General features: G+C 47.8%; 1 protein-coding gene across 1 annotated transcript; it reads right to left on the bottom strand.

Annotated features, from left to right (window-relative positions):
- Positions 1-3,434: 3,434 nt before the first annotated feature.
- LOC119946735 (fructose-1,6-bisphosphatase isozyme 2) lies at positions 3,435-45,986 on the bottom strand. The gene is made up of 8 exons (XM_038768163.1): positions 45,759-45,986; positions 36,003-36,165; position 34,317; positions 28,412-28,503; positions 23,012-23,153; positions 19,115-19,251; positions 5,817-5,936; positions 3,435-3,643 (listed from the first exon to the last, which is right to left on the bottom strand). Exons 1-8 carry the CDS (start codon positions 45,926-45,928, stop codon positions 3,449-3,451), a joined length of 1,020 nt encoding a protein of 339 aa, XP_038624091.1. The 5' UTR covers positions 45,929-45,986; the 3' UTR covers positions 3,435-3,448.
- Between the last annotated feature and the right edge of the window lie 4,482 nt (positions 45,987-50,468).

Raw genomic sequence — 50,468 nt, 5'->3', positions numbered from 1 at the left:
CTGGGAAGGATACAAGGTGATAATAATAATGATATTTATTAAGCGCTTACTGTGTGCAAAGCACTGTTCTAAGCGCTGGGGAGGATACAAGGTGATAATAATAATGATATTTATTAAGCGCTTACTGTGTGCAAAGCATTGTTCTAAGCTCTGGGAAGGGTACAAGGTGATAATAGTAATAATAATGATAGCATTTATTAAGCGCTTACTGTGTGCAAAGCACTGTTCTAAGCGCTGGGGAGGATACAAGGTGATAGTAGTAATAATGATAGCATTTATTAAGCACTTACTGTGTGCCAAGCACTGTCTGTTCTAAGCGCTGGGGAGGCTACAAGGTGATAACACTAATAATAATGATAGCATTTATTAAGCGCTTACTGTGTGCAAAGCACTGTTCTAAGCGCTGGGGAGGATATAAGGTGATAATAATAATAATGATAGCATTTATTAAGCTCTTACTGTGTGCAAAGCAGCGTGAAGCAGCGTGGCTCAGTGGAAAGAGCCCAGGCTTTGGAGTCAGAGATCAGGGGTTCAAATCCTGGCTCCGCCACTTGTCAGCTGTGTGACTTTGGGCAAGTCACTTAACTTCTCTGTGCCTCAGTTTACCTCATCTGTAAAATGGGGATTAAGATTGTGAGCTCCACGTGGGACAAACGGATCACCTTGTAACCTCCTCAGTGCTTTGCACATAGTAAGTGCTTATTATTATTACTTTTCTAAGAGCTGGGGTGGCTACAAGGTGATAATTGTAATAATAATAATAGCATTTATTAAGCGCTTACTGTGCGCAAAGCACTGTTCTAAGCGCTGGGGCGGTTACAAGGTGATGACGTTGTCCCCCGGGGGGCTCACAGTCTTCATCCCCATTTGACAGAGGAGGGAACTGAGGCCCAGAGAAGTGATGTGTCTTGCCCAAAGTCGCCCAGCTGACAAGTGGCGGAGCCGGGATTTGAACCCATTCATTCATTCAGTCAGTCAGTCGGATTTATTGAGAGCTTCCTGTGTGCAGAGCACTGGACTAAGCAGCGTGGCTCAGTGGAAAGAGCGCGGGCTTTGGAGACAGAGGTCGTGGGTTCAAATCCCGGCTCCGCCACTTGTCAGCTGTGTGACTGTGGGAAAGTCACTTCACTTCTCTGGGCCTCAGTTCCCTCATCTGGAAAATGGGGATGAGGACTGCGAGACCCCCGTGGGACAACCTGATCACCTTGTATCCTCCCCAGCGCTTAGAACAGTGCTTTGCACATAGTAAGCGCTTAATAAATGCCATCATTATTATTATTACAAGTTGGCAACAGATAGAGACGGTCCCTACCGACGACGGGCTCAGAGTCTAGAAAGGGGAGACGGACAACAAAACAAAACAAATAGGCGTCGATATCATCAAAATAGATAAATAGAATTACAGGTCTATATACACATCATTAATAAAATAAACAGAGTAATAAACTACGATGACAACATCCATTCCATTCCTCCCTCGCCTCCTGCATTTCGCAAAACATGACCTCAGGGATCACAGGACCGGGCAGGAAAAAATAACTCCCACGGATAAAGCCACCCGCCCAAACACTTTCAAGGAAACCCTGCACTTGGACGGCGACTAAACAATCAATCCTTCGGCGTTATCTATTGAGCGCTTCTGGTGGGCAGAAATCAGCCACGGGGGAGACCGTTTCCGACCGGATGGGCCGATGGTTCCAGTCTTCCTCTTTTGTCCAGGCTGGGAACAGCTGGCCTAGTGGGTAGAGCCCGGGATCGGGAGTCAGAAGGACCTGGGTTCGAATCCCGCTCTGCCGCTTGTCGGCTGGGTGGCCCTGGGAAAGTCACTTCACTTCTCTGGGCCTCGGTTCCCTCACCTGGAAAATGGAGGATGAAGACCGTGAGCCCCACGTGGGACACGGACTGTGTCTGACCTGACTAGCTTGTATCTATCTCCGCGCTTAGTACAGTGCCTGGCACATAGTAAACGCTTAACGAATGCCATAAAACCCCCCAAAACCAGCTGCTTCCTTCGGGAGCCGGGAGACCCCTCATGGTTATTAAATTTCGACTCCGTCCCGGCCTGCCGTGTGACACTGGAGAGGTCTCTTAACCTCTCTGGGCCTCAGCTTCTTCATCGGGGCTGGGAATCAGAGGTCCTGGGTTCGCTTAGTACAGTGCTCTGCACACAGTAAGCACTCAATAAATATGATGGATTGACTGATTGATTGAATCCCCACTCCGCCACTTCTGTGCTGTGTTATCTTGGGCAAGTCACTTCATTTCCCCTAGAGAGGCCACACAGCTGAGCCTGGAAATCAGAAGGATTAGCTGTTTATTGAGCGCTTACCATGTGCAGAGCACTGTACTAACCCAGAAAGGTGGCTTAGCCTCTCTGGACTTCAACCTCTTCCTCTCTTAGCTTGGGACCCTGAGATTTGGGGCCCATAGAGACCTTAGTAAAGCGTTCAGCACACGGCGCTCACTAAATACCAACGATCGATTGCCGTTTCGTACTCTCCCAGGCGCTTAGTGCAGTGTTCTGCCCACAGAAAGTGCTCAATAAATAGCATTGATGACGAGGATGAGGATGAAAGCCTTTATTGAATTCGCACTGAGGACAGGCTGATGGGGGGAAGTCGCAGCCCGGCCTGGTGGAACGAGCCCCGGGCTGGGAGCCAGAGGACCTGGGTTCTAATCCAGCTCTGCGATCTGTCGGCTGGGTGACCTTGGCCGAGTCATTTCACTTCTCTTAGAGAAGCAGAGCGGCCTAGTGGCGCCGGGGGCAAATCAGTTCCTTCATCTGTAAACGGGGGATTGGATATCTGCCCTCTTTCCCTCTATGGCCGTGTGGAACGGGGACCGTGTCCCATCTTGATCGTTCTGCGTTTTTCCCGGTGCTTAGCACAGTACTTGGCACAGAGCACGATCAGAACAGTCAACCAATCGTATTTATTGAGCGCTTACTGTGTGCAGAGCACTGTATTAAGCGCTTGGGAAGTACAAGTTGGCAACATAGAGGGATGGTCCCTACCCAACAGTGGGAACAAATACCATAATTATCCTTATTATAATCATTATCACAATTATGCAGGCCCCACCTCAACGAAGAATATTCGGTACCTACTTGGGGGCTGGGATCTGAGGCCCGGGGACAAGGGCATTGCGGGTAGTGCTGGTGGAAGATAGGGCATGGCCTAATAATAATAATAATTGTGGTACTTGTTAAGTACCTATTCCATGCCAGGCACTGTACTGAGCGCTGGGGTGGATACAAGCAAATCGGATTGGAACCCACTTGGCTTTAATCCCGGTTTATGGGTGAGGAAACTGAGGCACAGAGAAGCGAAGTGGCTTGTCCGAGGTCACCCGGCGGACACGCCTCGGAGCCGGGACCCCGGGGGAGATTGGGGGCCATTCAGGATGGAGAAGGGGGCCTGGGGTCTGCAGTGTGCCGCGGGCCGGAGGCTCAGGGATGGGGCTGGTGGTTGCGGACGCAGGCCAGATAGTCGCGCACGTCGTCGGGGGAGCTGAGGATGAGGGGGACGTGCTGGAGAATGGTCTCGGGCTCCACATCCAGCACCGGCTGCGTCCCTGTGCTAGCCAGGCCGCCCGCCTGCTCCACGATGAAGGCCATCGGGTTGCACTCGTACAGGAGCCGCAGCTAAGGGAGGAGAGACGCCCGCCCGCCGGGGGCCGAGCAAGGGGGTTTGAGGGAGAGACGCCCACCCTGGGTCATGGCGGTCGTGGGGGGCCGTGCGGGGCGGCCATGGGGTCGCACTTGTGCAGGAGCCACGGCTGAGGGAGAGGCCTACCCCGCGTCACGGGGACACCGGGCCATGGGGGCGGCCATCGGTACGGGAGCCACTTCTGAGGGAGAGATGCCCGCCCTGGGTCATGGCGGTTGCGGGGGGCCGTGAGGGGCGGCCATGGGGTCACACTTGTACAGGAGCCACGGCTGAGGGAGAGGCCTACCCCACGTCACGGGGACACCGGGCCGTGGAGGGCTGTGGGGGGCGGCCATTGGTGCAGGAGCCGCTTCTGAGGGAGAGACGCCCACCCTGGGTCACGGCGGTCGTGAGGGGCGGCCATGGGGTCACACTTATACAGGAGCCACAGCTGAGGGAGAAACCGAGGGACAATCACTGCGGGGCTGTTGGGGGCGGCCATCGGTACAGGAGCCGCTTCTGAGGGAAAGACACCCGCCCTGAGCCATGGCGGTTGCGGGGGGCCATGAGGGGCGGCCATGGGGTCACATTTGTACAGGAGCCACAGCTGAGGGAGAGGCCTACCCCACGTCATGGGGACATTGGGCCGTGGGGGGCTGTGTGGGGCGGACATTGGTACGGGAGCCATTTCTGAGGGAGAGACACCCACCCTGGGTCATGGCGGTTGTGAGGGGCGGCCATGGGGTCACACTTGTACAGGAGCCACAGCTGAGGGAGAAGCCGAGGGACAATCACTGCGGGGCTGTTGGGGGCGGCCATCGGTACAGGAGCTGCTTCTGAGGGAAAGACACCCGCCCTGGGCCATGGCGGCCTCGGGGGGCCGAGCCCGGGGGGCCGTGAGGGGCAACTATGGGGTCACATTTGCACAGGAGCCACAGTGAGGGAGAGGCCTACCCCGCGTCCTGGGGACAACCGCCGTGGGGGGCGGCCATTGGCTCACACTCATACAGGAGCCACAGCCGAGGGAGGAGAGATGCCCACCCTGTGTCATGGGGCAACCATAGCGGGTATGGAGGCCGTGGAGGGCACGGGGCTGCCGCCGGGGACCTTTGATTCATTCATTCATTCAATCGTATTTATTGAGCGCTGTGTGCAGAGCACAGTACTCAGCACTTGGTAAGTACAAGCTGGCAACATATGGAGTCAATCAATCAATCGTATTTATTGAGCGCTCACTATGTGCAGAGCACTGCACCAAGCGCTTGGGAAGCATAGTGTTTTTGTTGTTGTCGTTATGCCATTTGTTAAATGCTTGCTAGGTGTCTTACACTGTTCTAAGCACTGGAAGTGAATTAGGACTGAAGGGTGGCCCAGAGTGGATGCCCAATAATCCGAATCCCAATGATTGTGTCCCCCTCTCCATCCCCCCGTCTTACCTCCTTCCCTACCTGTATATATGTTTGTACATATTTATTACTCTATTTATTTATGTATTTATTTTACTTGTACATATCTATTCTATTTATTTTATTTTGTTACTATGTTTTGTTCTCTGTCTCCCCCTTCTAGACTGTGAGCCCACTGTTGGGTAGGGATTGTCTCTATATGTTGCCAACTTGGACTTCCCAAGCGCTTAGTACCATGCTCTGCACAAAGTAAGTACTCAATAAATACGACATTGATTGATTGATTCTATCTGGGGGGCGTAAAACCTCCAGAAGTGGAAAGAGAAGCCGTCTCTGGTCAACATCCAGCCCTTGCGGCCAGAAAATGTCTCCTCAGTTTACCCCGTGGGTCCAGAGCAGGGGTTTTACCTTGCTCTTCGAGCTCTTGGCATTGGCTGGGTACACTCTACCCCTCATCCCTCACGCTGCAGCTGAAGCCCGGAGGCTCCAGAGTGGGGAATCTTACCCAGCCCTCATGGCTCTGGGTGTTGGGTCAGGTAGAGTCTACCCCGCATCCCTCCTGCTGCAGCTGAAGCCCGCCAGCTCCAGAGCCCCTTGCCCTCGGGGCTCTTGGTGTTGGTAGGGTACAGTCTACCCCTTATCCCTCCGGCTGCAGCCAAAGCCTGCCTTGCCCTTGGGGCTCTTGGCGTTGGCCTGGTCCAGTCTACCCCGCTTCCCTCCCACTGCAGCCGCATCCCACTGGCTTCAGAGCAGGGGGTCTTACCTTGCCATTGGGGCTCTTGGCGTTGGCAGGGTAGAGGAAGATGCCGCCATAGACCAGGGTGCAATGGACGTCGGCCACCATGGAGCCCATGTAGCAGGCCCCGTAGGGAGCGCTTCCGTCCTGCGACACACGGACACTCCGCAATCTGGCGACCGATCCGGCCCACGAGGCTATTTACCGAGCGCTTACAATGTTGCCAACTTGTAATAATAATAATAATAATAATAATAATGTTGGCATTTGTAAAGTGCTCACTATGTGCAAAGCACTGTTCTAAGCGCTGGGGGGGATACAAAGTGATCAGGTTGTCCCATGTGGGGTTCACAGTCTTAATCCCCATTTTACAGATGAGGTAACTGAGGCTCAGAGAAGTTAAGTGACTTGACCAAAGTCACACAGCAGACATGTGGCGGAGTCGGGATTCAAACCCATGACCTCTGACTCCAAAGCCCGTGCTCTTTCCACTGAGCCACGCTGCTTCTCTTGTACTTCCCAAGCACTTAGTACAGTGCTCTGCACACAGTAAGCGCTCAATAAATACGACTGATTGATTGATTGATTGATGTGCCAAATAACGGCTGAGAGCTTGCAGGAGGAAGGTATATGTATTTCATATATATATATATATATACATACATACACATATATACATATATATTCATATATATGTATATATTTCACCTGTATATATGTATATATGTTTGTACATATTTATTACTATATTTATTTATTTATTTACTTACTTATTTATTTTACTTGTACATATCTATTCTATTTATTTTATTTTGCTAGTATGTTTGGTTTTGTTCTCTGTCTCCCCATTTTAGACTGTGAGCCCACTGCTGGGTAGGGACTGTCTCTAAATGTTGCCAACTTGGACTTCCCAAGCGCTTAGTACAGTGCTCCGCACACAGTAAGCACTCAATAAATACAATTGATTGATTGATTGATTGACGATACAACAGAATTAGCAGACGGATGTTCCCCCCCAGAACCCGGTGCTTAACACAGTGCTTTGCAAAGAGTAAGCACTTAACAAATGCCATCATTATTATTATAGCCCTCCGAGGCTCGGGACGGGGCCTTCCCGAGAAGCAGCGTGGCTCAGTGGAAAGAGCCCGGGCTTTGGAGTCAGAGGTCATGGGTTCGAATCCTGAATCCGCCAAGTGTCAGCTGGGTGACTTTGGGCAAGTCACTTCACTTCTCTGAGCCTCAGTTATCTCATCTGCAAAATGGTGATTAAGACTGTGAGCCCCCTGTGGGACAACCTGATCACTTTGTAACCTCCCCAGCGCTTAGAACAGTGCTTTGCACATAGTAAGCGCTTAATAAATACCATCATCATTATTATTATTATTATTATTAGTCTGCTCCTCCGGGGCGACTGTCCTCAGTGGCCAGCACGGTGCTGTACACTCAGTTGACTGTCAGCTCCTCGAGGGCAACGATCAAACCCTATTGGACTCTCCCAACCGGTCAGTACAGTGCTCTGCACAGAGTAGACTGGAAGCCGCTCAAGGGCAGAGAGCGGTTCTACCGACTCTACTGAACGCTCCCCAGTAAGAAGCAGCGAGGCCTAGTGGGTGGAGTCCGGGCCTGGGAGTCTGGAGGACCTGGGTTCGAATCCTCGCTCTGCCACTTGTTTTGCTGGGTGACCTTGGGCCAGTCACTTCACTTCTCTGGGCCTCAGTTCCCTCATCTGGAAAATGGGGATGAAGCCTGTGAACCCCACGTGGGTCAGGGATCGTGTCCAACCCGATTCGCTTGTATCCACCCCAGCGCCTAATACAGTGCCTGGCACATAGTAAGTGTTTAACAAATACAACGGTTAGCAGTAACTGGCTTTCATTTCCCTCATCCTCAGTTCCCTCATCTGGAAAATGGGGATGAAGACTGTGAGCCCCACGTGGGACAACCTGATTATTTTGTATCCCCCCCAGTGCTTAGAACAGTGCTTGGCACATAGTAAGCGCTTAACAAATACCGTCATTATTATTATTATTTTTATTAAGTAAAAAGGCCTAGTGGGCAGAATCCGGGCCTGGGTGTCCGAAGGACCTGGGTTCTAATCCCGACTCCACCACTCGTCTGCTGTGTGACCTTGGACAAGTCACTTCACTTCTCGGCCCCTCGCTTCCCTCATCGGTCAAATGTGGATTGAGACCGTGAGCCCCACGGGGGACAGGGACTGACTGGGTCCAGCCCAATTTGCTTGGATCCATCCCATCATCTAGTACAGTGGCTGGTGCGTAGTAGGCGCTTAACAAATACTACAATGATTATGCTTATTATCTGGGTGGGGGTCCCGGTCCGGTCTGCTCAGCTCTTCTCCCTCCAGCCAGACAGGGCAGGAATGTGCGGGAGACAGGGCCCGGGACTCCATTTTAGAGGATGGAATTCCTGGGGACAACTGGAGACCACCAGGCCCTCTGCCAGGAAATAGACACAGCTCCCCTTCCCTTCCCGCCCCTCCAGCCTTCAGCCCCTTCTGCTCTCCCCTAATCTCTTTCTCTCCCTTCTCCCCCTTTCCTCTTCCCTGTTTTCTCCATCCATCTCCCTTCTCCTCTCCCCTAATCTCCTCCTCCCTCCCCTCCTCTCCTTTCTCCCCCATTTCCCCTCTTCTCTCCTGTTTTCTCTTTCTTTCTTCTCCCGTTTTCTCCATCTCTCTCCCCTCTCCTCCTCCCTTCCCCTCTCCCCTAATCTCCTCCTCCTTCCCCTCCTCTCCCTTCTCCTCTCTTCTCTCCTGTTTTCTCTTACTTTCCTCTCCCCCGTTTTCTCCATCCCCCTCCCTTCTCCTCTCCCCAATTTCCTCCTCACTCCCCTCCTCTCCCTTCTCCCCTCTTCTCTCCCCATTTTCTCCTCCTCCCTCCCCTCCTCTCCTTTCTCCCCCATTTCCCCCTTCTCTTCTGTTTTCTCTTCCATTCTTCTCCCGTTTTCTCCATCTCTCTCACCCTCCTCCTCCCTTCCCCTCTCGCCTAGTCTCCTCCTCCTTCCCCTCCTCTCTTCTGTTTTCTCTTACTTTCCTTTCCCGTTTTCTCCATCCCCCTCCCTTCTCCTCTCCCCTAATTTCCTCCTCACTCCCCTCCTCTCCCTTCTCCCCTCTTCTCTCCCCATTTTCTCCTCCTCCTTCCCCTCCTCTTTCTCCCCTTTTCCCCCTCCTCTCTTCTGTTTTCTCTTTCTTTCTTCTCCCGTTTTCTCCATCTCTTTCCCCTCTCCTCCTCCCTTCCCCTCTCGCCTAGTCTCCTCCTCCTCCCCCTCCTCTCCATTCTCCTCTCTTCTCTCCTGTTTTCTCTTCCTTTCCTCTCCCCTTTTTCCATCCCCCTCCCTTCTCCTCTCCTCTAATTTCCTCCTCACTCCCCTCCTCTCCCTCCTCGCCTCTTCTCTCCCCATTTTCTCCTCCCTTCTCCTCCTCCCAATCTCCTCCTCCCTCCCCTCCTCTCCTTTCTCCCCCTTTCCCCCTCTTCTCTCCTGTCTTCTCTTCCTTTCTTCTCCGTTTTCTCCGTCTCTCTCCCCTCTCCTTCTCCCTTTCCCCTCCCCATATCTCCTCTCCCCTATTCTCCTCCTCCTTTCCCTCCTCTCCCTTCTCCCTTCTTCTCTCCTGTTTTCTCTTCCTTTCCTCTCCACTGTTTTCTCCATCCCCTCCTCTCTCTTCCTCCTTTCTCCTCTAATTCATTCATTCAATCGTATTTATTGAGCGCTTACTGTGTGCAGTGCTCTGTACTAAGCTCTTGGGAAGTACAAGTTGGCAACACTCACCTTCTTTCCCCTCTTCCCCTTCTCCTCTCCTTCTCCCTTTCCCTCTCCCCTAATCTCCTCCTCCTTCCCCTCCTCTCCCTTCTCCCCTCTTCTCCCCTGTTTTCCCTTCCTTCCCTCTCCGCTATCTCCATCCCCCTCCTCTCTCTTCCTCCCTTCTCCTCTAATTCATTCATTCAATAGTATTTATTGAACGCTTACTGTGTGCAGAGCACTGTATTAAGCTCTTAAGTTGGCAACACTCCCCTTCTCTCCCCTCTTCCCCTTCTCCATTCCTCCTCCCTTTCCCTCTCCCCTGATCTCCTTCTCCTTCCCCTCCTCTCCTTTCTCCTCCTTCTCTCCTCTTCACTCCTTTCTCTTCCTTAATAATAAAATAATAATAATGGTATTTGTTAAGCACTTACACTGTGCAAAGCACTGTTCTAAGCGCTGGGGAGGTTACAAGGTGATCAAGTTGTCCCACGGGAGGGTTTACAGTTTTAATCCCCATTTTACAGATGAGGTTACGGAGAAGCTAAGTGACGGGCACAAAGTCACACAGCTGACAGTTGGCGGAGCCGGGATTTGAACCCAGGACCTCTGACTCCAAAGCCCAAAGCTCTTTCCACTGAGCCACGCTGCTCCTTCTTCTTCCTTTCCTCTCTCCCGTTTTCTCCATCCCCCTCCTCTCTCCTCCTCCCTTCTCTTCTCCTCTCATCTCCTCCTCACTCCCCTCCTCTCCCTTCTCCCCTCTCTGTTTTCCTTTCCTCTCCCGTTTTTTCCATCCCCCCTCCTCTCCTCCTCCCTTCTCCTCTGCTCTAACCTCCTCCTGTCCCCCCTTTCCCCTTCCTCCCCTCCTCCCATCCCTCTGCCCTCCCCCTTCCCTCTCTCCATCCTCCTCTCCTTCCTCTCCTCCTCCTTCCCTCTCCCCATCTCTCAGCTAGAGCTGGCAATACAAGAAAATCCTGCCCCACCGATTTCCCGAATTTCCCGGAGGCGTTGGGAAAGGGAAGGAAGGAAGCCTGCGTGTCTGAAATGATCCAGCCCTGGGCCCGGGGTGGAATTCAGATTTCACTAACTCTTTCCTGGCCGGGACTTGGAAAGGGTTACCTATCAATCAGTCAATCAGTCGATTCTCTTTACTGAGTGCTTATTGTGGGCCGAGCACTGTACTAAGCGCTTGGGAGAGTCCAGTACATCAGTATATCAGACACATTCCCTGCCCACAAAGACCTTACAGTATAGAGGGGGAGAGGAAGCAGCAAAGACCTAGTGGATAGAGCCCTGGCCTAGGTAGGAGTCAGAAGGTCCTGGGTTCTAATCCTGACTCCACCACTTGTCTGCTGTGTGGCCTTGGGTAAGTCACTTCACTTCTCTAGGACTCAGTTACCTCACCTGTCAAATGGGAATTGAGACCTTGAGCCCCACTGGGGACAGGGACTGTGTCCAATCCACTGGTGGGTAGGGACCGTCTCTATATGTTGCCAACTTGTACTTCCCAAGCGCTTAGTACAGTGCTCTGCACACAGTAAGCGCTCAATACAATTGATTGAATGAACGAATCCAATTTGCTTGTTTAATAATAATGATGATGGTATTTGTTAAGCGCTTACTATGTGCCATGCACTGTTCTAAGCACTGGGGAAGTTACAAGGTGATGAGGTTGTCCCACGGGGGGCTCACAGGTTTAATCCCCATTTGACAGATGAGGGAACTAAGGCCCAGAGAAGTGAAGTGACTTGCCCAAGGTCACCCAGCTGACAGTTGGAGGAGCCGGGATTTGAACCCATGACCTCCGACTCCAAAGTCCGGGCTCTTTCCACTGAGCTATGCTGCTTCTCAGTGCTCAGTACAGTGCCTGGCACATAGTAAGTGTTTAACAAATGCGTGGCTCAGTGGAAAGAGCATGGGCTCGGGAGTCAGCGGTCATGGGTTCGAATCCCAGCTCCGCCACTTGTCAGCTGTGTGACCTTGGGCAAGCCACTTCACTTCTCCGGGCCTCAGCTACCTCGTCTGTCAAATGGGGATGAAGACCATGAGCCCCACGTGGGATAACCTGATCACCTTGTATCCCCTCCAGCGCTTAGAACAGTGCTTCGCACATAGTAAGAGCTTAACAAATACCATCATTATTCATTCATTCATTCATTCAATCATATTTATTGAGCATTTACTGTGTGCAGAGCACTGTACTAAGCGCTTGGGAAGTGCAAGTTGGCAACATCTAGAGACGGTCCCTACCCAACAGTGGGCTCACAGTCTAGAAGGGGGAGACAGAGAACAAAACAAAACATTAACAAAATAAAATAAATAGAATAAATATGGACAAATAAAATTTAAAAATAGAGTAATAAATATGTACAAATATGTACAAATTATAAGGCAGGGGGATGGGGAGGGGGAGGAGAGGGAGAGGAAGGAGGGGGCTCAGTCATTATTATTATTATTATTATTATTAAATACCATTTAAAAAAAACCCCAAACAAACAAAAAAACCTCTCTTCTCCTCCCAGCCTGATACCCCGGGTTTAGCCCCCATTTAGGCTGACCTGCTGTGTGACTTTAATTATTATTATTAAAATAAATAAGTACGTTACGGGTAGATACATTCATTCATTCAATCGGATTTATTGAGCGCTTACTGCATGCAGAGCACTGGACTAAGCGCTTGGGAAGTACATAAGTAGTGGGGGAGATGGGGGTGGTGATCAATCAATCAATCAATCGATCGTATTTATTGAGCACTTACTGTGTGCAGAGCACTGTACTAAGTGCTTGGGAAGTCCAAGCTGGCAACATCTAGAGACGGTCCCTACCCACAGTGGCCTCACAGTCTAGAAGGGGGAGGCAGAACAAAATAAAACATATTAACAAAATAAAATAAATAGAATAAATATGTACAAATAAAATAAATAAATAGAGTAATAAATATGTACAAATATGTACAAATTATAAGGCGGAGGAGAAGGAGGGGGAGAGGAAGGAGGGGGCTCAGTCATTATTATTATTAAATACCATTAAAAAAAACCCCAAACAAACAAAAAAATCTCTCTTCTCCTCCCAGCCTGAGACCCCGGGTTTAGCCCCCATTTAGGCTGACCTGCTGTGTGACTTTAATCATTATTATTAAAATAAATAAGTACGTTACGGGTAGATACATTCATTCATTCATTCATTCAATCGGGTTTATTGAGCGCTTACTGCTTGCAGAGCACTGGACTAAGCGCTTGGGAAGCACATAAGTGGTGGGGGGCTGGGGGTGGTGATCAATCAATCAATCGTATTTATCGAGCACTTACTGTGTGCAGAGCACTGTACTAAGTGCTTGGGAAGTCCAAGTTGGCAACATCTAGAGACGGTCCCTACACAACAGCAGACTCACACGCTAGAAGGGGGAGACAGAGAACAAAACGAAACATATTAACAAAATAAAATAATATAAAATAAATAAAATAAAATAAAATAAAATAAATAAAATAAAATAAAATAAAGGGATGAGTGAAGGGTGATGAGTAAAGGGAGCAAGTCAAGGCGAAGCAGAAAGGAGAGGGAGAAGACAAAAGGAAGGAATAATCAGGGAAGGCCTCATGGAGGTGAGGAGCCTTCAATAAATTTGGGAAGATGGAGAGAGTTCCTGTCAAGTCAATTGCTTGCTATGTGCCAAGCAAGTTATGTTGCCAACTTGGACTTCCCAAGCGCTTAGTACAGTGCTCTGCACACAGTAAGCGCTCAATAAATACGATTGATTGAATGAATGAATGAACTGCCCAAAACACTGGGGTAGGTAAGAGTTAAGCAGGGGAGACCCAGTCCCTGATAACCACCGTGGGAGGGAGGCCAGTTGTGTTTAATCCCCATTTTACCCGAGGAGGAAACCGAGGAACAGAGCGGTTAAGTGACTTGTCCAAGGTCACACAGCAGAGAAGCGGCGGGACCCGGGTCAGAACAAGAAGCCGCACTGCTTCTTGAGTTCTTAGCCAACTGTTTGTCACCGAGTAAATAACAATAAGGATAATTACAGCTTTGATTAAGAGTTTAGCTATGTGCAAAGCACTTTAGATAAAAGATAAACCAGATTATTTATCTGTTCCTGCCCCACAAGGACGAATCAACACTTTGAGAGTAAAACCGAAGTCACTGGGTCTCTCCCAAAGTAATCGATTGATCAATCAATGGCATTTATCGAGCGCTTACTACGTGCAGAGCACCGTGCTAAGCGCTTGGAAGAGTTCAATTTTAGACTGTGAGCCCACTGTTGGGTAGGGACTGTCTCTAGATGTTGCCAACTTGGACTTCCCAAGTGCTTAGTACAGTGCTCTGCACACAGTAAGCGCTCAATAAATGTGATTGATTGATTGATTGATACAATGCAACAGAGTTGGTAAGACTTGTTCCCTGCTCGCAATGAGAAGCAGCGTGGCTCAGTGGAAAGAGCCCGGGTTTGGGAGTCAGGGGTCCTGGGTTCGAATCCCGGCTCCGCTGCTCGACAGCTGGGTGACCGTGGGCGAGTCACTTCACTTCTCTGGGCCTCAGTTCCCTCATCTGGAAAATGGGGATGAAGACTGTGAGCCCCACATGGGACAGCCTTGATCACCTTGTATCCCCCCAGCGCTTAGAACAGTGTTTGGCACTTAGTAAGCGCTTAACAAATACCAACATTATTATTATTATTATTCTAATTCCGGCTCCGCCACCCGTCAGCTGTGTGACCTTGGGCAAGTCACTTCACTTCGCTATGCCTCAGTGACCTCCTCTGTAAAATGGGGATGAAGACCGCGAGCCCCACCTGGGACAATCGGATCACCTTGTATACACCCCAGTGCTTAGAACAGTGCTCGGCACATAGTAAGCGCTTCACAAATACCATCATTATTAAGAAGCAGCGTGAGTCAGTGGAAAAGAGCACGGGCTTGGGGGTCAGAGGTCCTGGGTTCAAATCCTGGCTTCACTAGGTAATAATAATAATGATGGCATTTATTAAGCGGTTATTATATGCAAAGCACAATTCTAAGCGCTGGGGAGGTTACAAGGTGATCAGGTTGTCCCACGGGGGGCTCACAGTCTTCATCCCCATTTTCCAGATGAGGTAACTGAGGCACAGAGAAGTGAAGTGACTTGCCCAAAATCACCCAGCTGACAAGTGGCGGAGCTGCGATTTGAACCCATGACCTCTGACTCCAAAGCCTGGGCTCGTTCCACTGAGCCAGTCAGCTGAGTGACTTTGGGTAAGTCACTTAACTTCTCTGGGCCTCAGTTACCTCATCTGTAAGTCTGTGAGCCCCCTGTGGTACAACCTGATCACCTTGTATCCTCCCCAGCGCTTAGAACAGTGCTTTGCACATAGTAAGCGCTTAACAAATGCCATCATTATTAATGAGAAGCAGAGAAGCAGTGTGGATTAGAGCCCGGGCCCGGAAGTCAAAATGTCCTGGGTTTTCATCCGGGCTCCGCCACTTGCTGCTACTGGGTGACCTTGGGAAAGTCATTTCACTTCTTCGTGCCTCAGTTCCCTCATCTGTAAAATGGGGATTAATAATGATTAATTGTCATATTTGTTAAGCGCTTACTATGTGCCGGGCACTGTTCTAAGCACTGAGGTAGGTGCTACTTAACTGGGTTGGGCCCAGCCTCTGTCCCCCATGGGGCTCCCAGTCTTCATCCCCATTTTACAGATGAGGGAACTGAGGCCCAGAGAAGTGAAGCGATTTGCCCCAGGTCACACAGCAGAAAAGTGGCAGAGTCGGGATTAGAACCCAAGAAGCAGCATGGCATAGTGGATAGAGCCCGGGCCTGGGAATCAGAAGGTCATGGGTTCTAATCCCGGCTCCGCCTCTTGTCCATTGGGCTGCCTTGGGTAAGTCGCTTCACTTCTCTGTGCCCCAGTTTTCTCACCTTTGAAATGGGGACTGAGACCGTGAGCCCCATGAGGGACGGAGACTGTGTCCAACCCGATTTGCTTGTATCCCCCCCAGCGCTTAGTACAGTGCTTGCCACATAGTAAGTGCTTAACAACTATAATAATAATAATGATGGCATTTATTAAGCACTTACTATGTGCCAAGCCCTGTTCTAAGTGCTGGGGAGGTTACAAGGCCATCAGGTTGTCCCACGGGGGGCTCACAGTCTTCATCCCCATTTTCCAGATGAGGTCACTGAGGCCCAGAGAAGTGAAGTGACTTGCCCAAAGTCACCCAGCTGACAATTGGCGGAGCCGGGATTTGAACCCATGACCTCTGACTCCAAAGCCCGGGCTCATTTCCACTGGGCCACGCTGCTTCTTTAAAATGGGGATAGAGACTGTGTCCAACCCGATTTGCCTGTATCCCCCCCAGTGCTTAGCAATAATAATAATAATAATAATGGCATTTATTAAGCACTTACTATGTGCAAAGCACTGTTTTAAGCCCTGGGGAAGTTACAAGGTGATCAGGCTGTGACACGGGGGGCTCACAGTCTTAACCCCCATTTTCCAGATGAGGTAACTGAGGCCCAGATTACTGCTCTCAACTCTACCCTTTCTACTCAGCTAGACTCACTCGCTCCCCTTTCCCTTCGCCGCTCTCGCACCACTAACCCACAGCCCTGGATCACTGCCACTGTCCGCCTCCTTCGCTCTTATGCTCGAGCTGCTGAACGCTGCTGGCGAAAGTCTAAACACCATGCCAACCTCGTTCACTTCAAGTTTATCCTTTCCTGCCTTAACTCAGCCCTCTCTTCTGCCAGACAAAACTATTTCTCCTCCCTTATTGACACCCATGCCCATCACCCCCGCCAGCTCTTCCGTACATTCAACTCCCTTCTCAGGCCCCCGGTTCCTCCCCCTCCTCCTTCCCTCACCCCCAACGATCTGGCCTCTTACTTCATTAACAAAATTAAATCCATCAGGTCCGACCTCCCCAAAGTCTCTTCCCCCCTTTCTCCAACCCCCCGGCTCTCAACGCTCTCTGCTACTCTCCCATCCTTCCCAGCGGTATCCTCAGAGGAACTCTCCTCCCTCCTCTCAAGTGCTACTCCGGCCACCTGTGCTTCTGACCCCATTCCCTCTCATCTTATGAAATCTCTCGCTCCATCCCTTCTCCCCTCCTTAACTTCCATCTTCAACCGCTCACTCTCCACTGGTTCCTTCCCCTCTGCCTTCAAACATGCCCATGTCTCTCCCATCCTAAAAAAACCCTCTCTTGACCCCACCTCACCTTCTAGTTATCGTTCCATATCCCTCCTACCATTCCTTTCCAAACTCCTTGAACGAGTTGTCTACACGCGCTGCCTAGAATTCCTCAACAACAACTCTCTCCTCGACCCCCTCCAGTCTGGCTTCCGTCCCCTTCATTCCACGGAAACTGCGCTCTCAAAGGTCACCGATGACCTCCTGCTTGCCAAATCCAACGGCTCATACTCTGTTCTCGACCTCTCAGCTGCCTTTGACACTGTGGACCACCCCCTTCTCCTCAACACGTTATCTGACCTTGGCTTCACAGACTCCGTCCTCTCCTGGTTCTCCTCTTATCTCTCCAGTCGTTCTTTCTCAGTCTCTTTTGCAGGCTCCTCCTCCCCCTCCCATCCTCTTACTGTGGGGGTTCCCCAAGGTTCAGTGCTTGGTCCCCTTCTGTTCTCAATATACACTCACTCCCTTGGTGACCTCATTCACTCCCACGGCTTCAACTATCATCTCTACGCTGATGACACCCAGATCTACATCTCTGCCCCTGCTCTCTCCCCCTCCCTCCAGGCTCGCATCTCCTCCTGCCTTCAGGACATCTCCATCTGGATGTCCGCCCGCCACCTAAAGCTCAACATGTCGAAGACTGAGCTCCTTGTCTTCCCTCCCAAACCTTGTCCTCTCCCTGACTTTCCCATCTCTGTTGACGGCACTACCATCCTTCCCGTCTCCCAAGCCCGCAACCTTGGTGTCATCCTCGACTCCGCTCTCTCATTCACCCCTCACATCCAAGCCGTCACCAAAACCTGCCGGTCTCAGCTCCGCAACATTGCCAAGATCCGCCCTTTCCTCTCCTTCCAAACCGCTACCCTGCTAATTCAAGCTCTCATCCTATCCCGTCTGGACTACTGCACTAGCCTTCTCTCTGATCTCCCATCCTCGTGTCTCTCTCCACTTCAATCCATACTTCATGCTGCTGCCCGGATTATCTTTGTCCAGAAACGCTCTGGACATATTACTCCCCTCTTCAAAAACCTCCAATGGCTACCGATCAATCTGCGCATCAAGCAGAAACTCCTCACCCTGGGCTTCAAGGCTCTCCATCACCTCGCCCCCTCCTACCTCACCTCCCTTCTCTCCTTCTACTGCCCAGCCGGCACCCTCCGCTCCTCCACCACTAATCTCCTCACTGTACCTCGCTCTCGCCTGTCCCGCCATCGACCCCCGGCCCACGTCATCCCCCGGGCCTGGAATGCCCTCCCTCTGCCCATCCGCCAAGCTAGCTCTCTTCCTCCCTTCAAGGCCCTGCTGAGAGCTCACCTCCTCCAGGAGGCCTTCCCAGATTGAGCCCCTTCTTTCCTCTACCCCTCGTCCCCCTCTCCATCCCCCCGTCTTACCTCCTTCCCTTCCCCACAGCACCTGTATATATGTATATATGGTTGTACATATTTATTACTCTATTTTTTATTTATTTATTTATTTTACTTGTACATTTCTATCCTACTTATTTTATTTTGTTCGTATGTTTGGTTCTGTTCTCTGTCTCCCCCTTTTAGACTGTGAGCCCACTGTTGGGTAGGGACTGTCTCTATGTGATGCCAATTTGTACTTCCCAAGCGCTTAGTACAGTGCTCTGCACATAGTAAGCGCTCAATAAATACGATTGATTGATTGATTGATTGAAGCAACTTGCCCAAAGTCACCCAGCTGACAATTGGCGGGGCCGGGATTTGAACCCATGACCCCTGACTCCAAAGCCCCGGCTCGTTTCCACTGAGCCACGCTGCTTCTTTAAAATGGGGACCGTGAGCCCCACGTGGGACAGAGACTGCGTCCAACCCGATTTGCCTGTATCCCCCCCGGTGCTTAGTACAGTGCCTGGCACATAGTAAGTGCTTAACAAATCTAATAATAATAAGAACTCGTGACCTTCCGCCTCGCAAATTCATGCTCTGTTCACTAGACCAATCAATCAATCAATCAATCGTATTTATTGAGCGCTTACTGTGTGCAGAGCACTGTACTAAGCGGTTGGGAAGTCCAAGTTGGCAACATCTAGAGACAGTCCCTACCCAACAGTGGGCTCACAGTCTAAAAGAGGGACCATCATCATCATCATCATCAATCGTATTTATTGAGTGCTTACTATGTGCAGAGCACTGTACTAAGCGCTTGGGAAGTACAAATTGGCAACATATAGAGACAGTCCTTACCCAACAGTGGGCTCACAGTCTAAAAGGACCAGACTGTGAGCCCCATGTGGGACCGGGATTGTGTCCAGCCCGATGGTCTTGTATCCACCCCAGCGCTCAGGACAGAGCCTGGCAAATAGTAGGCGCTTAACGGAGGCCATAAAGGCCCTCCCTGGCCTTCCTCCGTGCCCGCAGTCGGAAGCCCTCTTCCTCACCGCAGGAAATTTCTTCTTCTGGACGTAGTCGGTGGTGGCAGCGTCGAAGTATTTGGCATACCCTTCGTTCAGGCTAAAGATCTTGCCCCTTTTCTTGATTTTCACATCTCTCTCCACCAGCACGAACTCTCCGAGGGAAATGGGGATTAAGACTGGGAGCCCCCTGGGGGGATAACCTGATCCTATGTGACTTTGGGCAAGTCGCTTCACTTCTCTGGGCCTCAGTTCCCTCGTCTGGAAAATGGGGATGAAGACTGGGAGCCCCCCGGGGGGACAACCTGATCCTGTGTGACTTTGGGCAAGCCGCTTCACTTCTCTGGCTCTCGGTTCCCTCGTCTGGAAAATGGGGATGAAGACTGGGAGCCCCCCCGGAGGGACAACCTGATCCTGTGTGACTTTGGGCAAGTCGTTTCACTTCTCTGGGCCTCAGTTCCCTCGTCTGGAAAATGGGGATGAAGACTGGGAGCCCCCCGGGGGACAACCTGATCCTGTGTGACTTTGGGCAAGTCGTTTCACTTCTCTGGGCCTCTGTGACCTCATCTGGAAAATGGGGATGAAGACTGGGAGCCCCCCGGGAGACAACCTGATCACCTTGTAACCTCGCCAGCGCTTAGAACAGTGCTTTGCACATAGTAAACACTTAATAAATGCCATTTTTATTATTATTATTATTATCACGAGCTCAGGAGAGTTCCCTGCAAGTAGCGAATGCTCAGTACAGTGCCCCGCAGGCACTTAGTACAGTGTCCTGCAGGCAACCTGAGTTCAATACAGCACCCCACCTGCAGCAGGAGCTCAGTAATAATAATAACGATGGCATTTATTAAGCACTTACTATGTGCCAAGCACTGTTCTAAGCGCTGGGGAGGTTACAAGATAATCAGGTTATCCCACATGGGGCTCACAGTCTTCATCCCCATTTAACAGATGAGGTAACTGAGGTTCAGAGAAGTTAAGTGACTTGCTCAAGGTCACAGAGCAGACATGTGGCAGAGCCAGGATTAGAACTCGTATCCTCTGACTCCCAAGCCCGGGCTTTTTCCACTGAACCACGTTGCTTCTCTACAAATGATGGCATTTTGTTAAGTGCTTACTATGTGCAAAGCACTGTTCTAAGCGCTGGGGAGGATACAAGATGGTTAGGTTGTCCCACGTGGGGCCTCATTTTAATCTCCATTTTCCAGATGAGGTCACTGAGGCCCAGAGAAGTGAAGTGACTTGCCCAAAGTCACCCAGCTGACAGTTGGTGGAGCCGGGATTTGAACCCACGACCTCTGACTCCAAACCCCGGGGTCTTTCCACTGAGCCACGCTGCTTCTCTGTGGGAGAAGCGGGTGCCCAGTAATAATGATAATGATGGCATTTGTTAAGCGCTTACTATGTGCAAAGCACTGTTCTAAGCGCTGGGGAGGTTATATGGTGATCAGGTTGTCCCCGGGGGGGCTCACAGTCTTCATCCCCATTTTCCAGATGAGGGAACTGAGGCCCAGAGAAGTGAAGCGACTTGCCCAAAGTCACCCAGCTGACATTTGGCGGAGCCAGGATTTGAACCCACGACCTCTGACTCCAAAGCCCGGGCTCTTTCCACTAAGCCATGCTGCTTCTCTGTGGAAGAAGTGGGTGCCCAGTAATAATAATAATAAAGAATAATAATAATAATAATGATGGCATTTGTTAAGCGCTTACTATGTGCAAAGCACTGTTCTAAGTGCTGGGGGGGATACAAGGTAATCAGGTTGTCCCACGTGGGGCTCACAGTCTTCATCCCCATTTGACAGTTGAGGGAACTGAGGCCCTGAGAAGTTAAGTGACTTGCCCAAGGTCACACAGCAGACATGTGGTGGAGCTGGGATTTGAACTCAGAGCATCTGAGTCCAAAGCCCGGGCTCTTTCCACTGAGCCATGCTGCTTCTCTGTGGAAGAAGCGGGCGCCCAGTAATAATAATAATAATAATAATAATAATAATAATAACAATAATAATAATAATAATAATAATAATGGCATTTATTAAGTGCTTACTATATGCAAAGCACTGTTCTAAGCTCTGGGGAGGTTACAAGGTGATCAGGTTGTCCCCTGGGGGGCTCACAGTCTTCACCCCCATTTTCCAGATGAGGTCACTGAGGCCCAGAGAAGTGAAGTGACTTGCCCAAAGTCACCCAGCTGACATTTGGTGGAGCCAGAATTTGAACCCAGGACATCTGACTCCAAAGCCCGGGCTCATTCCACTGAGCCATGCTGCTTCTCTGTGGAAGAAGCGGGCTCCCAGTAATAATAATAATAATGATAATGGCATTTATTAAGTGCTTACTATGTGCAAAGCACTGTTCTAAGCTCTGGGGATGTTACAAGGTGGTCAGGTTGTCCCACGGGGGGCTCACAGTCTTCATCCCCATTTTCCAGATGCGGTCACTGAGGCCCAGAGAAGTGAAGCGACTTGCCCAAAGTCACCCAGCCAACAGTTGGCGGAGCTGGGATTTGAACCCACGACCCCTGACTCCAAAGCCCGGGCTCTTTCCACTGAGCCACGCTGCTTCTCTGTGGAAGAAGTGGGTGCCCAGTAATAATGATAATGATGGCATTTGTTAAGCGCTTACTATGTGCAAAGCACTGTTCTAAGCGCTGGGGAGGTTATATGGTGATCAGGTTGTCCCCCTGGGGCGCTCACAGTCTTCATCCCCATTTTCCAGATGAGGTTACTGAGGCCCAGAGAAGTGAAGCGACTTGCCCAAAGTCACCCAGCTGACAGCTGGCGGAGCCGGGATTTGAACCCATGACCTCTGACTCCAAAGCCCGTGCTCTTTCCACTGAGCCACGCTGCTTCTCTGTGGAAGAAGCGGGTGCCCAGTAATAATAATAATAATGATGATAGCATTTATTAAGCGCTTACTATGTGCAAAGTAAGCACTGGGGAGGTCAGCGTGGCTCAGTGGCAAGAGCCCGGGCTTTGGAGTCAGAGTTTACGGGTTCGAATCCCAGCTCCACCAATTGTCAGCTGGGTGACTTTGGGCAAGTCACCTCACTTCTCTGGGCCTCCGTTCCCTCATCTGGAAAATGGGGATGAAGACTGGGAGCCCCACGTGGGACCCTCTGATCACCTTGTAACCTCCCCAGCACTTAGAACAGTGCTTGGCACATCGTAAGTGCTTAACAAATGCCATTATTATTATCATTATTATTATTATTCATCAAGCATATTTATTGAGCGCTTATTGTGTGCAGAGCACTGTACTAAGCGCTTGGGAAGTCCAAGTTGGCAACATCTAGAGACAGTCCCTACCCAACAGCGGGCTCACAGTCTAAAAGGGGGAGACAGAGAACAAAACCAAACATACTAACAAAATAAAATAAATAGAATAGATATGTACAAGTAAAATAAATACATAAATAAATAGAGTAATAAATCTGTACAAACATATATACATATATACAGGTGCTGTGGGGAAGGGAAGGAGGTAAGACGGGGGATGGAGAGGGGTATATGTGTGCGTGGCACCATTCTACGCTCTGGGTAGATCCAACAATAATAATAACGATGGTATTTGTTTGTACATATTTATTACTCTATTTATTTATTTATTTATTTTACTTGTACATGTCTATTCTATTTATTTCATTTTGTTAGTATGTTTGGTTTTGTTCTCTGTCTCCCCCTTTTAGACTGTGAGCCTGCTGTTGGGTAGGGAACGTCTCTATATGTTACCAACTTGGACTTCCCAAGCGCTTAGTCCAGTGCTCTGCACGCAGTAAGCGCTCAATAAAGATGATTGATGATGATGGTCAGGTTGTCCCACGGGGGACTCCCAGTCTTCATCCCCATCTTGAAAAATAAATCGTCCAAGGGGGAAGCAGGAGAGGCTCGGGAGAGGGAAGCGGGGCCGAGGGGTGGGCGCCTACCGGGTTGAGCATGAAGCAGTCGACGCCTTGGCTGCTGGACAGGGCCACGAGGGTGGCACTGCCGTAGAGAGCGTAGCCCGCCGCCACCATGTTGCGTCCAGGCTGCAGGGCGTCCTTCTCCGAGGGCTCCTCGTCTGAGGTCTGGGGAGGAGGCGAGAGGGCCGGGGGGGATCCGGCCCGGTGGCCAGTCCGTTGACACCGGGGTGGGAATGGAGGGGCACCGAGCCCGGGAGGGGACACCGAGGCAGGCCGTCGGGCCCGAGAAGCCAGGCCTGAGGCCGCTAGGCCCGGGCAGGCTGCTGTGGCCCATCAAGCGGCCTGGCCCGGTGGCAAGACCCCGGCCTTACGAGCGTCTCTACATGTTGCCATCTTGTACTTCCCAAGCGCTTAGTACAGTGCTCTGCACACAGTAAGCACTCAATAAATACGATTGATTGATTGAATCAAAGGACGGGGATTCTAGTCCCACTTGTCTGCTGCTGGGTGACCTTGGGGAAGTCACTTCCCTCCTCTGGGCCTCCATTAAGAATAATAATAATGATTATGATGGCATTTGTTAAGCACTTCCTATGCACGTGGCACCATTCTACGCTCTGGGTAGATCCATCATCAATCGTATTTATTGAGCGCTTACTGCGTGCAGAGCACTGGACTAAGCACTTGGGAAGTACAAGTTGGAAACATATAGAGACAGTCCCTACACAACAGTGGGCTCACAGTCTAAAAATCCAATTATAATAATTAATATAATAGTATATTATAATAGACGATTATATTATAATATAGTATATTACATATACCATATAATATACTATAATACTATACTATACTATACTATACTATACTATACTATACTATACTATACTATAATATAATATAATATAATATAATATAATATAATAATATAATATAATATGATATGATATGATATGATATAATATAATATAATATAATATAATATAATATGATATAATATGATATAATAGACTATTAATATAATAGTCTAATTATCCAATAATAATAATAACGATGGTATTTGTTAAGCGCTTACTATGTGCGTGGCACCATTCTACGCTCTGTGTAGATCCAATAATAATAGTAACGATGGGATTTGTAAAGCGCTTACTATGTGCGTGGCACCGTTCTACGCTCTGGGTAGATCCAATAATAATAGTAACGATGGGATTTCTAAAGTGCTTACTATGTGCGTGGCACTGTTCTACACTCTGGGGTAGATCCAATAAGGATAATAATGATGGTATTTGTTAAGCGCTTACTATGTGCGTGGCACCGTTCTACGCTCTGGGTAGATCCAATAATAATAATAATGATGGCATTTGTTAAGTGCTTACTGTGTGTGTGGCACCATTCTACGCTCTGGGTAGATCCAATAATAATAATAACGATGGCATTTGTTAAGCGCTTACTATGTGCATGTGGGGTAGATCCAATAATAATAATAACGATGGGATTTGTAAAGCGCTTACTATGTGCGTGGCACCATTCTATGCTCTGGGGTAGATCCAATAATGATAATAATGATGGTATTTGTTAAGCGCTTACTGTGTGTGGGGGGGGTAGATCCAATAATAATAATAACGATGGGATTTGTTAAGCGCTTACTATGTGCATGTGGGGTAGATCCAATAATAATAATAATGATGGTATTTGTTAAGCACTTACTATGTGCGTGTGGGGTAGATCCAATAATAATAATGACAATGGGATTTGTAAAGCGCTTACTATGTGCATGGCACCGTTCTACGCTCTGGGTAGATCCAATAATAATAATAACGATGGCATTTGTAAAGTGCTTACTATGTGCGTGGCACCATTCTAAGCTCTGGGGTAGATCCAATAATGATAATAATGATGGTATTTGTTAAGCGCTTACTATGTGCGTGGCACTGTTCTAAGCTCTGGGGTAGACCCAATAATAATTAATTAATTAATTCATTCATTCATTCATTCATTCAATCGTATTTATTGAGCGCTTACTGTGTGCAGAGCACAGTACTAAGCGCTTGGGAAGTCCAAGTTGGCAACATCTAGAGACAGTCCCTACCCAACTGCGGGCTCACAGTCTAGAAGAGGGAGTCAGACAATAAAACAAAACATATTAACTAAATAAAATAAATATGTACAAGTAAAATAAATAAATAGAGGAGTATAGAGTATAAATAAATAGAGAATAAATAAATAGAGTATAAATAAATAATAATGATGGTATTCGTTAAGCACTTGCTATGTGCATGGCACCGTTCTAAGCTCTGGGGTAGATCCAATAGTAATAATAATGATGGTATTTGCTAAGCGCTTACTATGTGCGTGGCACTTTTCTAAGCTCTGGGGTAGATCCAATAATAATTCATTCATTCATTCATTTATTCATTCATTCAATCGTATTGAGCACGTACTGTGTGCAGAGCACTGTACTAAGCACTTGGGAAGTACAAGTTGGCAACATATAGAGACGGTTCCTACCCAACAGCGGGCTCACAGTCTAGAAGGCAGAGTCAGACAATAAAACAAAACATATTAACAAAATAAAATAAATATGTACAAGTAAAATAAATAAATAGAGGAGTATAAATAAATAGAGTATAAATAGATAGAGTATAAATAAATAATAATGATGGTATTTGTTAAGCGCTTACTATGTGCATGGCACTGTTCTAAGCTTTGGGGTAGATCCAATAATAATTCATTCATTCATTCAATCGTATTTATTGAGCGCTTTGTGTGCAGAGCACTGTACTGAGCGCTTACTGTGTGCAGATCACTGTACTAAGCGCTTGGGAAGTACAATTTGGCAACATCTAGAGACGGTCCCTACCCAACAGCGGGCTCACAGTCTAGAAGGCAGAGTCAGACAATAAAACAAAACATATTAACAAAATAAAATAAATATGTGCAAGTAAAATAAATAGAGTATAGAGTATAAATAAATAGAGCATAAATAAATAATAACGATGGCATTTATTAAGCGCTTACTATGTGCGTGGCACCATTCTAAACTCTGGGATAGATCCAATAATAATAATAACGATGGTATTTGCTAAGCGCTTACTATGTGCGTGGCACTTTTCTAAGCTCTGGGGTAGATCCAATAATCATTCATTCATTCATTCATTCAGTCAGTCAGTCAGTCGTATTTATTGAATGCTTACTGTGTGCCGAGCACTGTACTAAGCGCTTGGGAAGTACAAATTGGCAACATCTAGAGACGGTCCCTACCCAACCGCGGGCTCACAGTCTAGAAGGGGGAGTCAGACAATAAAACAATACATATTAACAAAATAAAATAAATAGATTAAATATGTACAAGTAAAATATATAAATAGAGTATAAATAAATAATAATGATGGTATTCGTTAAGTGCTTACTATGTGTGTGGCACCGTTCTAGGCTCTGGGATTGATCCAATAATAATAATAATGATGGCATTTGTTAAGCGCTTACTACGTGCGTGGCACCGTTCTACGCTCTGGGTAGATCCAATAATAATAATAACGATGGTATTTGTTAAGCGCTTACTATGTGCCAAGCACTGTTCTAATCGCTGGGGAGGTTACAAGGTGATCAGGCGGTCCCACGTGGGGCTCATAGTCTACACCCCCATTTTCCAGATGAGGGAACTGAGGCCCAGAGAAGTGAAGCGACTCACCCAAAGTCACCCAGCTGACAAGCGGCCGAGCGGGATTTGAACCCGTGACCTCTGATTCCCAAGCCCGGGCTCTTCCCACTGAGCCCCGCTGCTTCGTCTGGAAAACTGGGATTAAGATCAGGAGCCCAAAGTGGGACCCCCTGATGACCTTGCATCTACTCCAGTGCTTAGAGCAGTGCATGGTACATAGTAAGCGCCTTAAGAAGCAGCGTGGCTCAGTGGAAAGAGCCCGGGCTTTGGAGTCAGAGGTTCTGGGTTCAAATACCGCCACTTGTCAGCTGGGTGACTTTGGGCAAGTCACTTCACTTCTCTGGGCCTCAGTCACCTCATCTGGAAAATGGGGATAAAGACTGTGGGACAACCTGATCAATGGGGATGGAGACCATGAGCCCCAAGGGGGGCAACCTGATTACCTGCTATCCCCCCCAGCGCTTAGAACAGTGCTTGGCACATAGTAAGCGCTTCACAAATGCCAACGTTATAATTGTCTCCCCCTCCTAGACTGTGAGCCCACTGTTGGGTAGGGACTGTCTCTACATGTTGCCAACTTGGACTTCGCAGACCGCTTAGTACAGTGCTCTGCACACAGTGTGCTCAATAAATACAACTGATTGATTGATTATTGAGGTCACACAACAAGTAGTGGAGACACATTCCCTGCCCAGAAGGAGCTTAGAGTCCGCAGGGGGAGACAAGCGATGGCGTGAGCCAGTTGTTGGGTCGGGACCGTCTCTATATGTTGCCAACTTGGACTACCCAAGCGCTTAGTACAGTGCTCTGCACACAGTAAGCGCTCAATAAATACGATTGAATGAATGCGTTAGGTTTTGTTTTGTTGTCTGTCTCCCCCTTCTAGACTGTGAGCCCATTGTTGGGTAGGAACCGTCTCTATATGTTGCCGACTTGGACTCCCCAAGCACTTAGTACAGTGCTCTGCACACAGTAAGCGCTTAATAAATACGATTGAATGAATGAGTTAGGTTTTGTTTTGTTGTCTGTCTCCCTCTTCTAGACTGTGAGCCCGTTGTTGGGTCGGGACCGTCTCGATATGTTGCCGACTTGGACTCCCCAAGCGCTTAGTACAGTGCTCTGCACACAGTAAGTGCTCAATAAATACGATTGAATGAATGAGTTAGGTTTGGTTTTGTTGTCTGTCTCCCCCTTCTAGACTGTTAAGCCAGTTGTTGGGTCGGGACCGTCTCTACGTGTTGCCGACTTGGACTCCCCAAGCGCTTAGTACAGTGCTCTGCACACAGTAGGTGCTCAATAAATACGATTGAATGAATGAGTTAGGTTTGGTTTTGTTGTCTGTCTCCCCCTTCTAGACTGTTGAGCCCATTGTCGGGTCGGGACCGTCTCTATGTGTTGCCGACTTCGACTCCCCAAGCGCTTAGTACAGTGCTCTGCACACAGTAAGCGCTCCATAAATACGACTGAATGAATAAATAGTAAGCGCTTAACATGTACTATTTACACGTTGATTATTTATTATTGATTATTTACACGTCTACATGTTTTGTCACGATGGAACGAATCACTTTGCAACCTCCCCAGCGCTTAGGACAGCGCTTTGCACGTAGTAGGCACTTGCTAAATGTCATTATTATTATTTATTATGATTATTATTTTAAAAAACACCATTAATAAACCAGAAAGGAGGAGGGTCACACGTGAGGAGGCCGGCTTTTTGAACCCGGGGCCTGGTGGGATTCGGCCGGACCCCCAGACTCACCTTCCTGTAGATGGCAAATATGGTGCTGATGGAGGCCAGACAGTCGATGTTGGACGAGCCGTCCAGGGTGTTGAAGCAGACCACGCATTTTCCTTGATAATAATCATAATAAAGGCATTTATTAAGCGCTTACTATGTGCCAAGCACTGTTCTAAGCGCCGGGGTGGTTACAAGGTGAACAGGTTGTCCCACGGTGGGGGGCTCACAGTCTTCATCCCCATTTGACAGAGGAGGCCCAGAGAATCCATCAATCAATCGTATTTATTGAGCGCTTACTGTGTGCAGAGCACTGTACTAAGCGCTTGGGTAGTCCAAGTTGGCAACATCTAGAGACAGTCCCTACCCAACAGTGGGCTCACAGTCTAGAAGGGGGAGACAGAGAACAAAATCAATCAATCAATCGTATTTATTGAACGCTTCCTGTGTGCAGAGCACTGTACTAAGCACTTGGGAAGTCCAAGTTGGCAACATAGAGAGGCGGTCAGACAGAGAACAAAATCAATCAATCAATCAATCAATCGTATTTATTGAGCGCTTCCTGTGTGCAGAGCACTGTACTAAGCACTTGGGAAGTCCAAGTTGGCAACATAGAGATACAGTCCCTACCCAACAGTGGGCTCACAGTCTAGAAGGGGGAGACAGAGAACAAAATCAATCAATCAATCGTATTTATTGAACGCTTCCTGTGTGCAGAGCACTGTACTAAGCACTTGGGAAGTCCAAGTTGGCAACATAGAGAGGCGGTCAGACAGAGAACAAAATCAATCAATCAATCAATCAATCGTATTTATTGAGCGCTTCCTGTGTGCAGAGCACTGTACTAAGCACTTGGGAAGTCCAAGTTGGCAACATAGAGATACAGTCCCTACCCAACAGTGGGCTCACAGGCTAGAAGGGGAAGACAGAGAACAAAATCAATCAATCAATCATATTTATTGAGTGCTTCCTGTGTGCAGAGCACTGTACTAAGCGCTTGGGAAGTCCAAGTTGACAACATAGAAAGATGGTCCCTACCCAACAGTGGGCTCACAGGCTAGAAGGGGGAGACAGAGAACAAAACCAAACATATTCACAAAATAAAATAAATAGAATAGATATGTACAAGTAAAACAAATAAATAATTAATTAATTTAAAATTAAATTAAAATTAATTAATTTAAAAATTAATTAATAGAGTAATAAATCTGTACAAACATATATACATATATACAGGTGCTGTGGGGAAGGGAAGGAGGTAAGACGGGGGGACGGGGAGGGGGACGAGGGGGAGAGAAGTGAAATGACTTGCCCCAAGTCACCCAGCTGACAATTGGCGGAGCTGGGATTTGAACCCAGGACCTCTGACTCCAAAGCCCGGACTCTTTTCCACTGAGCCACGCTGCTTCTCTTAATAATAATAAATAATAATAATAATAATAATAATAATAATAATAATAATAATAATAATAATAATAATAATAACAGAAATTGTGGTACTTATGAAGCGCTCACTCCGCTGAGAGAGTCGGGCGGGACGCAAGCCCTGTCCCCTATGGGGCTCGCACTCTTAATCCCACTGTCGGGTAGGGACTGTCTCTATATGTTCCCATCTTGGACTTCCCAAGCGCTTAGTACAGTGCTCTGCACACAGTAAGCGCTCAATAAATACGATCGAATGAATGAATGAATTAGGTTTTGTTTTGTTCTCTGTCTCCACCTTCTAGGCTGTGAGCCCACTGTTGGGTAGGGACCGTCTCTATGTTGCCAACTGGGACTTCCCAAGTGCTTAGTACAGTGCTCTGCATACAGTAAGTGCTCAATAAATACGATTGAATGAATGAATGAATTAGGTTTTGTTTTGTTCCCTGTCTCCCCCTTTTAGACTGTGAGCCCACTGTTGGGTAGGGACCGTCTCTAGATGTTGCCAAATTGGACTTCCCAAGCACTTAGTACAGTGCTCTCCACACATTAAGCGCTCAATAAATAGGATTGAATGAATGGAGGAATGAATTAAGCGCTTAGTACGTGCCAAGCACTGTTCTAAGCGCTGGAGAGGTTACAAAGTGATCAGGTAGTCCCACTTCTAAACTGTGAACCTGCTGTTGGTTAGGGACCGTCTCTCTATGTTGCCAGCTTGGACTTCCCAAGCGCTTAGTACAGTGCTCTGCACACAGTAAGCGCTCAATAAATACGATTGAATGAATGAAGGAATGAATTAAGCGCTTAGTATGTGCCAAGCACTGTTCTAAGCGCTGGGGAGGTTACAAAGTGATCAGGTTGATAGTAAGCGCTCAATAAATACGATTGATTGATTGATTGATTGATTCTAGGCTGTGAACCCGCTGTTGGGTAGGGACCGTCTCTATATGTTGCCAACTTGTACTTCCCAAGCGCTTAGTACAGTGCTCTGCACACAGTTAGCGCTCAATAAATACGACTGAATGGATAATCAGAATAATTAATAATAATGGCATCTGTTAAGAACTTACTAGGTGCCAGGCACCGTTCAAAGAGCTGGGGCACTGTTCCAAGCGCAATTGTCATATCTGATAGAGAAGTAGCGTGGCACAGTGGAAAGAGCCCGGGCTTTGGAGTCAGAGGTCATGGGTTCAAATCCCGACCCCGCCAATTGTCTGCTGGGTGATTTTGGGCAAGTCACTTCACTTCTCTGGGCCTCAGTTACCTCATCTGGAAAATGGGGATTAAAATGTGAGCCCCAGTGGGACAACCGGATCACCCTGTAACCTCCCCAGTGCTTAGAACAGTGCTTTGCACATAGTAAGTGCTTAACAAATACCATCATCGTTATTATTATTACAGAGCACTGTACTAAGCGCTTGGGAAAGTACAATACAACAGTAAACGCCGACATTCCCTGACCCAATTATTATTACCATTATTACCAACATGGTTATACCTAATAATAATAATAATAATAATAATAATAATAATAATAATAATGGCATTTGTTAAGCACTTACTATGTGCAAAGCACTGTTCTAAGCGCTGGGGAGGTTACCCTACTCTCCCAAGCGGTTAGTACAGTGCTCTGCACCCAGTAAACACCACCAATTGTCTACCAGAGAAGCTACTAGAGAAGCAGCGTGGCTCAGTGGAAAGAGCCCGGGGTTTGGAGTCGGAGGTCGTGGGTTCAATACCGGCTCCGCCACTTGTCAGCTGGGTGACTTTGGGCAAGTCGCTTAACTTCTCTGGGCCTCAGTTCCCTCATCTGGAAAATGGGGTTGAAGACTGGGAGCCCCACGTGGGACAACCTGATAATAATAATGATGATGATGGTATTTGTTAAGCACTTACGATGTGCCAAGCACTGTTCTAAGCACTGGGGAGGTTACAAGGTGATCAGGTTGTTCCACGGTGGGGGCGGGGGCGGCATCATTTTAATTCCCATTTTCCAGATGAGGGAACTGAGGCCCGGAGAAGTGAAGTGACTTGCCCAAAGTGACACAGCTGACAGTTGTGTACAGTGTACACAGTAAACACTCAATACGTAAGATTGAAGGAATAAATGGTAATTGTTAAGCGCTACTGCGTGACAGGCACTGTACTAAGCGCTGGAAGATACAAGCAAATCAGGTTGGACACAGTCACTATCCCACAGCTGATAGTTGGCGGAGTCGGGATTTGAACCCATGACCTCTGACTCCAAATAATAATAATAATGATGATGGTATTTGTTAAGTGCTTACTATGTGCAAAACACTGTTCTAAGCGCTGGGGAGATACAAGGTGATCAGGTTGTCCCACGGGGGGCTCACAGGCTTAATCCCCATTTTACAGATGAGGGAACTGAGACCCAGATAAGTGAAGTGATTTGCCCAAAGTCACACAGCTGACAAGTGGCGGAGCCAGGATTTGAACCCATGACCTCTGACTCCAAAGCCCACTGAGCCACGCTGCTTCTCTCCTGATCACCATGTACTCTTAGAACAGTGCTTTGCACATAGTAAGTGCTTAACAAATACCATCATTTTTATTATTACTACCAAGCCCATAAGCGTCCAGTACAGCGCTCAGTGCACAGAAAGCGCTCAATAAATATGACCGATTTGAACCCATGACCTCTTACTCCAGAGCCCGGGCTCTTTCCACTAAGCCACGCTGCTTCTCTCCTGATCACCCTGTATCCCCCCGCCCGCCCCCCGTTCTTAGAACAGTGCTTTGCACATAGTAAGCGCTTAACGAACACCATCATTATTATTATTACTACCAAGCCCATAAGCGTCCAGTACAGCGCTCTGCGCACAGAAATCGCTCAATAAATATGATCGATTTGAACCCATGACCTCTGACTTCAAAGCCCGGGCTTTTTCCACTGAGAAACGCTGCTTCTCTCCTGATCACCCTGTATCCCCCCCCCGCCCCCAGCGCTTAGAACAGTGCTTTGCACATAGTAAGCGCTTAACAAATACCATCATTATTATCATTACTACCAAGCCCGTAAGCGCTCAATAAATATGACCGATTTGAACCCATGACCTCTGGCTCCAGAGCCCGGGCTTTTTCCACTGAGCCACGCTGCTTCTCTCCTGATCACCCTGAATCCCCCCCAGCTCTTAGGACAGTGGTTTGCACATAGTAAGCGCTTAACAAATACCATCGTTTTTATTATTACTACCAAGCCCATAAGCGTCCAGTACAGCGCTCTGCGCACAGAAAACGCTCAATAAATATGACCGATTGCTAGAAACGCCCCAGTAGCCAGAGTTTCGGCAGTTTTGTTTCCACATTTTTGTTGTCAGGTTGGGGTGTGAGTCAAGCCAAGCTGCTTCCTGGCCGATGCCCCCGCCAACCACTTGGCCACTACAGTGTCTATCATCCATCATACTTATTGAGCGCTTCCTGGGTGCAGAGCACTGTACTAAGCGCTTGGGAAGTCCAAGTTGGCAACATCTAGAGACGGTCCCTACCCCACAGCGGCCTCACACTCTACCGAAAAGCAGCGTGGCTCAGTGGGAAGAGCCCGGGCCTAGGGAGTCACAGGTCGTGGGTTCTAATCCCGCCTCCGCCACTGGTCCGCTGTGTGACCTCACGTCACTTCACGTCTCTGTGCCTCAGTTCCCTCCTCTGGAAAATGGGGATGAAGACTGTGAGCCCCACGGGGGACAGCCTCAGCACACAGGGTGCTACCTCAGCGCTTAGAACAGTGCTTGGCACATAGTAAGCGCTTAACAAATTAACGCTTAGAGAAGCAGCGTGGCTCAGTGGAAAGAGCCCGGGCTTTGGAGTCAGAGGTCATGGGTTCGAATTCCGGCTCCGCCAACAACTGTCAGCTGGGTGACTTTGGGCGAGTCACTTCACTTCTCTGGGCCTCAGTTACCTCATCTGGAAAATGGGGATGAAGACTGCGAGCCCCCTGTGGGACAACTTGATCACCTTGTAATCTCCCCAGAGCTTAGAACAGTGCTTTGCACATAGTAAGCGCTTAATAAATGCCATTAAAAAACCCCACATATCACCACCATTCATTCATTCATTCAATCGTATTTATTGAGCGCTTCCTGTGTGCAGAGCACTGTACTAAGCGCTTGGGAAGTCCAAGTTGGCAACATAGAGAGATGGTCCTTACCCAACAGTGGGCTCACAGTCTAGAAGACCACCACCACCATTGTGTCCTAAAGAGAAGTCAGAGGACCTGGGTTCGAATCCCGGCTCTGCCACATGTCTGCTGTGTGACCTTGGGCAAGTCACTTAACTTCTCTGAGCCTCAGTTCCCTCATCGTAAAATGGGGATTAAGACTGTGAGCCCCACGTGGGACAACTTGATCACTTTGTATCCCCCCCCAGAGCTTAGAACAGTGCTTTGCACATAGTAAGCGCTTGACAAATGCCAATATTAATATTAATATTATTGTCACTCAACTTCTCTGTGCCTCAGTTCCCTCCTCTGTAAAACGAGGATTAAGACCCTGAAACCCATGTGGGACAACCTGATGACCTTTGCTATACCCCAGCGCTTAGAACGTTGCTTGGTATGTAGTAAGAGCTTAATAAATATTATTATTATTATTATTATTAATAATAATAAAGTCCGCGGGAAAGCGAGGCCGCACCGCCACCAGCTGGTCAGTGTGAGAACTGCAGCCCCTGAAGGGATAGAGAAGCCCAAACGTCCGGGGGAAATACTACTACTACTACTACTAATAATAATAATATAATAATAATAATAATAATAATAATAATTGTTAAGTTCTTACTATGTGCTAAGCATTGTCCTAAGTGCTGGGTTATATACGAGATAATCAGCTTGTCTCCCATGGGGCTCACAGTCTCCATCCCCATTTTACAGATGAGGTCACTGAGGCCCAGAGAATAATAATAATAATAATGGTGGTATTCGTTAAGTGCTTACTATGTGCCAAGCACTGTTCTAACCGCTGGGGTAGATACGAGGTAATCAGGTAGTCCCCCGTGGGGCTCACAGTCTTAGTCCCCATTTTACAGATGAGGTCACTGAGGCCCAGAGAATAATGATAATAATAATGGCGGTATTCGTTAAGTGCTTACTATGTGCCAAGCACTGTTCTAAGTGCTGGGGTAAATACGAGGTAATCAGGTTGTCCCATGTGGGGCTCACAGTCTTCATCCCCATTTTACAGATGAGGTCACTGAGGCCCAGAGAATAATGATAATAATGGTGGTATTTGTTAAGTGCTTACTATGTGCCAAGCACTGTTCTAAGTGCTGGGGTAGATACGAGGTAATGAGGTTGTCCCACGTGGGGCTCACAGTCTTCACCCCCATTTTACAGATGAGGTCACTGAGGCCCAGAGAATAATAATAATAATAATAATGGTGGTATTTAAGTGCTTACTATGTGTCAAGCACTATTCTAAGCGCTGGGAGAGGTAGAAGGTGATCAGGTTGTCCCATGTGGGGGCTCACAGTCTTACTCCCCATTTTAAAGATGAGGACACTGAGGCCCAGAGAATAATAGTGATAATAATAATGGTGGTATTTGTTAAGTGCTTACTATGTGCCAAGCACTATTCTAAGCTCTGGGAGAGATAGAAGGTGATCAGGTTGTCCCATGTGGGGTTCACCGTCTTATTCCCCATTTTACAGATGAGATAACTGAGGCCCAGAGAAGTGAAGTGACTTGCCCAAAGTCACACAGCTGACAAGCGGTGGAGCGGGGATTAGAACCCATGACCTCTGCCTCCCAAGCCCGGCCTCTTTCCACTGAGCCTCGCTGCTTCTCTTGAAGTGAAGTGACTTGTCCAAAGTCACTCAGCTGATAAGTGGCGGAGGTGGGATTAGAACCCACGACATCTGACTCTCAAACCCGGGCTCTTTTCACTGAGCCACGCTGCTTCTCATCCCGGCTCCGCTCCTGGTCAGCTGGGTGACTTTGGGCCAGTCACTTCACTTCTCTGGGCCTCAGTGACCTCATCTGGAAAGTGGGAATGAAGACCGGGAGCCCCACGGGGGACAACCCGATGGCCTTGTAGCTCCCCCAGCGCTTAGAACGGTGCTCGGCACGTAGTAAGCGCTTAACCAATGCCATCAGGATTATTATTATGGTTGTTATTATCAACTTCAGCGACAGCCAGGCCCCGGAAGGGCAGAGTGTGGCGGGGAGGCCAATACTCACCCTTTTTTCCTTGGATGTGATAAGCGCCTCCTTGTTCTCCTCGGACACCAGGACACACGTGCTGTAGGAAGACTGTAGCATGTTGATGACGAGAGCATTGGAAAGCTCATCCAACTTCTTCACTTCATCCCCCGTCACGTTCACCGTTCCCGCTATTCCGTACCTGAATACATCATCATCATCATCATCATCATCATCATCATCATCATCATCATCATCATCATCATCATCATCATCATCATCGTGGTATCTGTTAAGCGCTTACTATGTGCAAAACACTGTTCTAAGCACCGGGGAGTTACAAGGTGATCAGGCTGTCCCACGGGGGGCTCACGGTTTTAAACCCCATTTTCCAGATGAGGGAATGAATTCAATCATCATCATCATAATAATGGTATTTGTTAAGCGCTTACTATGTGCAAAGCACTGTTCTAAGCGCTGGAATAATAATAATGTTATTTGTTAAGCGCTTACTATGTGTCAAGCACTGTTCTAAGCGCCGGGGAGTTACAAGGTGATGAGGTTGTCCCATGGGGGGCTCATGGTTTTAATCCCCATTTTACGGGTGAGGTAATGAATTCAATCATCATCATAATAATAATGGTATTTGTTCAGCGCTTACTATGTGCAAAGCACTGTTCTAAGCGCTGGAATAATAATAATGGTATTTGTTAAGCGCTTACTATGTGCAAAGCACTGTTCTAAGCGTCAGGGAGTTACAAGGTGATCATGTTGTCCCACGGAGGGGTCACGGTTTTAATCCCCATTTTCCAGATGAAGTAACGAACTCAATCATCATCATCATAATAATGGTATTTGTTAAGCGCTTACTATGTGCCAAGCACTGTTCTAAGCGCTGGAATAATAATAATGGTATTTGTTAAGTGCTTACTATGTGCCAAGCACTGTTCTAAGCGCCGGGGAGTTACAAGGTGATCATGTTGTCCCACGGGGGGCTCACGGTTTTAATCTCCATTTTCCAGATGAGGTAATGAACTCAATCATCATCATCATCATCATCATAATGGCATTTATTAAGCTCTTACTATGTGCAAAGCACTGTTCTAAGCGCTGGAATAATAATAATGGTATTGGTTAAGTGCTTACTACGTGCCAAGCACTGTTCTAAGCGCCAGGGAGTTACAAGGTGATCAGGTTGTCCCACGGGGGGCTCACGGTTTTAATTCCCATTTTCCAGATGAGGGAATGAATTCAATCATCATCATAATAATAATGGTATTTGTTAAGCGCTTACTATGTGCAAAGCACTGTTCTAAGCGCTGGAATAATAATAATGGTATTTGTTAAGCGCTTACTATGTGCCAAGCACTGTTCTAAGCGCTGGGGAGTTACAAGGTGATCAGGTTGTCCCATGGGGGGCTCACGGTTTTAATCCCCATTTTCCAGATGAGGTAATGAATTCAGTCATCATAAGCATCATCATAATAATGGTATTTGTTAAGCGCTTACTATGTGCAAAACACTGTTCTAAGCACCGGGGAGTTACAAGGTGATCAGGTTTTCCCATGGGGGGCTCACGGTTTTAATCCCCATTTTCCAGATGAAGTAATGAATTCAATCATCATCATCATAATAATAATGGTATTAGTTAAGTGCTTACTATGTGTAAAGCACTGTTCTAAGCCCTGGAACAATAATAATGGTATTTGTTAAGCGCTTACTATGTGCAAAGCACTGTTCTAAGCGCTGGAATAAAAATAATGGTATTTGTTAAGCTCTTACTATGTGCCAAGCACTGTTCTAAGCGCTGGGGAGTTACAAGGTGATCAGGTTGTCCCACGGGGGGCTCACAGTTTTAATCCCCATTTTCCAGATGAGGTAATGAATTCAATCATCATCATCATCATAATTGTATTTGTTAAGCGCTTACTCTGTGCCAAGCACTGTTCTAAGCGCCGGGGGGATACAAGCTGATGAGGTTGTCCCCCGGGGGGCTCACGGTCTTCATCCCCATTTTCCAGATGAGTGAACTGAGGCCCAGAGAAGTGAAGCGACTCGCCCAAAGTCAGCCCGCTAACAGTTGGCGGAGCCGGGATTTGAACCCACGACTTCTGACTTCAAAGCCCGGGCTCTTTCCGCTGAGCCACGCTGCTTCTCAAAAAGCCCCCGAAGCCCCCCTGCCCTTCTCGGGGGCAGGAGGGAGTTTGGACACCGCTAAAGAATCAATCAATCGTATTTATTGAGCGCTTACTGTGTGCAGAGCATTGTACTAAGCGCTAAAGAAACGACTTGTCCTTCCCAAGCGCTTAGTACAGTGCTCTGCACACAGTAAGCGCTCAATAAATACGACTGAATGAATGCATGACTCGATGGCAAATACCCTCAAGACAAGAGGGTGAGCTCCTTGAGGACGGAATCCGGGGCTTCTTGAGAAGCAGCGTGGCTCAGTGGAAAGAGCCCGGGCTTGGGAGTCCGAGGTCGTGGGTTCGAATCCTGCTCCGCCACTTGCCAGCTGGGTGACTTTGGGCGAGTCACTTCACTTCTCTGGGCCTCAGTTCCCTCATCTGGAAAATGGGGATGAAGACTGGGAGCCCCCCGTGGGACAACCGGATCACCTTGTAATCCCCAGGGCTTAGAACAGTGCTTTGTACATAGTAAGCGCTTAATAAAAGTCATTATTATTATTATTATTATTATTATTATTATTATTATTATTATTATTATTATTTTCCCCTGTTCCAGCGCTTAGAACAGTGCTTCTCTATTTTCTTGTATCCTCCCCAGTGCTTAGCCCTGTGTCTGGCACCTAGGAAGCACTTAACAGCGTGGCTCATTGTAAAGAGCCCGGGCTTGGGAGTCCGAGGTCGTGGGTTCTAATCCCGCTCTGCCACTTGTCAGCCAGGTGGCTTTGGGCGAGTCCCTTCACTTCTCCGGGCCTCAGTTCCCTCATCTGTCAAATGGGGATGAAGACTCTGAGCCCCGCGTGTGACAACCTGATTTCCTTGTAACTACCCCAGCGCTTAGAACAGTGCTTGGCACATAGTAAGAGCGCTTAATAAATGCCATTATTATTATTATTATTTATCTGTCAAATGGGGATGAAGACCGTGAGCCCCACGGGGGACAACCTCATTTGCATCCCCCCCAGCACTTAGAACAGTGCTTGGCACATAGTAAGCGCTTAACAAATACCATCATTATTATTATTATTAAGTCACTTCACGTCTCTGTGCCTCAGTTACCTCATCTGTCCCCCGTGGGACAACCTGATCATCTTGTAACCTCCCCAGCGTTTAGAACAGTGCTTTGCACATAGTAAGGGCGCTCAATAAGTGCTATTATTATTATTATTATTAATCTGTCAAATGGGGAAGAAGACCGTGAGCCCCACGTGGGACAACCTGATTACCTTGTAACCTCCCCAGCGCTTAGAACAGTGCTTTGCACATAGTAAGAGCGCTTAATAAATGCCATCATTACTATTATTATTATTATTTATCTGTCAAATGGGGATGAAGACCGTGAGCCCCACGTGGGACAACCTGAATACCTTGTAACTACCCCAGAGCTTAGAACAGTGCTTGGCACATAGTAAGCTCTTAACAAATACCATCATTATTTATTATAATTATTACTTCACGTCTCTGTGCCTCAGTTACCTCATCTGTCCCCCGTGGGACAACCTGATCACCTTGTAACCTCCCCAGCGCTTAGAACAGTGCTTTGTACATAGTAAGAGCGCTTAATAAATGCCATTATTATTATTATTATTATTTATCTGTCAAATGGGGTTGAAGACCGTGAGCCCCACGGGGGACAACCTGATTACCTTGTAACTTCCCCAGCGCTTAGAACAGTGCTTTGCACATAGTAAGAGCGCTTAATAAATGCCATTATTATTATTATTATTATTTATCTGTCAAATGGGGATGAAGATTGTGAGCCCCACGTGGGACAACCTGATTACCTTGTAACTACCCCAGCTTGGGTACTATGTGCTTGGCACATAGTAAGAGCGCTTAATAAATTCCATCATTATTATTATTATTAAGTCACTTCATGTCTCTGTGCCTCAGTTACCTCATCTGTCCCTCGTGGGACAACCTGATCACCTTGTAACCTCCCCAGCGTTTAGAACAATGCTTGGCACATAGTAAGGGCGCTTAATAAATGCCATTATTATTATTATTATTATTATTATTATTTATCTGTCAAATGGGGATGAAGACTGTGAGTCCCACGTGGGACAACCTGATTACCTTGTAACTACTCCAGCACTTAGAACAGTGCTTGGCACATAGTAAGCGCTTAACAAATACCATCCTTATTATTATTATTAAGTCACTTCACGTCCCTGTGCCTCAGTTACCTCATCTGTCCCCCATGGGGCAACCTGATCACCTTGTAACCTCCCAAGCGCTTAGAACAGTGCTTTGTACATAGTTAGAGCGCTTAATAAATGACATTATTATTATTATTATTATTATTATTATCATTATTATTATTATTATTATTATTTATCTGTCAAATGGGGAAGAAGACCGTGAGCCCCACGTGGGACAACCTGATTACCTTGTAACCTCCCCAGCGCTTAGAACAGTGCTTTGCACAAAGTAAGAGCGCTTAATAAATGCCATTATTATTATTATTATTATTATCTATCTGTCAAATGGGAATGAAGACCGTGAGCCCCACGTGGGACAACCTGATTACCTTGTAACTACCCCAGCGCTTAGAACAGTGCTTGGCCCATAGTAAGCGCTTAACAAATACCATCATTATCATTATTATTAAGTCACTTCACGTCTCTGTGCCTCAGTTACCTCATCTGTCCCCCGTGGGACAACCTGATCACCTTGTAACCTCCCAAGCGCTTAGAACAGTGCTTTGCACATAGTAAGGGCGCTTAATAAGTGCTATTATTATTATTATTATCATCATCATCATCATTATTATTTATCTGTCAAATGGGGAAGAAGACCGTGAGCCCCACGTGGGACAACCTGATTACCTTGTAACCTCCCCAGCGCTTAGAACAGTGCTTTGCACAAAGTAAGAGCGCTTAATAAATGCCATTATTATTATTATTATTATTATTTATCTGTCAAATGGGAATGAAGACCGTGAGCCCCACGTGGGACAACCTGATTACCTTGTAACTACCCCAGCGCTTAGAACAGTGCTTGGCCCATAGTAAGCGCTTAACAAATACCATCATTATCATTATTATTAAGTCACTTCATATCTCTGTGCCTCAGTTACCTCATCTGTCCCCCGTGGGACAACCTGATCACCTTGTAACCTCCCCAGCGTTTAGAACAGTGGTTTGCATATAGTAAGGGCGCTTAATAAGTGCCATTATCATTATCATTGTTATTATTATTATTATTGTTATTGTTATTATTATTATTATTATTATTTATCTGTCAAATGGGGAAGAAGACCGTGAGCCCCACGTGGGACAACCTGATTACCTTGTAACCTCTCCAGCGCTTAGAACAGTGTTTTGCACATAGTAAGAGCGCTTAATAAATGCCATCATTATTATTATTATTATCATTTATCTGTCAAATGGGGATGAAGACCGTGAGCCCCACGTGGGACAACCTGATTACCTTGTAACTACCCCAGAGCTTACAACAGTGCTTGGCACATAGTAAGTGCTTAACAAATACCATCATTATTATTATTATTGTTACTTCACCTCTCTGTGCCTCAGTTACCTCATCTGTCCCCCGTGGGACAACCTGATCATCTTGTAACTTCCCCAGCTTTTAGAACAGTGCTTTGCACATAGTAAGAGCGCTTAATAAATGCCATTATTATTATTATTATTATTATTATTATTATTATTATTATTATTAATCTGTCAAATGGGGATGAGGACCGTGAGCCCCACGTGGGACAACCTGATTACCTTGTAACTACCCCAGCGCTTAGAACAGTGCTTGGCCCATAGTAAGCGCTTATCAAATACCATCATTATTAGTATTATTATTAAGTCACTTCAAATCTCTGTGCCTCAGTTACCTCATCTGTCCCCCATGGGACAACCTGATCACCTTGTAACCTCCCCAGCGCTTAGAACAGTGCTTTGCACATAGTAAGAGCGCTTAATAAATGCCATTATTATTATTATTATTATTATTATTATTATTATTATTATTTATCTGTCAAATGGGGATGAAGACCGTGAGCCCCACGTGGGACAACCTGATCACCTTGTAACCACCCCAGCACTTAGAACAGTGCTTGGCACATAGTAAGAGCGCTTAATAAATGCCATTATTATTATTATTATTATTATTATTATTTATCTGTCAAATGGGGATGAAGACCGTGAGCCTCACGGGGGACAACCTGATCACCTTGTATCCCCCCCAGCGCTTAGACCAGTGCTTGGCCCATAGTAAGCGCTTAACAAATACCATCATTATTATTATTGTCACTTCACGTCTCTGTGCCTCAGTTACCTCATCTGTCCCCCGTGGGACAACCTGATCACCTTGTAACCTCCCCAGCGTTTAGAAAAGTGCTTTGCACATAGTATGAGTGCTTAATAAATGCTATTATTATTATTATTATTATTAATCTGTGAAATGGGGATGAAGACTGTGAGCCCCACGTGGGACAACCTGATTACCTTGTAACCTCCCCAGCGCTTAGAACAGTGCTTAACTACCCCAGCGCTTAGAACAGCACTTGGCACATAGTAAGCGCCAAACAAGTACCATAATAATAATGTAGCAGACACATTCCCCACCCACGATGGAGTCCTTCAACAGCAGCGTGGCTCAGCGGAAATCAATCAATCAATCAATCAATTGTATTTATTGAGCGCTTACTGTGTGCAGAGCACTGTACTAAGTGCTTGGGAAGTACAAGTTGGCAACATATAGAGACAGTCCCTACCCAACAGTGGGCTCAGCATGGGCTTTGGAGCCAGAGGAAAGAGCCCGGGCTTTGGAGCCAGAGGTCATGGGTTCAAATGCCAGACAAAACTATTTCTCCTCCCTTATTTCTCCTCCCTGGCTTTGGAGCCAGAGGAAAGAGCCCGGGCTTTAGAGCCAGAGGTCATGGGTTCTTCTGCCAGACAAAACTATTTCTCCTCCCTTATTGACACCCATGCCCATCACCCCCGCCAGCTCTTCCGTACATTCAACTCCCTTCTCAGGCCCCCGGTTCCTCCCCCTCCTCCTTCCCTCACCCCCAACGATCTGGCCTCTTACTTCATTAACAAAATTAAATCCATCAGGTCCGACCTCCCCAAAGTCTCTTCCCCCCTTTCTCCAACCCCCCGGCTCTCAACGCTCTCTGCTACTCTCCCATCCTTCCCAGCGGTATCCTCAGAGGAACTCTCCTCCCTCCTCTCAAGTGCTACTCCGGCCACCTGTGCTTCTGACCCCATTCCCTCTCATCTTATGAAATCTCTCGCTCCATCCCTTCTCCCCTCCTTAACTTCCATCTTCAACCGCTCACTCTCCACTGGTTCCTTCCCCTCTGCCTTCAAACATGCCCATGTCTCTCCCATCCTAAAAAAACCCTCTCTTGACCCCACCTCACCTTCTAGTTATCGTTCCATATCCCTCCTACCATTCCTTTCCAAACTCCTTGAACGAGTTGTCTACACGCGCTGCCTAGAATTCCTCAACAACAACTCTCTCCTCGACCCCCTCCAGTCTGGCTTCCGTCCCCTTCATTCCACGGAAACTGCGCTCTCAAAGGTCACCGATGACCTCCTGCTTGCCAAATCCAACGGCTCATACTCTGTTCTCGACCTCTCAGCTGCCTTTGACACTGTGGACCACCCCCTTCTCCTCAACACGTTATCTGACCTTGGCTTCACAGACTCCGTCCTCTCCTGGTTCTCCTCTTATCTCTCCAGTCGTTCTTTCTCAGTCTCTTTTGCAGGCTCCTCCTCCCCCTCCCATCCTCTTACTGTGGGGGTTCCCCAAGGTTCAGTGCTTGGTCCCCTTCTGTTCTCAATATACACTCACTCCCTTGGTGACCTCATTCACTCCCACGGCTTCAACTATCATCTCTACGCTGATGACACCCAGATCTACATCTCTGCCCCTGCTCTCTCCCCCTCCCTCCAGGCTCGCATCTCCTCCTGCCTTCAGGACATCTCCATCTGGATGTCCGCCCGCCACCTAAAGCTCAACATGTCGAAGACTGAGCTCCTTGTCTTCCCTCCCAAACCTTGTCCTCTCCCTGACTTTCCCATCTCTGTTGACGGCACTACCATCCTTCCCGTCTCCCAAGCCCGCAACCTTGGTGTCATCCTCGACTCCGCTCTCTCATTCACCCCTCACATCCAAGCCGTCACCAAAACCTGCCGGTCTCAGCTCCGCAACATTGCCAAGATCCGCCCTTTCCTCTCCTTCCAAACCGCTACCCTGCTAATTCAAGCTCTCATCCTATCCCGTCTGGACTACTGCACTAGCCTTCTCTCTGATCTCCCATCCTCGTGTCTCTCTCCACTTCAATCCATACTTCATGCTGCTGCCCGGATTATCTTTGTCCAGAAACGCTCTGGACATATTACTCCCCTCTTCAAAAACCTCCAATGGCTACCGATCAATCTGCGCATCAAGCAGAAACTCCTCACCCTGGGCTTCAAGGCTCTCCATCACCTCGCCCCCTCCTACCTCACCTCCCTTCTCTCCTTCTACTGCCCAGCCGGCACCCTCCGCTCCTCCACCACTAATCTCCTCACTGTACCTCGCTCTCGCCTGTCCCGCCATCGACCCCCGGCCCACGTCATCCCCCGGGCCTGGAATGCCCTCCCTCTGCCCATCCGCCAAGCTAGCTCTCTTCCTCCCTTCAAGGCCCTGCTGAGAGCTCACCTCCTCCAGGAGGCCTTCCCAGACTGAGCCCCTTCTTTCCTCTACCCCTCGCCCCCCTCTCCATCCCCCCGTCTTACCTCCTTCCCTTCCCCACAGCACCTGTATATATGTATATATGGTTGTACATATTTATTACTCTATTTATTTATTTTACTTGTACATTTCTATCCTACTTATTTTATTTTGTTCGTATGTTTGGTTCTGTTCTCTGTCTCCCCCTTTTAGACTGTGAGCCCACTGTTGGGTAGGGACTGTCTCTATGTGATGCCAATTTGTACTTCCCAAGCGCTTAGTACAGTGCTCTGCACATAGTAAGCGCTCAATAAATACGATTGATTGATTGATTGATTGATTGATTCAAATCCCTGCTCCTCCAAATGTCAGCTGTGTGACTTTGGGCCAGTCACTTCACTTCTCCGGGCCTCAGTTACCTCATCTGGAAAATGGGGATGAAGACTGTGAGCCCCACGTGGGACAACCTGATCACCTTGTACCCCCCCCAGCACTTAGAACAGTGCTTTGCACATAGTAAGTGCTTAACAAATACCATCATCATTATTATTATTATAACAGACTCATTCCCTGCCCAAGATGGAGTTGTTCATTCAGTCGTCTCCCCTTCAGTCATTCAATCAGTCAATCGTATTTATTGAGCGCTTACTGTGTGCCGAGCACTGTACTAAGCGCTTGGGAAGTCCAAGCTGGCAACTCATAGAGACAGCCCCTACCCAATAGCGGGTTCACAGTCTAGAAGGGGGAGAGGGAGAACAAGATTCGAGAAATTTGATCGTATTGATGGAGCGCTTACTCAGTAACTATGATTGATTGATTGATTGACTGAGCACTGTACTGAGCGCCGGGGAGAGGCCCCTCCAGCGATAGAGAGTGGCATCCCCTGGTCACGGGGGAGGCGCCGGAGGAAGCAAATAGCCAACTGGGCACTCATAGGTTGGCCAGGCCGGCCTTCCGGACGGCGGAAGAGATGGCCTTGATGGCGGTCAGCATGGAGTTGAGCAGCTGGGTGAGCTCGCCCGTCCCCTTGGCCTCTCGCCCCTTCTCCATCACGAAGCGGGTCAGCGTGATCATGTCTGTCTGGAAGGGGCTGCGGTCCCCCATAGCGACGGCCCCTCGGTGGTCTCTCCCAACGCCGGGCTTCCCTCCGCTCCGCCAGGAAGGCCTCCTCCTCCTCATCCTCCTCCTTGGCCTGGGGAACTTCCAGGTCTGGAATAGACTCAGGAATGCCCGGCGTCCCGCTCCATCACTCAGCTCCTCCGGGAAGGCCTCCTCCTCCTCCTCCTGGGGAACTTCCAGGCCTGGAATAGACTCCGGAATGCCCGGCGTCCCGCTCCGTCACTCGGCTCTGCCGGGAAGGCCTCCTCCTCCTCCTCCTGGGGAACTTCCAGGCCTGGAATAGACTCAGGAATGCCTGAAATCCCCCTCCGTCAGGAATCAGGGGCGCCAAAACGACCCTTCCCTCTCCCCCAGAAGCAACCGGCTGCCGAATTGTGCGTGATTTTCTGATTTATTTAGTACTTTATCATTCATTCATTCATTCGATCATATTTATTGAGGGCTTACTGTGTGCTGTTCTGTTCTCTGTCTCCCCCTTTTAGACTGTGAGCCCACTGTTGGGTAGGGACTGTCTCTATATGTTGCCAATTTGTACTTCCCAAGCGCTTAGTACAGTGCTCTGCACACAGTAAGCGCTCAATAAATAAGATTGATGATGATGATGCAGGGTTATGTTGGTTTTGTTCTCTGTCTCCCCCTTTTAGACTGTGAGCCCACTGTTGGGTAGGGACTGTCTCTATATGTTGCCAACTTGTACTTCCCAAGCGCTTAGTACAGTGCCCTGCACACAGTAAGTGCTCAATAAATACGATTGATGACGATGATGATGGACTAAGTGATTCAATCGTATTTATTGAGCACTTACTGTGTGCGAGGCACTGGACTAAGCAATTCAATCGTATTTATTGAGCGCTTACTGTGTGCAGGGCACTGGACTAAGCGCTTGAGAAGTCCAAGCTGGCAACATCTAGAGACAGTCCCTACCTAACGGCAGGCTCACAGTCCAGAAAGGGGAGACAGAGAACAAAACAAAACATATTAACGAAATAAAATAAATAGAATAAATATGTACAAGTAAATAGAGTAATAAATCTGTACAAACATATATACATATATACGCTTGGGAAGTCCAAGTTGGCAACATCTAGAGACGGCCCCTACCCAACGGCGGGCTCACAGGCTAGAAAGGGGAGACGGACAACAGAACAAAACATGTTAATGAAATAAAATAAATAGAATAAATATGTACAAGTAAATAGAGTAATAAATATGTACAAACATATATACATATATACAGGTGCTGTGGGGAGGGGAAGGAGGTAAGGCGGAGGGATGGGGAGGGGGAGGAGAGGGAGAGGAAGGAGGGGGCTCAGCCTGGGAAGGCCTCCTGGAGGAGGTGAGCTCTCAATCAATCAATCAATCGTATTTATTGAGCACTTACTGTGTGCAGAGCACTGTACTAAGCGTTTGGGAAGTACAAGTTGGCAACATATAGAGACAGTCCCTACCCAACAGTGGGCTCACAGTCTAAAAGGGGGGCTTTGAAGGGAGGAAGAGAGCTGGCTTGGCAGATCATGATCATTATGGGATGTGTTAAGCGCTCACTACGTGCCAAGCCCTGTTCTAAGCGCTGGGGTAATGATAATAATAATAATAATAATAATAATAATAATAATAATAACAGTGCTCTGCACATAGTAAGCGCTCAATAAATACGATTGATTGATTGATAACAATAATAATAATAATAATAATAATAATAAAGAAGCAGCGTGGCTCACTGGAAAGGGCACGGGCTTTGGAATCAGGGGCCAGGGGTGCAAATCCCTACCCTGCCAATTGTCAGCTCTGTGACTTTGGGCAAGTCACTTCATTTCTCTGTGCCTCAGTTCCCTCATCTGTAAAATGGGGATTAAGACTGCGAGCCCCCTGTGGGACAACCTTGTAACCTCCCCAGCGCTTAGAACAGTGCTTTGTACATAGTAAGCGCTTAATAAATGCCATTATTATTGTTATTATTATTATTATGGCATTTGTTAAGCACTTACTGCATGCAGAGCACTGTTCATCCATTCATTCAATCGTATTTATTGAGCGCTTCCTGTGTGCAGAGCACTGGACTAAGCGCTTGGGAAGTCCAAGACGGCAACATATAGAGCAAAGCACTGTTCATCCATTCATTCAATCGTATTTATTGAGTGCTTCCTGTGTGCAGAGCACTGGACTGAGCGCTTGGGAAGTCCGAGTCGGCAACATATAGAGCAAAGCACTGTTCGTCCATTCATTCAATCGTATTTATTGAGCGCTTCCTATGTGCAGAGCACTGGACTAAGCACTTGGGAAGTCCAAGTCGGCAACATATAGAGTAAAGCACTGTTCATCCTGTATATATGTTTGTACATATTTATTACTCTATTTATTTATTTATTTTACTTGTACATATTTATTCTCTTTATTTTATTTTGTTAGTATGTTTGGTTTTGTTCTCTGTCTCCCCCTTTTAGACTGTGAGCCCACTGTTGGGTAGGGACTGTCTCCATATGTTGCCAACTTGGACTTCCCAAGCGCTTAGTCCAGTGCTCTGCACACAGTAAGTGCTCAATAAATACGATTGATTGATTGATTCATCCATTCATTCAATCGTATTTATTGAGCGCTGCCTGCGTGCAGAGCACTGGACTAAGCGCTTGGGAAGTCCAAGTCGGCAACATATAGAGACATATAGGGCTCACAGTCTAGAGGGGGGAGACAGCAAAGTAAAACTTGAAGACAGGTGACAAAGCATGTAGACATATAAATAGTACGTGTTAAGTGCTTACTATTCATTCAGTCAGTCAGTTGTATTTATTGAGCGCTTCCTGTGTGCAGAGCACTGTACTAAGCGCTTGGGAAGTAGACTTTGGCAACATATAGAGACAGTCCCTACCCAACAATGGGCTCACAGTCTAGAAGGGGGAGACAGACAGCAATAGAAAACATGGAGACAGGTGACAAAACATGTAGACATGTAAGTAGTACGTGTTAAGTGCTTACTATTCATTCATTCATTCAATCGCACTTATTGAGCGCTTCCTGTGTGCAGAGCACTGGACTAAGCGCTTGGGAAGTCCAAGTAGGCAACATCTAGAGACGGTCCCTACCTGACAGTGGGCTCATTAATCTCCATTTTACAGGTGAGGTAACTGAGGCACAGAGAAGTGGAGTGGCTTGCCCAAGGTCACACGGCAGACAGGTGGCGGAGCCGGGATTAGAACCCATGTCCTCTGATTCCCGAGCCCGGGCTCTTGCCACTAATAATAATAATGATGGTATTGGTTAAGCGCTTACTAGGTGCCAAGGACTGTTCTAAGCACTAGGGGCAAGAAGGACCTGGGTTCTAATTCTGGCTCCGTCACTTACCGGCTGTGTGACCTTGAGCAAGTCACTTCACTCTACTAATAATAATAATGATAGCATTTATTAAGCGCTTAATCAATCAATTGTATTTATTGAGCACTTACTGTGTGCAAAACACCGTTTTAAGCGCTGGGGAGGTTAACAAGGTGATCAGGTTGTCCCCCGGGGGGCTCACAGTCTTCATCCCCATTTTCCAGATGAGGTCACTGAGGCCCAGAGAGGTGAAGTGACTTGCCCAAAGTCACACAGCTAAGTGATGGAGCCGGGATTTGAACCCATGACCTCTGACTCCTAAGCCCATGCTCTTTCCACTGAGCCACGCTGCTTCTCATAATGGTACTTGTTAAGTGCTCACTATATATGTTGCCAAACTTGTACTTCCCAAGCGCTTAGTACAGTGCTCTGCACACTGTAAGCGCTCAATAAATACGATTGAATGAATGAATGAATGAATGAATGAATGTGCCAAGCACTGCTCTAAGCACTGGGGGGATACAAGGTGATCAGGTTGTCCCACGTGGGGCTCACAATCTTAATCCCCATTTGACAGATGAGATAACTGAGGCCCAGAGAAGTGAAGTGACTTGCCCAGAGTCACCCAGCCGACAGTTGGTGGAGCCGGCATTTGAACCCACGACTTCTGACTCCCAAGCCCGGGCTCTTTCCACTGAGCCATGCTGCTTCTCATAATGGTATTTGTTAAGCACTGACTATGTGCCAAGCACTGTTCTAATCACTGCGGGAATACAAGGTGACAGGTTGTCCCATGCGGGGCTCACAATCTTAATCCCCATTTTACAGTTGAGATAACTGAAGCTCAGAGAAGTGAAGCGACTCGACCAGAGTCACCCAGCCGACAGTTGGAGGAGCCGGGATTTGAACCCACGACCTCTGACTCCCAAGCCCGGGCTCTTTCCACTGAGCCACCATGCTTCTCATAATGGCGTATGTTAAGCGCTTACTATGTGCCAAGCACTGCTCTAAGCGCTGGGGAGGTTACAAGATGATCAGCTTGTCCCACGTGGGGCTCACAGACGTACAGATGAGGTCACTGAGGCCCAGAGAAGTGAAGTGACTTGTCCAAAGTCACCCAGCTGACAGCTGGCAGAGCCGGGATTCGAACCCATGACCTCGGACTCCAAAGCCCGCATGGCTCGGTGGAAAGAGCCCGGGCTTTGGAGTCAGAGGT

This window comes from Tachyglossus aculeatus, chromosome Y3 (assembly GCF_015852505.1).
Source record: "Tachyglossus aculeatus isolate mTacAcu1 chromosome Y3, mTacAcu1.pri, whole genome shotgun sequence".
Classification (NCBI taxonomy): domain Eukaryota; kingdom Metazoa; phylum Chordata; class Mammalia; order Monotremata; family Tachyglossidae; genus Tachyglossus; species Tachyglossus aculeatus.
Note: the sequence above shows the minus strand (reverse complement) of the source record. Positions and strands in the feature narration are given on the sequence as shown.

Bases quoted from the DNA above. Each gene is read 5' to 3' on its own strand.
- LOC119946735 (XM_038768163.1), bottom strand. From the start codon at position 45,928: ATGGGGGACCGCAGCCCCTTCCAGACAGACATGATCACGCTGACCCGC. The intron at 36,166-45,758 runs ATGAGTGCCCAG...TGATGTATTCAG, and splicing joins AAGGCCGGCCTGGCCAACCT to GTACGGAATAGCGGGAACGG. The intron at 3,644-5,816 runs GTAAGACCCCCT...CTCCTCCCTTAG, and splicing joins CCAAGAGCCCCAATGGCAAG to CTGCGGCTCCTGTACGAGTG.